We start from the raw sequence: 54,054 nt of genomic DNA, 5'->3' as shown, positions 1-54,054 counted from the left end.
AATGAAGCCACCAGGCATAGACCCGGGAGAAGAGGACATGATCAGAAAGCATAGCTGAGAAATCCTCCATAAGCAAAGATAAAAATAAACGTAACGTCTCAAAGCTAATAGCCAGGAGGGTAACTGGAAGAACAGCTTCATGCCAACCTTGAAGAATGTAAAGTCGCATTGAGGTGTTGAGTGGAGCGTGGTTACAAGCAAAACTGCAAACTGAAAGCAGGGGCATGTGACTGGCTATGCTGATAGGAGGCAGGGGATGGAGGAGGGGGCAGTAGTTGGACACTCTGGTAAACCAAATGAATGATGCTCTGTGGGCTCCAAGGGAATTATCCAGTAAAGGCAGGTGGTTTCTACCATCAACTAATTAAAAGTAGGAAGGGAGGGTAATTGTGTATGAGTTTGTGCCCAAGTTAAAGTGTCTTAGGAGTGACGTGGAACAGTAGTTCTCAAACTTGAGACTGTGGCAGAATCACCTGGAGGCCTTACTGAACATACACCTCTCAGAAGCCCCACCCCCGGGCTTTCTGATTCAGTAGGTGCGGGACAGGGTCTGAGAATTTACATTTTTCTGAAGATTTTATATATTTTACTTTATTTGAGAGAGAGAGGTAAGGGAGAGGGAGAAGCAGGCTCCCCACTGAGCAGGGATCCTGACGTGTGGCTCGATCCCAGAACTCTGGGATCATGATCTGAGCCAAAGGCAGACACTTAACCAACACACCGAGAGACACCCAGGCGCCCTGAGAATTTACATTTGTAATGGATTCCTAGGTGATGTGATGCTGCTGGTCTGGGACCACTTGCTGAGAACAAATGATTTGAAAGAATAGCAAAAAGGCTTATAACAACCTTATTCCCGACTTACACCCTCACATTCTGCAAAAGTAAGGGAATTTCACGTTGAATGTGCATAACAAAATTAAAAATCATATTACAAAAAAAAGAAAAGAAAAAAGAAATAGAAAGCTTTTTCCAACGATAAGGAGATTATTTCTCTTTATGATTTAAAACATGGGAGAAATTCAAAGTAAAAAATAATGATGTGTGAGGGAGGAGTCAAGATGGCGGAGAAGTAGCAGGCTGAGACTGCTTCAGCTAGCCGGAGATCAGCTAGATAGCTTATCTAAAGATTGCAAACACCTGAAAATCCATCGGCAGATCGAAGAGAAGAAGAACAGCAATTCTGGAAACAGAAAAACAACCACTTTCTGAAAGGTAGGACCGGCGGAGAAGTGAATCCAAAGCGACGGGAAGATAGACCCCGGGGGGAGGGGCCGGCTCCCGGCAAGCGGCGGAGCAACGGTGCACAAAATCAGGACTTTTAAAAGTCTGTTCCGCTGAGGGACATCGCTCCAGAGGCTAAACTGGGGCGAAGCCCACGCGGGTTCAGCGTGGCCTCAGGTCCCGCAGGGTCACAGAAGGACCAGGGGTGTCTGAGTGTCGCAGACCTTGCGGGTATTGGAACGGGAAAGCCGGCTACAGAGACAGAGCCGACAGTAAGCTCACAGCTCGGTGTTACCTTGAACTGGTCGCAGGCTCGGAGAGCTCGGAGCGCGGCCGGAGGTCAGGCAGACGGGAGTAACTGGGCGCTGTTCTCTGAGGCGCACTGAGGAGTGCGGCCCTGGGCTCTCGGCTCCTCCGGGCCGGAGACCAGGAGGCCGCCATTTGTATTCCCATCCTCCGGAACTCTACGGAAAGCGCTCAGGGAACAAAAGCTCCTGAAAGCAAACCCGAGCGGATTACTCACCCCGGCCCCGGGTAAGGGCGGTGTAATTCCGCCTGGGGCAAAGACACTTGAGAATCACTACACCAGGCCCCTCCCCCAGAAGATCAACAAGAAATCCAGCCAAGACCAAGTTCACCTACCAAGGAGTGCGGTTTCAATACCAAGGAGAGCAGCAGAATTCCAGAGGAGGAGAAAGCCAAGCACGGAACTCATGGCTTTTTCCCTGTGATTTTTTTTTTAGTCTTGCAGTTAATTCAATTTTTTTCTTTTTCATTTTTTTGTTTTTTTCTTTTCTCGCCTTCGGGTAAATTTTTTTTTTTTTAACTGTTACCTTTTTCTTTTTTAACGATTTTTTACTAGTTTATCTAATATATATATTTTTTCTTTTTTACATTTTTCTCAGGTGTTTTCCTTTTTTTTTAAAATTCTTTTCTTTTCTTTTTTCTTTTTTTTTTTCTTTCTTTTTTCTTTTTTTTCTTTCTTCCTTTTTGAACCTCTTTTTATCCCCTTTCTCCCCCCTCACGATTTTGGATCTCTTCTAATTTGGTTAAAGCATTTTTTCCTGGGGTTGTTGCCACCCTTTTAGTATTTTACTTGCCCCTTCATATACTCTTATCTGGACAAAATGACAAGACGGAAAAATTCAACACAAAAAAAAGAACAAGAGGCAGTACCGAAGGCTAGGGACCTAATCAATACAGACATTGGTAATATGTCAGATCTAGAGTTCAGAATGACAATTCTCAAGGTTCTAGCCGGGCTTGAAAAAGGCATGGAAGATATTAGAGAAACCCTCTCGAGAGATATAAAAGCCCTTTCTGGAGAAATAAAAGAACTAAAATCTAACCAAGTTGAAATCAAAAAAGCTATTAATGAAGTGCAATCAAAAATGGAGGCTCTCACTGCTAGGATAAATAAGGCAGAAGAAAGAATTAGTGATATAGAAGACCAAATGACAGAGAATAAAGAAGCTGAGCAAAAGAGGGACAAACAGCTACTGGACCACGAGGGGAGAATTCGAGAGATAAGTGACACCATAAGATGAAACAATATTAGAATAATTGGGATTCCAGAAGAAGAAGAAAGAGAGAGGGGAGCAGAAGGTATACTGGAGAGAATTATTGGGGAGAATTTCCCCAATATGGCAAAGGGAACGAGCATCAAAATTCAGGAGGTTCAGAGAACGCCCCTCAAAATCAATAGGAATAGGCCCACACCCCGTCACCTAATAGTAAAATTTACAAGTCTCAGTGACAAAGAGAAAATCCTGAAAGCAGCCCGGGAAAAGAAGTCTGTAACATACAATGGTAAAAATATTAGATTGGCAGCTGACTTATCCACAGAGACCTGGCAGGCCAGAAAGAGCTGGCATGATATTTTCAGAGCACTAAACGAGAAAAACATGCAGCCAAGAATACTATATCCAGCTAGGCTATCATTGAAAATAGAAGGAGAGATTAAAAGCTTCCAGGACAAACAAAAACTGAAAGAATTTGCAAATACCAAACCAGCTCTACAGGAAATATTGAAAGGGGTCCTCTAAGCAAAGAGAGAGCCTACAAGTGGTAGATCAGAAAGGAACAGAGACCATATACAGTAACAGTCAACTTACAGGCAATACAATGGCACTAAATTCATATCTCTCAATAGTTACCCTGAATGTTAATGGGCTAAATGCCCCTGTCAAAAGACACAGGGTATCAGAATGGATAAAAAAACAAAACCCATCTATATGTTGCCTCCAAGAAACTCATTTTAAGCCCGAAGACACCTCCAGATTTAAAGTGAGGGGGTGGAAAAGAATTTACCATGCTAATGGACATCAGAAGAAAGCAGGAGTGGCAATCCTTATATCAGATCAATTAGATTTTAAGCCAAAGACTATAATAAGAGATGAGGAAGGGCACTATATCATACTCAAAGGGTCTGTCCAACAAGAAGATTTAACAATTTTAAATATCTATGCCCCCAACGTGGGAGCAGCCAACTATATAAACCAATTAATAACAAAATCAAAGAAACACATCAACAATAATACAATAATAGTAGGGGACTTTAACACTCCCCTCACTGAAATGGACAGATCATCCAAGCAAAAGATCAGCAAGGAAATAAAGGCCTTAAACGACACACTGGACCAGATGGACATCACAGATATATTCAGAATATTTCATCCCAAAGCAACAGAATACACATTCTTCTCTAGTGCACATGGAACATTCTCCAGAATAGATCACATCCTCGGTCCTAAATCAGGACTCAACCGGTATCAAAAGATTGGGATCATTCCCTGCATATTTTCAGACCACAATGCTCTAAAGCTAGAACTCAACCACAAAAGGAAGTTTGGAAAGAACCCAAATACATGGAGACTAAACAGCATCCTTCTAAAGAATGAATGGGTCAACCGGGAAATTAAAGAAGAATTGAAAAAAATCATGGAAACAAATGATAATGAAAATACAACGGTTCAAAATCTGTGGGACACAACAAAGGCAGTCCTGAGAGGAAAATATATAGCGGTACAAGCCTTTCTCAAGAAACAAGAAAGGTCTCAGGTACACAACCTAACCCTACACTTAAAGGAGCTGGAGAAAGAACAAGAAAGAAACCCTAAGCCCAGCAGGAGAAGAGAAATCATAAAGATCAGAGCAGAAATCAATGAAATAGAAACCAAAAAAACAATAGAACAAATCAACGAAACTAGGAGCTGGTTCTTTGAAAGAATTAATAAAATTGATAAACCCCTGGCCCGACTCATCAAAAAGAAAAGAGAAAGGACCCAAATAAATAAAATCATGAATGAAAGAGGAGAGATCACAACTAACACCAAAGAAATACAAACTATTATAAGAACATACTATGAGCAACTCTACGCCAATAAATTTGACAATCTGGAAGAAATGGATGCATTCCTAGAAACATATAAACTACCACAACTGAACCAGGAAGAAATAGAAAGCCTGAACAGACCCATAACCAGTAAGGAGATTGAAACAGTCATTAAAAATCTCCAAACAAACAAAAGCCCAGGGCCAGACGGCTTCCCGGGGGAATTCTACCAAACATTTAAAGAAGAACTAATTCCTATTCTCCTGAAACTGTTCCAAAAAATAGAAATGGAAGGAAAACTTCCAAACTCATTTTATGAGGCCAGCATCACCTTGATCCTAAAACCAGACAAGGATCCCACCAAAAAAGAGAGCTATAGACCGATATCCTTGATGAACACAGATGCGAAAATACTCAACAAAATACTAGCCAATAGGATTCAACAGTACATTAAAAAGATTATTCACCACGACCAAGTGGGATTTATTCCAGGGCTGCAAGGTTGGTTCAACATCCGCAAATCAGTCAATGTGATACAACACATCAATAAAAGAAAGAACAAGAACCATATGATACTCTCAATAGATGCTGAAAAAGCATTTGATAAAGTACAGCATCCCTTCCTGATCAAAACTCTTCAAAGTGTAGGGATAGAGGGCACATACCTCAATATCATCAAAGCCATCTATGAAAAACCCACCGCAAATATCATTCTCAATGGAGAAAACCTGAAAGCTTTTCCGCTAAGGTCAGGAACACGGCAGGGATGTCCATTATCACCACTGCTATTCAACATATACTAGAGGTCCTAGCCTCAGCAATCAGACAACAAAAGGAAATTAAAGGCATCCAAATCGGCAAAGAAGAAGTCAAGTTATCACTCTTCGCAGATGATATGATACTATATGTGGAAAACCCAAAAGACTCCACTCCAAAACTGCTAGAACTTATACAGGAATTCAGTAAAGTGTCAGGATATAAAATCAATGCACAGAAATCAGTTGCATTTCTCTACACCAACAGCAAGACAGAAGAAAGAGAAATTAAGGAGTCAATCCCGTTTACAATTGCACCCAAAACCATAAGATACCTAGGAATAAACCTAACCAAAGAGACACAGAATCTATACTCAGAAAACTATAAAGTACTCATGAAAGAAATTGAGGAAGACACAAAGAAATGGAAAAATGTTCCGTGCTCCTGGATTGGAAGAATAAATATTGTGAAAATGTCTATGCTACCTAAAGCAATCTACACATTTAATGCAATTCCTATCAAAGTACCATCCATCTTTTTCAAAGAAATGGAACAAATAATTCTAAAATTTATATGGAACCAGAAAAGACCTCGAATAGCCAAAGGGATATTGAAAAAGAAAGCCAACGTTGGTGGCATCACAATTCCGGACTTCAAGCTCTATTACAAAGCTGTCGTCATCAAGACAGCATGGTACTGGCACAAAAACAGACACATAGATCAATGGAACAGAATAGAGAGCCCAGAAATAGACCCTCAACACTATGGTCAACTAATCTTCGACAAAGCAGGAAAGAATGTCCAATGGCAAAAAGACAGCCTCTTCAATAAATGGTGCTGGGAAAATTGGACAGCCACATGCAGAAAAATGAAATTGGACCATTTCCTTACACCACACACAAAAATAGACTCAAAATGGATGAAGGACCTCAATGTGCGAAAGGAATCCATCAAAATCCTTGAGGAGAACACGGGCAGCAACCTCTTTGACCTCAACCGCAGCAACATCTTCCTAGGAACAACGCAAAAGGCAAGGGAAGCAAGGGCAAAAATGAACTATTGGGATTTCATCAAGATCAAAAGCTTTTGCACAGCAAAGGAAACAGTTAACAAAATCAAAAGACAACTGACAGAATGGGAGAAGATATTTGCAAACGACATATCAGATAAAGGACTTGTGTCCAGAATCTATAAAGAACTTAGCAAACTCAACACCCAAAGAACAAATAATCCAATCAAGAAATGGGCAGAGGACATGAACAGACATTTCTGCAAAGAAGACATCCAGATGGCCAACAGACACATGAAAAAGTGCTCCATATCACTCGGCATCAGGGAAATACAAATCAAAACCACAATGAGATATCACCTCACACCAGTCAGAATGGCTAAAATAAACAAGTCAGGAAATGACAGATGCTGGCGAGGATGCGGAGAAAGGGGAACCCTCCTACACTGTTGGTGGGAATGCAAGCTGGTGCAGCCACTCTGGAAAACAGCATGGAGGTTCCTCAAAATGTTGAAAATAGAACTGCCCTATGACCCAGCAATTGCACTATTGGGTATTTACCCTAAGGATACAAACGTAGTGATCCAAAGGGGCACATGCACCCGAATGTTTATAGCAGCAATGTCCACAATAGCCAAACTATGGAAAGAACCTAGATGTCCATCAACAGATGAATGGATCAAGACGATGTGGTATATATACACAATGGAATACTATGCAGCCATCAAAAGAAATGAAATCTTGCCATTTGCGACAACATGGATGGAACTAGAGCGTATCATGCTTAGCGAAATAAGTCAAGCAGAGAAAGACAACTATCATATGATCTCCCTGATATGAGGAAGTGGTGATGCAACATGGGGGCTTAAGTGGGTAGGAGAAGAATCAATGAAACAAGATGGGATTGGGAGGGAGACAAACCATAAGTGACTTTTAATCTCACAAAACAAACTGAGGGTTGCTGGGGGGAGGGGGTTTGGGAGAAGGGGGGGGGATTATGGACATTGGGGAGGGTATGTGCTTTGGTGAGTGCTGTGAAGTGTGTAAACCTGGTGATTCACAGACCTGTACCCCTGGGGATAGAGTATTATGCCTCCATCAGAAAGGATGAATACCCAACTTTTGTAGCAACATGGACGGGACTGGAAGAGATTATGCTGAGTGAAATAAGTCAAGCAGAGAGAGTCAACTATCATATGGTTTCACTTATTTGTGGAGCATAACAAATAGCATGGAGGACATGGGGACTTAGAGTGGAGAAGGGAGTTGGGGGAAATTGGAAGGGGAGGTGAACCATGACAGACTATGGACTCTGAAAAACAATCTGAGGGTTTTGAAGGGACGGGGGGTGGGAGGTTGGGGTACCAGGTGGTGGGTATTATAGAGGGCACGGATTGCATGGAGCACGGGGTGTGGTGCAAAAATAATGAATACTGTTATGCTGGAAATAAAAATAAATAAAATAAAAAAAAAACAAAAAACAAAAAACAAAACAAAACAAAAGAACCAAAAAAAAACAAAAAAAAAAAAATAATGATGTGTAGAATTACATAAAAATGTAAAACTGTGTAATAATGAAATTCCACAAAACCTAGACAAAAAAAGATGTAACAGAATAAGAAAAATGTTTGCTATAAATACAGCTGCGTATTTAAAGTTTAATGTCCAAAATATATTGAGTCATTCAAACCCGATTCCCAGGGGAGGCATAGCTGGGACACACGCAGGCAGTTCATACTCCAGGAAAACCAACATAAACCCACACTTGGAGCACTAAACCTCAAAAGTAATTAAAGAAATCCAAATGAAAACAATTATAAGGGGCCATTTAACACATATCAGATAAACATGTATAAGGATAAATGATAAAATGCAGCCCCAGTGTGACTGGTGGGAATTAGTTGCTCGTACAAATGTAAATGTGTTTCGTGTCTTTTCTTTTTTTTTTCTTTTTTTTTTTTTTTAAGTAAGACCCATAAAAATGATCACATGAAAAAATGCATCCCATATAAATAATTTATAAGAAGCACAAACTTGTAATTATGAAATATTTATAGCAGAATTATTTCAATTATCATTGAAGAATGAAATTGTCGAAACGCTCAATAGTAGGGAAATAGTGAAAACAAATAATGTTAGACGAAATGGAAGCCCTTGAAGACTGTGCTCACTGAAGGAAGTGGGCTACACGGAAACCGGGGGGAAAAGTACTGGGTTTGGAGTCAAGGAGCCTGAAATTAAGTGATCTTCAGCTGGGGTTTACAACCCTCTCAAGTTAGTTTTCTGCCAATGCAGTTTTTCCTCTAATCCAGCAGTTTTCAAACGTTTTGACCACTATCAAAATTTTTAAAGCTCATATTCCTATCCACCCTCCCCCCCCCGACACACACATGGTCACTATTGGTATCACACAGTGGTCTATTCTATTCTGCTGTCCACTTCGTTCCTTTCTAATCCATTTTAAGATGCCAGCCACTAAATCAATTTCAAACCCACTAATACATCACAACCGGCTGTTCATAAAACACCAGTCTAATTTACAGGAGTGTTCGAAGTTGACAGCCATCCCTTTACCCCGCTCTCTCTCCAATATCCTCAGCCTCCCACAAACACACACAAACACACAAACACACACACACACACACAAAATACATCCAAAGAAAGCTCTACTCAAGGTCAAGGCCCAAGTGTAGCCGTAGATGCAGGAATGGTCGTAGGCATGCTAATTTTATACCTCTACTGGGCCTAAGGGCCCAGTATGTCAGGAGGAATAGTGATTTTTTTTTTTTTTAGATCGTATTTATTTATTTCTTTGAGTGAGAGAGAGAGTAAGTGTGAGCAGGGAAGGCACAGAGGAAGAGGGAGAAGCAGATTCTCTGCCAAACAAGGAGCCTGACCTGTGGCTCAACCCCAGGACCCCAGGATCATGACCTGAACTGAAAGCAGAGACTTAACCGACTGAGCCACCCAGGCGCCCCAGAAGAGTGATTTTTAATGCAACTGGAACTTCTTTCTCAGGTGGTATTAACAGCTATGTTGAAACTTTTCTTAAACTCTTTCCTCTTTCCGTCTTCTTGTTTTCTGTGATGTAAGCTCCCCAAACAGTGCTCCTCGAATTATAACATACTTAAGAATCACCTAGGTACTTATCAATGGTGCAAATGCATACATCCCATCACTAGAGAGTCTGACTCAATCATGTGATGGGGTGCTGGAAATTACATTTTTAACAAATACCCCAGGTGCTTTCTCCATGTGTGGACAAATCCTTCTGTAGGTCCCACTGCCAAGGTGGAGGGCTGACTGGGATTCAGGCCTGGGTGAGTCTGGCCACAGTTCTTCTTTAGGCATATACAACAAACCTTAGTTTTCTCATCTGTAAAAGGCAGGGAATATACCCTACTTCTGGGCCTTTTGTTCCTCTACTCTTATATGCATTGTCTATAATATTAATGAAAAAAAAAACCAACAAAGAATTCTCTGCACGGTGTTCCATTTATTTTAAAAACTATGAATACAGCTAGTGTCTACCAGAGATAAGAAAGATAGATATGCAACTAAGGGAGAAATTGGAGATATGGCTTTAAAAATTAGCTATTGAAATAATTACATAATTTTTAAAGAAATGGTGAGCAATAATGACAACATCATCAAGAAAGGTGAGAACCAAGAATAGACCTTTGAATTAATGTAATGGTTATGACATTAATGTAATGGTTATGACATCACTGGTGACCTTAAAGAGAACAACTCAGTACAGCCATAGGAATGAATTCTGTGGTTAGACAGGAAAGGGAAGTAGGAAGAATGAGCAGTAGCTCAAGGGAAAGGCAGAGTTAAGGTATCTATAATAGCCTTTTGTAAAGAGACCAAAGTCCCAGGAGACTCTGAAATTCAAAGCACATTGCAAGGCAACGCACTTCACGAAGATAGGTTTCTTGTAGAGGAGGAAAAAGAGAGGATTTTCTGGTAACTGCTCCTCCAAGTTGGGAACATCCATCACTGCGAGCGGTTGATTCGTGTTTCGCCCTTACACACTCTAATTCAAGCCCCATCTTGGAGGAGAAGGTCTCCCAGCTAATGGCTCAATTCTGGTGTCTGGAGTGGGACTGTTCCTTAGACACCTGACATCTGTGCAGGACCAGCCCGTGGGGGAGAGAGAGAGAGAGCGTGCGCACTAGTCCTCACACCATCAATCTGGAGGCAAGGATTACCTTACATTTGTGCTCAGCTCTAACTTCCCAGATATTCCCATGCACCTCCACAACTCAGCAATTAGTGTTCGTTTCCACCTTCTCTCCCTCCTGCATCACCCCCCCGCCCCAAGTCCTTACCATGGTTCTTGCCATGGTAGGGCAAAAGACACAAAGGTCACTGGTCACCTGCAAAGAACACTGGTCATGAAAGTTGGCAGGACAAGAGCCCAGTATTCTCGAGGAAAGGTCTGGAAAAGCTGAACTGGGAGGGGTAAACCCGAGTCAAAGTGGGAGCTCCTCTCTCCGAACTCCTCTCCAAATTTCAGAGCTGCACCCTCAGGGGTACCTGTGGCTAGAGTCGACCAGATCCCACAAGGGTTCTCTTTACCAATTTCTCTATAAGACAGGATGGGGAAGGATGCTTGGCTGTGCAAAACAGATCCTGCCTGGATCAGGGCCATGGAGGAGGAAGAGGCAGCGGTGTGCCGGTGTGAGCGCTGACCTTTGGTGCTTTCACACATAACCCTGTCCTACCATGGAACCTGAGAAATGCTACGTAGTGACCAATGAATCCTGTGATTCCTCCTTCCTGGGAGTGGAGCTAGGAAGAAAGTGAGTCCGGTGGGGGTGGAAGTAGGGTTGGAAGCCCCACTTTTATGCGCCAAGACTAAACCATGAAACAGAGAAAAGAAACATGCCCTCTTTCTTCACAAAAGAAGCAAAGAAGTTATCATGATCCTATTATCCCCATTTTACAGAAGATGAAATGAGGGAACAGCAAAGGCAAGTGGTTTAGTCTCTGCCACAAAGCTGGTAGGTATTGAGGGGGCTCTGCTGATGCTGATGCCACGGACCAGAAGCTTCCAGCACCCGGGATCTCGGACTCTAGTAACACCACTAGAGTCGCCTTCCCAGTGCTGCCTGTTTGCGGAATTCCCAAAGCACACACAGACAAGGAATCCTGGCCGAGGCTCACTGCCTTGCTCTCCACCTGGTCTTCTGACCAGGAGAGCTGGGAGGGCACTGTTCAGCCCCAGGACTGGAAGAGAGGATGGCCCCCTCCGTGCTGCCTTTCCTCCCTAGTAACAGCGGGGCCTCCCCCTTGTCCTGACGGAGTCAGGGAAAAAGATGAGAATTCCCCTCCCAAGACCAAAGAAAGGAAAGTAAAGATGCTTCTCTCCTGAAGAAATCACTCTTTTGGAACACATGCCATCTGGTCCCTCTGACTCGGTACCCCGATTTCCATTTAGGTGCCCATCCCTGCCCCCCCAACCCCCCAGGAAGCACACGCAATCCCAAGGATGGGCTGTGACCAACAGAAGACCATCAGGGGGTCCCCCCTCTCCTGATCACCATGACCGGTGCAGGGATGGCCCTTTGACCTAATTCGGGTCAACCAAAGATACAGACCCATTTCCTGGAGGATTCTAGGGGGAGCAACTTCACTTTTCCTTAGAAACTACCTGAGGGACGTTCTCTTTCTTTTGGACGTGAACAAGGCAGCTCTTAGCCCCTCAAAGCTACTTGCAGCCATCTTGTGGCCACGAAAGGAAAAACAAGCGGTGGAAGGCAAAGAGGAAAACGAAAACCAACTGGGTCTTCGTGTCCGAGCCAAGCTGGTGGATAAAGCCTTGACAAACGCCTGGTATTTCCAGTCTTGCCAGACCTGTGAGCCAATAAATTCCCCTTAGTGTTTAACCCAATTTGAGTTGCATTTTCAGTAACTGCAGAATTATAATTAACATGTACTGCCGTGTATAAGCCTATGAGTTTAGGGAGGCTGTTTCACTGTTGCCCTAATTCCTGCTGGAGTTTTTCAAGGATAAGCTGACTGCCTGAGGAGGAACCCAAATTTTCCTGTATCAATCAAATGGGAATGGAGAGGGAACCAAGCTTAAGAAAATAGATCCTTAATACATTCAAATGAAATGAATCTGGTATATAAGACCACAATAAAAAACCAAATACTATTATTATTATTATTACCACCTTTTTAACACCCCCAACTGAATGTTCTATCCCCTACAATGGTGGCTCCATTGTGTGTCTGCTAATTCCATTTTTTTAAAAGATTTTATTTATTTATTTGACAGAGACAGAGATCACAAGTAGACACAGAGGATGGCAGAGCGGTGGGGGAAGCAAGCTTTCTGCCAAGCAGAGAGCCTGATGCGGGGCCCGATCCAGGACCCTGAGATCATGACCTGAGCCAAAGGCAGAGGCTTAACCCACTGAGCCATCCAGGTGCCTCGTGCTAATTCTATTTTTTTTTTTTTAAGATTTTGTTTATTTATTTGACAGAGAGAGAGATCACAAGTAGGCAGAGAGTTAGGCAGAGAGAGAGAGAGAGAGAGAGAGAGAAGCAGGCTCCCCACTGAGCAAAGAGCCCGACGCCGGGCTTGATCCCAGGACACTAAGATCATGACCTGAGCCGAAGGCAGCGCTTAATCTACTGAGCCACCCAGGTGCCCCTTGCTAATTCCATTTTAACTGAGTTACGGCGCTAGTAGGGAAAGGACAAGCTTTAAGCTATCATCACGTGTTCGAAAACCTGGCCACTCGATCCCACTCGTACTAGTTTCTTTCAAAACAACAATAGTGGTTAAAGGTACAGCACTCTGCCACATCGTGTCTGGTGTCATCCCAGAAACTGCTCATTTTCTCAATCTTTGAAAATGAAGCCAGTGAGGAAAGCCTTATGCTTAGACTCCCCAAATTCCAAAACCAACGAGGACGACTCTTCAACTTGCTTTCAAAGAGAAGTAGCCATCACCGGCCTGCCGGGTTTGGAAAAGAGGTGGCAAGAGTCGAGAAGCACGCTGGTGATCCTTTCTAGAGGAGGTCTGGGTCCTCTCCCTTTGCAATCAGCAATTTTTCTTACTCTAATGAAACCCAGATGCTTCCGATAAAAGGAATGGCTGGTGTTCAAGCCATTTGCTAATTCTGCCTAGAGGTAGAGGGAAGGAAAAAAAAAAGCTGTGCCCCACATCATTAATTTTAAATATCCTATTTTGTTTTATTTTCAGAATGAAATGGTATGGAACAGTGTAATGAGTAATAGAAATATGGAACCAAGAAGCAATTATATCTTCAAAGAAACAAAATGAGAGCAAATAAAAGGCCTTGCACAAGTTAGCACACAAACAGGCAGATGAGACATCATTTAGCGTCCAAATACATGCCTTTGGGTTATGTCTGTAACTTATCTTCCACAAACCTCATGTTGTCTCACTGAAGACTCCTTCCTGGGTTATAAGAAATTAGGTTTCTTGAGAGGCCCTAAAACATCTCAGATTCAGATTCACAAATATTGAATACCTCTACTTTGCAACCATTGTGCTAGGTATTAGGGCAGCAAGAGAAACAGGACATGATCTCTACCCTCAAAGCACTTACCGTCTAGCTAGGCACAAATAAGTATGATAGAGTGGGTGCTGGGGAATGTCGAAGAGGACAGATTTCATTCTGTTCAAAAAGATGGGAGAAGCCTTTACCGAAATGTAGGTAGGAACTGAAACCATGCACTATAAGCAAAGCAGAGGCAAATGGAAAGTGTGGAGGCCAGGTCTTCAATCATGCATTGAAGTACCCACGAGCCTCCTAGAAGTGGGTGGGAATGAATTGAAGCCTGGGGCCAAGCATACACCAGTGTACTGGGACTAAGGTAGTTCCAAATAAATTTTTAGAACTGTCCTCATTGGAATGGCAGGAAGCAGTGATTCTTGCATAAAAACAGGAATTGGGCCTATATATGGTATACAAAAATGGTGCTATTTGGAATGGATTGAATATTGGATCAAGTAGATATACTATATACAATGGGCCAAATGCCCCAATCCTTATGCAAAGATCTGGCTCAGAATGGTGCATCTCAGAGAACAGGCTGAGGCATCGGTGACATCATTTGAAAAAAATTCCCACGCACATCAGTTCTCATACAAAAATTACAAAACACACGACACACATAATAATGAGAGTTGGTTGGCAGACCCAACAACTAGGACAAATCACACCTAAGGACAGAAATAACAGTGTAGCTCACCAAGGTGTTTAAAACAAGTTTGTTTAGAATCCTCAAAGAGATAAAGGAAGATATAGCATACTTAAAATGAAAACAGGTCATTAATTTAGAAAACGCATCTGTGAATATGAACCAAAAATCATCGAAAATTTAAAAACAGAGTAAAAAACTGAGTAGATGTGATAAATAGTAGACTAGGTAAGCTCAAATGGAATCCATATACTGGCAAAGACAGAATGGCTAGATTTTCCTCCATCCCATTTCCTCTTCCTTGGCACTTAAGTAAACCATATTTCCTAGATGCCTTTGCTGTGACATCAGGGCCATGTGATTGGAACATGAGTGAAATTAAAGTTGATCACTTTTAGGCCTGGCTGCTTGTCTCCTTCCTCAGCAATCATGAAGAACATATTGATGACAATGGCATTACAAGATATAAGTCATACAAGGATACTTGTCAAAAGAGCTCCAACCTACCTTGAACTGTTCACACAGGCCAGAAACAAACCTTTGATCTGCTTTCTGATCTCAATTGTTGTGCAATGCAAGATAGCCTGTCCTGAATACATAGCAAATCACGCTGAATGCACTAAGCCAGATAAATACATAGAAAAAGGAAAATAAAGTTTTAGAGGCTAGACCAAGAAGCTCCAACTTATGTATAATACGAAATATGTGTGTTCCAGGTAGCACAAATTGTTCACTTGGGGGAGAGAAAATATTACAAGAGATAATCAGCTGAGAAATGGCCAGAAATACAGAGATCAATTCTTAGAATAAAAGAAGTAATTCAGTATACTGGTCTACTAGCAGTTGTAATTTTTGCAATAATGATTTTTACACTTTTTGGCCAAAGCTTAGAAACACGTGGTGTTCTTTTTATAACTCTTCATTCATTCAGTCCTTTATTCGTCCATATAAGAAATATCAAGAACCCATTAGCTGTCAGATTCCTTATAAGGAATTGGGATTTTATACTCTAGGGGGACGTCAAAGAAGTAGCCGGCAGTTACTATACCAGGTATACAATAGGGAAGAGGGGTATTGTGGACATCTGGACATAAGATGACACGAAACATTTAGAAAAATGCAAGCAATCAGTGAGCTTTGAGTAAAGGAATCATGTGAGCAAGTAGCTAGAGGTAATCCTAGAACAGTAGTCAGGAGCCACATTCTGAGCTGACCCATGTGCAAAATAGCTGAAATCCTTAGAAGGAAAATGCTCGTAGGATGATTTTAAGAATAGTGAAAGGTTCTCCTAAAATATCCCTGCTCCACTCACCTACCTGAAACGAACAAGCGCAGTCATGGATTTTGACTGGACAAGGCATCTTGCATACCCTACCCCCAACACACACACACACACACACACACACGAGAGGAATAGTGCCTGAGCCAGCTAACACCACTACTGTGACCCATCCTCCTTCCTTGTGACCTAGTGACTTCTTCACCAGAAAGAACTTAGCTTTCTGCCTTTTGTTGTGACAAGTGGGAAATTAGGAGAAAAGGCAAAATGGAAGAAGCCCAGAAGAGTGGGCAGAGTACGGGCTGCAGTGAGAAAAATATTCAGGAGGCAGGAAAAGGGGGTATCACTGAAGTGGCAGGGCCTTGAGGCATGAGTGACATCCAGGTGCTCAGGGCAAAAAAGTTCAGGGGAGAGAAAGGGGGCAAAAGGAGAAAATTGCTGTAGGATTGCAGAAAGAGATTCAAAAAGTGAATGTCTAGGATGCCTTACAAAAGACCTGTGTTACTTTTCAGTGCTTTTGGAGTCAGGTTTTTTGTTTTGTTTGTTTTCATCTTTTTTTTTTTTTTAAGATTTTACTTATTTACTTGACAGACAGAGATCACAAGTAGGCAGGGAGGCAGACAGAGAGAGAGGAGGAAGCAGGCTCTCTGCAGAGCAGAGAAGCTGATGCGGGGCTCGATCCCAGGACCCTGGGATCATGACCTGAGCCGAAGGCAGAGGCTTTAACCCACTGAGCCACCCAGGGGCCCCTGTTTGTTTTCATCTTAAGATGACATTGATAGAGCTTGGCTACAAGTCTTATCTGGGTTACGTATTCATATGCTCTTTCCTAACAATGCAAGTCCCCAGGGCTACGGTACCATCATGGTCAAAGGAACCTGATGCTGTGTGAGAGAGAGACAGGGCAGTCAGAAGACTTCCGTGAGCAGGAAGTTTCTGGAGAAGGAAGCCAGCCAGATGGTGTGGGGTTAATGGAGACAAATTTCATCTACTTTGTCATTTTGACCAGATCCATTCTCACTGTACAAATGATCCCAAGTCCATAGGCCAAGGCCTCAGAGAAATCAGATAGGATAAATTACAGTCAAGGGAGAATTTGTTAAAGGTGGAAGCACTACCCACAGTGCCAGGGCTATGTGAAGGCTGTGCTCACATGTCCCCGCAGAATGCGGTGGGGAGGGAGGCGATGGCCCTTGGACAGGGTCAGTTATTTTAGAAACACTGGGGGTGGGGGGAGGAGGCTGGGGAGGAGCTCGGTTCTTCCCCAGGATGAACTCATCAGAGCAGTGCCAGGCAGGTGGGCCACGAGGGAAACACTGTGCCGAGCCGAGCTTCTATTCATCTTACGCCGGGGGAGTGAGACAAATACCAAGCACTCCCTCCGGCAGGAGGAAAATGTGCACAGACAGCAGTCATCCCTTCTCTCGAGATCCTGGCCTTTCTGTTCCTGAGAAGATGTGACAACCTGCTCTGAAGTATGGAAATTGCTCTCGCCGGAGACATTCCTGAGTCTTCTTCCAGCCACCGACACTCCAGGCCGGCTCCGCTGGTCTCCTGTGGCCGCCGGAAGGGCTCGGGGAGGACGCTGAGAGCTCAGGATGGGAACGTAACAGCGTTTCCAGGAACGGAGTGAAGTTATGTTCAGAAGCAGAACATCTAGGTCACAAATAGGGCTCGGAGTCTCAGTTTCCTCAGAGAGGGAAGCAGCTCCCCTCGGGCGGGTGGAGTTATGCTGTCCCTGTCCCCGAGGGGATGCTTCTTTTCATATCCGTTCAGTCCCTGAGCACAAGAGGCAGGTCCTCCAGGGTCAGCAGCTGGGCCCCAAACTTTGCTGTCCTGGCACCAGCCTAGGCCACGGCCTTCGGGCCAAGAGTTCAGACAATTCCCCTCCACAGCTAAGGATGGACCTTTCTTTTCTTGTCTCCCTCATAAGCAGAAAATGCCTCCTTTTGGAAAACAGTAGTCTTGGTCAAGACTTGGTTTGCCTCTCAAACCCAGTGAGTGAATTCAGTTGTCCTGGACCCACCCAGAGAGCCCCAGCCGTCAGCTCTGCTTCCTTCCGGAGCGGCTCCTCCTTCCTTCTGTCCCGAGGGGTCTCCTACCACTCTTAGAGGTCGGCCAGCTGATTATGCTGAAGGGCTTTCCTTCCCAGACATTTCTGCACAAGGGCTCCAACTCACAGGTAGGATAGCTCACCTATTAAGTACATGAGCTCTTGAGTCAGAGAGGCTGGGTGTGAATCCTGCCTCTACTACTTGCTAGGTTACCACGGGCAAGGATTACAATCCCATCTGAGCCTCAGTTTCCCCATCTGTAAAGTGGGATGATAACAGTCCACAGTTCAGAGAATTCCTCTGAGAAGATGCCTGTGGAACACCTCACGGGAAGATCTCCATGCTGGTGGCTTTCATTACGGTTCGCCGTAGGCTAACTACCCCTGGAGCTCCGGGCTCGGTGAGGGGCTCCAGCAGAGCAACAGACACATCCCTGACAGACTTCAACTCAGGGTCCTAAGTGCTATAGTAACACAGTGATGCTTAATCATTCACGGATTCTGTATTTGTGGGTTTGCCTATTCACTAAAATGGATTTAGGACCCCAAAATCGATACTTAAGGTGTTTGGGGGATCCTTCCTAGACACACACAGGGTAGTGAGACATCCGAGTTGTCTGGCAGGAACACCCCTAGCTCCGGCTGAACAAGGCTCTGCCTTCGTGTTTCAGCAATCCTACTGTAAAGAAGTGTCCTCTTCGTGGTCTCTTTGGTGCTACGTTCTTCGAATTTTTGTGCTTTCTGTGGGTGATTTCACTGTTTAAAATGGTCCCAAAGCATAGTTCTGAAGTTCCGTCTATTGTCCTTGAGCACAGGCAACTGTGAGGTGACTTATGGGGAAAATACACATGACAGAAGCTTCATTTGGGCACCAGGCGTAGTGCTGTTGGGCAGGAGTTCAACGTGCAAATCCACAGTATGTGTTAAATACAGTGTCTTTAAACAGAAGCACCCGTAAAATAAGGTTACCTATTGATTGGTCGGTATAGACACTGGAACCCGTGGCTTTCAGGACAGTAACCCTCTAATTCCCCTGGGAGCAATGGTTCAGTATTTGCAGACTCAGAGTTCGCAATGACTCTAGAACTACCAAGAATAACAAGAATCAACTGTAGGTAGAAGGAGCCCAGAGAACCCAGAGGAGGATCTCTCAGCTCTGCTAAGGGAGGAAGCTTCTCCGAGGAGGGGCTTCTGAGCTGACTTGACAAAGAAAATGGAGAGCTTCCTGGTGGATCAGAGGGCTAGGGCAAGGGGGGAGGGGGGTCAGCACACTGAGGGCACAAGGGCCTGGAGGCAAATCTGTGAACTGCTGAGATAGAAGTCCAAAAGCAAACCATCATTCTTTCATTTAGCAAATAACTACTGAACTCATCCTGAGCCAGGCATGCATAAACAGGAGCTAAGAGTGGGGGCAGAGATCGGCAGGTCCTTGAGAAAGCCATGGTGACGGGTCTGGTATTAATCCATGAACAACTGGAGGCTCATCCAAGGCTCCTGGGCAGGAGTATGGAGCCACCTGGCACAGCCAGAGAGCAAGACACTTCAAAAGGTCAAACCAAACGTTGTCACATGCTTACACAGTTGAGTAAGTAATCCAAGAAGCTATGGCACCTCCTTCCCTAGAAATGTTGAACAATAGAAGTCTCTAGGTTTCTCCAGACCAGGTTTTGTTCCTTACTAATGCCTTCAAGGGCCGCCTGTGCTGAGAATGAAACACAGATGCCTCCAGCCTTTCCAGCTCTGCCCGTATCTCAGAGCATCCCACCGCCTGCACACTTAAATCCTGCACACCAGCCCCAAGGAACTTCCCTCAGTTCCTCAAGGAGCCATGCTTTCTCCTGCCTTCCATCCCGGCTGTGCTAGGTCTGGAGTATGGTGGCCCCGCCTCCCAGCCCGCTACCTGTAACACACGCTTTTGCTCAACCTCACCCTTCCTCCAGGTCTCCGATGAAAAGTCACTGCCTCCAGGAAACCATACCAATGCACACTCTTTTGCAGACACTTTTCACATTGACTGGTTTTGTTTGATTTATGGTCCATCCTTGCCAATAGACCATAATCTCTGAGAAGGCAGGACCGCCGGGTCAGATTTACTGTCTGTATCCTGGTACCTGGTACTTTGAAGATGTGTGGCCTATGACCCCAAAGGAGGGGAAAGAACAAGTTCACCCAGGGGACTTGGGCCTCCAGCTCACCTAGACTGTGAATGGGTGGGGTTTTCCATCACGTTGAAGGCAGAATGTTCCATGTACTATAGGGACCTCATGGTCCCTGGGGATCCAGGCTTTCTTAAACCCCACATTCTGATGATTATTAAGTCACTGAGGGTACAATGTTTGCCCCCCAGCCAGCAGGGCCTTCTGTGAACTGTGAAACAATTGATTCTTCTCCAATGCACTAAGTGCACTTAAATGTCTATAATTATGGTTGCATTTTCTAGAAGGACATTAATTATCTTTAATTCATGGATTATATTTATTGCCTGGGAGCAGGAAAGGAAAAAGCACATTGCACTGATGGGGAAGTGTGCTGCTGCTCTGTTTCGTGGGTTCTGCTGGAGTTCTTTCTACTCACCCTTCAAGGTCCAGCTCCCAACACACTCCACTATGGTAAGCCATTCATCTGATTTCTAGGGGAGAAAGGGAGAGGGAAAAACATGGGGCAATTTCCGGTCAGTCTCAGAGAGTGTATCTTACTTCAGTGTCTGGTCTTCTAGGTACTGAAACTCAATTTGTCACTGCATCCATGGCTGCTCTGGTCACTGATTCACAGTAATCAGACTTATAAGAGACTGAGGCATAACCAGAAAGCAGACTGTTTCCACTTGGTGACAGGAGGATACCTTGCCAGAACTTGGAATATTGGTGGCTGTGGTCCAGGGGCATTCCTGTTCTCATATCCCAGGTCAAAGGACAGCAGATATTTTTGGAAGTGCGTTTTATTCTGGCTGGACCCTGATAAAGCCGAGAACATGATTATTCCCACTTTTCAACAAGACTAGGTCTCAGAGAGGTTTTACCCAAATGTCATGATTTTCTGAGTCTTAGTGTCCTTTTGACAAATTGAGGTGCTGGGCTATGTTTTATGAACTGTGATCCTAATAATCAGAAATCGAAATGGATAGATCACAAGTGAATTTTTATTGAAAGCAGGAGTAACTTAGGTCAGGAACGCCTTCACCTACAACGGATGACGCTCAAATTTGAGCCAAGTGCATACGAAGATTTCAGCCTCAGCAATTTTCCCTTTGTCACTGTCTTAGCTCAGTTTCCCTAGAAGCAGAGCCCAAGTCAGGGATCTGGGAAAATTTATGGAGGGGGTGCTCTTCAGGGAAAACTGGTTATGAAGGGTTGGGGAAAGTGAGCAAGGACGTGGTCTTGGGAAATCGAGTCTTGGCCTGGTCCACGACGGGGCAGGCATTGGAGTATAAACCACACTGACAAGCGTCCACTCCACCCCTAAATCCTGCATCAAGAGAACCAGTCTTCTGAAGCCTGTCCTGGTCAGTCCCTGGCCAGGGGATGCCCCGGGGTTGGGGGTTGGGGAGGGGCAGGGGCTTGTAGAGTCCTAGATGCAGTGGCTTCTATGAGTTAAGAGCAATTCTCCCCAGAAGGGGGCAGCTGGGAGCTCCCAGCCGCCAACACTCCTAGCAGCTGGGGATGTGTGTGCTGACCTGGACGTGCTTAGAGGGGGGTGGGGGCTGCAGCATCAGCTCCAGTTCCTCGTCCCCTTGCACTGACCCTCTCTCCTCCAGGCATTTTGTACTGCTCTCCTCTCTACCAGGAATTCCTTTCCCTCCCTCCCTTCTGCTCAGATAAATCTTACTTCCCCTTTGAGCCTCATTTTACACATCACCTCCTCCAGGAAGCCCTTGCCAACCCTTCAAGAAGAGTCTAAATTCTAGATTCTCCTCTGCTTTAAGCCACGCCGCGTCCAACACCATAGAGGCAGGTGGGTGAGAGCGACACCTGCCCCGTTCTCCCATCACTGTGAACAGCGCGTGAGCTTTCAGACCAGGACAAGTTTTGGGCTTATGCTAAACAATAGCTGGTTTGTCTTGAACTGATAAGCCCGGGGAGCCTTGTCGCTGGTATTTTCCCTCTTTGCTTTAGCTGCTAGGAAGCTCAGAGCCCAAGCTCCCGAGTAAACAAAGGGGATGAATTTTGTAATTCTTAATATGGGCCCTAAAGTTCCTTTTAAGGAAAACACCCTGGGGGTTTGAGGGAAGTGGAGCCCCAGGGGTGTGGTCTAGACCTGAAGAAGTGAAGAGAGGGTACACAGTACTTGGAAGGGAAGGCAAGAAGCTAGTGAGGAGGGGCCTGGAGACCAGATAAGGGAGAGGAGACAGCAGAAGCACCTGGTGAGGGGCAACTGGAGAAGCTGAGTCACTAAGATTCCCCACAAGGTCAAGAGCAAGGGCACCAAGCATTTTAAGCTGCTGGCATCCTACCACGTGACCCCATTCCATGTCTTAAAGTTTCAAGAAAGGCTGCTATTCATAGACGCAGACTGGAGCTCCGTGCCAGCAGGAGTCACCTGAAGATACACAAGTCGCCTCCCCCTCAACCCCCCAGAGGAATCATGGATTGGGTGCACAGGGGGTTGGGTCAATTTCACTTGAATCTTAAAGAATGGGATAAATTTAGGTGTTAGAACTCCATTTTAACAAGTAGGATTCTCTGGTTCAGAAATCATATCGTGCTGGACCTCACAGCTCCTTTACTCCGACTCTCGTTTTGCAGCCGAGACGAAGGTGTGGGGAGGTGAGGTGCTTTGTCCCCCATCACCATCTTCATTCCGTCACCCATAACATTGGAGGTTTTGAGTTTTTACTTTTGTAAATCTTAACCCACAAGATGATAAATTCCAGGAGGTCGTTGAAAGACCCCCTCTCCCCTTGCTAAAGGCTTGTTTAAGTAACCTGATGTCCCCACAGACCCCCTCTCCCCTTGCTGAAGGCTTGATTGTCCCCATAGCCGTATGGCAACACATACCAGGATGTCTATTGTCTGTGATCACCCGGTCTGTCAAGAGAAAAGAGAAATGAGGAATAGAGTGTACCTGGGACTTTCCAGAGTGCTGAGCCAAGGCCCACCAGAACAAACCGTTGTGTCCTTACCTTAAACCCAGTGCCTGACAATGCTTGATTTAAGTTAACCAATCAGATCCCTGTAACCAAGCATCTGCTTCTGTAAACTCGCTTCCCGCCACCCCAACCTTGCCCTATATAATCTGCTCCCCAACCTAGCCCGGCGCGCTCAGCCCACAAAGGCTGATGCGTCCGCAGGCGCCTGTGTAACCAATAAACCTCCTGCAACTTGCATCCAGTGGAGGCTTGGCATCCGCTTCTTGGGTGCGGATCGAGGGTCTTTCAGTCGTAAGGGTCCCATGAAGTAAGTGGAATTTCCATGGCATTTGACTAATATTATAGGGCCATGAGAAGGGGAGAGAGATTGATCCTTGAGAAGCAAAGGGGCAGTAAACTTAACAGCTTACCCTCCTCCTGGAACATCTTCTTCCTCCTGTCACACGTGGGGCGCTCCTGTCCCTGCTGTGAAGAATTCCAGTCCTTCCAGGTCAGGCTTCCAAGGAAGGCCTGGGGGGTGCTGATATTTCTGAAGATAAACCTACTGTTTACAGTTCCTAACTCCTCTCCTGTTTGAATGTTGGAAAGCTCTTCACTGGTCAGAGCGCCTTCTGTCCCCTGGATCTGTCTCTTGCTGCAACATTGTTTGGATGGAATAGACCCAGGGAGCCCTTTCTTCCAGCCTCAAACCATTTTCCAATGTCCTCTGTAGCAGCAACCTTCGGAGCCATCTTCACAACCACCCCCTTGCCTCGGGGACCAGCCAACACCAGTTTTTGAGCTCAGTCCCCACTGCCCACCAGTTAGGAACTGCCAGATTTGCCAGAATTATTCCACCAACATGGAGGCCGTAGCCAGCCACCTGGTCAGCCTGCACCTGCAGGCCTCCAACCCTCCCTGTGCTGGCCTTCTATTTCCACCTCGACGCTGTGGCTCTGGACCTCGACGGCACTTCTTCCGAGAGTGGGCCGGGAACCAGCACCAAGGCACTGGGAGTCCTCGGGTACAAAACCAAGACTGCAGCCGTGCCCTCCTTCAGGACAAGCAGAAGACTCCCAGGACGGACAAACAAACCCTCAATTCCGTAAAAGCCACCCGCCCTGGAAAAGAACCTGAAGCCGGCCCTTCTGGATCTACCAGCCCCGGGTGATGGGCGCACAGACTTGGACCTGCTGGAGAACTGCGTCCTAGAGCAGCAGGTGAAGCTCATCAGGAAGATGGGGCGCACCTGCCTGAGCTCGGGGGGCTGGGCTGCGCAGCCTCACTTTCAGGGGTTCACCCTCCTGCGGACAGGCAGCCCCCGTGGCTTTGAGGGGTCCCTCTGCACCCTCTCCTGTTGGGGCTTCTGCCTGAGCCTCTCCCTGCAACACCTAAGAAGCTTTTTAGCCCTCGCCCAAGCTATGAACAAAGTGGAAACAGTGTAGCTCTTTACAGGAAAAAAGAAAAAAAACAAAGCTCTTCTCTAAAGAGAGAAAGACCTCTCTAATAACCAGCAGGGGAAGAAATTATTTCCTGATCTTCAACACTGAGGTCAGAACAAAGGCAATATTAACTCCCACTTATTTGTGGAGGGTTCAGAATTTGGCTCCAGCTGATCCCTGGAATGCATCAGACATGACCAATGGAAAAATTAAAATTTTAAGTATTGTAGTTTGGCCAGCAATTGTGGAAAGAGTCCTTCATTTTAAATATTAAAAAACTGGGTTTTGAAAAAGCACAAAAACTTCTTTTTTCCTCTTTTGAATAAACAGGAAATAGATGATGGTGAGTTAACTGTATAACCGAATATTTAGCGTTTCTTATGCTAATCTTGCCAAAAGCCTCTGTACGGTTTTATTAAAATTTGCATTTTGTGTATAGGTCTGAAAAGGAAAGTTTTAAATGTATGTATCTATAAAAATAATTATACATATTTTTTGTTAAAGAAAAATAGGCTGACTTCTCCCTTCCCCTTTCCCCAGCAGCCTCATACCTGGCACGTACAAAAAGAAAATACTCTGGAGAGGCTTCCTGTTTTGGAAGGTTTAACTCAATTTAAATTCCCTCTTGTATCAATGAGCAAATTCAGAAATGAAGGTCTCGGAAAAGAGCCTCGTGCGCCCTCTGCTGGCGATCCCAGGGCCAAGGAAAGCATCTCCATTCAGCGCAAAACTTGCCAACAAGAGGGAAGAGACAATGGTGGGAGAGTGTCTGGAAGCCCAAGCCCCTGCTTCTGTTGGAAAATGTGGCAAGAAAGCTTCAGCCATGTTGCTCACGGTGGTGTTTTTTGTGTGTGTGTGACAATCTTCTATAAAGACCCAGAATATCTGGCAGTTATCCTCAGGCTGTGTAAGAGTGCATTCCTTTCTGGTCTCCTTCATGGAGATGGAAGTCCCGTCAGGTCAGAGTCTGGGTTATCTCCAGCAGGGCATCCACAGCCCCCAAGCCCAATGCCTGGCACTTAACAGGGACATGATAAATGTCTACTGAATGAATGAACAGCTACGAGAAGACTCTGGATTCAAGATGTCAATGGTGCCCACTTAGGTATAAGGCATATGCAAGACAGGATTCCCTAGCCATAGCTAGAGCCTCTCAATGACAGGACGAAGAGCTTTTGAAGAGCTCTTTAAAGAGCTTTTGAAGGCCATACTTACTCAGTTCATGAAAAGAATCTTAATGAACTTAGCAACCTGTGGCTTAGCAGCTTTCCTGGAAGGGGTATCAAAGATAATCTAGGAGCTGTATATCCTTTAACAGGTTACAAAGTGTCTTCACAGGTATCTCATTTGATCTCAATGGGCCTGAGAAATGATTATCACCCCTATTTTACAGAAGAGCCCTGAGCCCGAGAAAGGTACAATGATGCTTTCATGGCAATCAAGTGATAAGCTAAGATTCACACAGGTTTTCTGTCTCCCAGCTCTAAGCTATTCCCACCTCCTCCAAGGCTCCATAAGATTTAACGGTCTGCTCGTATTCTCAGTGTGGCTGAAGCTAAAATTAGAGGGGACAGTCACAGCTTTTAAAGATCGGCCTAGTAAGTCATATCAGGGAGATCGCCTCTTATTACTCTTGACAGCCAGATGATGGGAATTACGAAGGCCGGGCTTGTCGGGCTGCACGCCATCGAATGGATGGACAACCTTTTTAATAGCTTTCTCTCCCCTGGTCATTGACCAGGACATTACACACAGACTTGCGTCTTTCTGCATCATAAAAGTTGGCTCAGGGGGAGACGGTTGAACACTTCCCAGAAAGTGGACCAGAAAACCTTGTGCTGGGTCAGTGGTCAAAGAGATTTATAAGTTAGTACTGGAGTGACCCCTACTCAGCGTTTGCCAGTGACTTGGTTGGTCTGTTTGATTTCAGGGAAAGCAAACAAAACTCAGCAGCCAAATGTTTGCTTAGGTCCTGACTTCACTTGGAGGACAAATGTGTGAGCAACCTGATAGCGGGAGTCACTTCCTGCTTTTGTACACGATGTTCCTCAGCTTGCCTTGCCTTTCCCATCAGCCAAACACACCCCTGTCCAGCCTGCAGGACCAGGAGCAAATGCCACCTTTCTTGACGTCCCCCACTCTCATCTCAGAGTTCTTATGGCAATGAGCTGTAACTGATTTCATGTCAGTTTCCTCCAGAGACCACACCTTCATCTCTGTAGGAAGGACAAATGTTGGCCTCCAGAGATGAGCCTCAGACACCCAGACTGCAGTCACTGGCTTCCGAACATTTGTGATCAAAACCTACAGTAATAAATACATCTTCTTTTATATCATAAACCAGGAGCAGATATGAATGGTTATCTGTATCTACATACAGATATATATCTGTAAAACTGCTTTACAAAACTGAAAAAACCTCATAAAATAATGCTATAGGAAGTGCTTTCTGGGATTTTGTTTTATGGCTTATTCTCTATTATTTCTTCAAATGTATACTGATTAATTTTATGTTACACTGATGAATGACAACCCACCATTTGAAAAATATTGGTGTGATTGACTTCATCTGGCCCTTACTCCCATTTTCTGTCTGCAGCTACTGGACGCCTTCACACTGGGAGGAGGAAGGAGCTCTGACTGGGGGATGCAGAGGGGAAGAGAGGAATGGGCAGGGATGGGGTGTGGAGAAAACCTTCCTCTTTCCTCTTCAGCCCCTTGGCCTGGGTCTGAGCTCCTATTAGGAGGACTGAGTGTTCGAAACTAACTAGAATGTTCTTGAGAAACCCTATCAAACTTTGGGTACAAACAATACTGTTTCACTGTCTAGATAAGAAATGAATAAACTACAGTCTTTGGGCCAAATCCACCCATCCATCTGTTTTTGCGAATCACTTTTTTTTATTGGCATGTAGCCACGCCCAGTAATTTGCATATTACTCGGGCTGCCCCCTCCCTTTTTTCTTCTTTCCAGCTTTTGCTATAATTTCAGATCTGGGTAGTTGGGATCAAAGGACCATGATCTGCAAAGGTAAATATATGTGCTCTTTGGCCCTTTGTGGGATACGTTTGCCCACCTGCGGTAAAGACAGGAAGTGTTTCCAAGTCTCTGGGAAGAAAGACCCCCTTCTCCCTTCACCAGCATTCACGGGCCTGGGATGCGAGCCAGCAGCCGCAGAGCCTGAGCTAGGGAGGCTGACGGGAGCAGACGCTGGGTGGGGACTGCTGCTGCAGGTTGAAATATTGCCATTGGAAGTATCTGGAAGCACTGCGGGTGACTGCAAAGATGGGGAACCTTGAGGCAGCTGGCACTGGGGGTTCATTTGCATCCCCACTGCCTGGTTCTAAATACATAATAAAGGTATGGCTTCGGTGAGAAAGGGATGGGCATGTGGCACAGAAGCAGAGAAATATCGGACCTCCTCTGGAAGGCAGTGCCAGAAGAGACCCCAGAACTGAAATTCTCTCTCCTGCTTAAAGATCAAGATGCCTTCTTGCCACAGGTTTGGCAACGAGCACCAAAGAGGAAGATGAGGATTACAGCTAACAACAAAATATTATTTGCTTACCGACTGCTAAGCATTATTCTACTTCTTTTATATGGAGCAGTTCATCTTTTTTCTCTTGACAAGAAACTCTACTTGAATCTCATTTTACAGCTGAGGAAACTAAAGCACAGAGAGGTTCTTTAACTTGCCCAGGGAGAACCAGCTGCTAGGTGGAAGAGTCAGAATTTAAAAACGGGATGATCTTTGCAGTTGAAAGAGAATGGATTGCTAAGATGTTGGCTCATTTGTTGAATCCAGTGGGTTTTCTTTTTTCCTCTTTGTTGCCATCTAAGAATTCCTTCATTTAGTGAATCTTAAGGAATATGCCCTTAGTTCTTTTTGTTTTCATCTGTAATTGTTCTAGAGGTGGGCGTGGGACTCTGGGTCAATAAGATAAGAAGCCTGCTGCGGGCTTCTGAAAATCTCCTTTTGTGAAAGCCCTCCTCCCAGGTAAAAACAAGAGAAAGACGGATGGAACCTGGCACTGAATGATGTCGGAGAGGCCCCATTCCCTCCTGGAAGAGCCTCCAGATTTCCTGGGAGTGAGATTAGTCAACCCCTCAGACCATTTTCAACCAGATATTCTGTCACTTAGGCAGTCTCCATTCCATTCCGTTCTCTTCCCTGCATAGCTCTGTCACCATCAGAAAGTCTCTTGTTTATTGAGTTGTTTCCTTATCCCCCACTTCTGTTTCTAGAACATAAACTCCCGAGAATAGGGCTCTTCCATCCATCACTCTCACTGCTCTGTCCCCAGGGTTCAAGACCATGTCTGGCCAAAGGACTGGCGAATCTCAATGCAAACCCAAGAGACTCACAGTTCCGTGGGGGAAATAGAAAAATAAGACAGTTCTAATACAATATAATAATGTCACCTTAGAGGCAAAAATCACAGAAGACTGTCTGTAAGGGGACTGTGCCTTATCAAACTTATTGCCAGGCTGGTCTCAGACATTTGCCCTCCCCACCTCCTCCACCCCCTCCCGCCATCCCCAATTTTCATAGATGAAAGCAGAAACCCTGTTATTTTAAAGCTTGCTTTTAAAGGAGATGGCAAAACCTGCCTTTAAACCAGGCAATCCACTTATGCGAGATGTAGTAAGGGCCATCCTTTTGGGAGGTCACCCAAATGTCTGAAGTTTCAGAAGTTGCGGCCTTTGGGTAAATGGGTAAACTTGGGTTTAAGAGAGCCCTCTCTCCACAAACTTTGTTCCGTGTTTGTGGCCTTGGTGGTTCCTGGGGAGTCAAGTGAGCTCTTTTCTCCTGAGCAGTTGTTTGCAGAAAGGAGGCACATGCCTGGTCATCCCTGTCTGCTCACAGGAACAGAGCTGGACTTGGCTTCCTCCATGCAGCCTGGCCTGGCCTGTTAGCGTCCTTCAGGATGGAATCTCTAGAAATGGTAACATGAATGTCCTAGGAAATGGAGCAATTGAAAACGTCCTGAAAATGGACAGATACTGGGTTGTGACGGGCCTGTACAACCAACTGGAAAAGCACATGTGATAACAGACTCTGGAACTCTGATGTGATTGTCAGGCGGGTTGGGGGAGGGGCAGGCGGCCATGTCCTGTCTCAGGAATGCTGGGAGAGGGAAATCTTGGGATGAAAAACAGACCGGAGAGATGGGCCTCAGACCTGAGGGCCTCAGACCTGGCTGACGAGGATACGCCTCTCTTTTGGGAAGGGATAGGCAAGCTTCTTTTGTAAATATCCAGAGAACAGATATTTTGGGTTTTGCTGGCCATACCTGAGGTTGCTGCCACAATTACTCAACTTTGCCATTAGAGCAGGCAAACAGCCATAGACCCTACATAAATGAACGGCCATGGGTGCTTTCCAATAGACCCTCACAAGACAGGCAGCAAGCCAGGTTTGGCTCACGGGCCACAGTTTGTCTCCCTCTGGTTTAGAGCATCATGGCCATGGGGCCTGGGAACCAGGGACCTGCCATGGACAGGTAAACCTAACTCCAAGTAGATGCTTGTCTGAGAGCTATGCTGGAAGGCTACTTGGGGGCTTAGTCAGTTAAGCCTCTGCCTTCAGCTTGTGTCATGATCCCAGGGTCCTGGGATAGAGCCCTGAGTCGGGCTCCCTGCTCAGCGGGATGTCTGCTTCTCCCTGGGCCTGTGTCCTTCTTCCCCAGTCCATGCTCTCTAATAAATAAAATCTTAAAAAAATAAAAGGCCACTTCCTAGAACCCCCAAAGGATGTGAACTCTAAAGATACCTATTTCTAATAGCCGCTGTGAGACAGCCTGTGTTAGGTCTCTTGCAGACTCCCAACCTTCTCTTCAGGTGGAAGTCACAGCCTTGGCCTCGTGTGTTAAAGGAAGGGGGAGAAGGGCCCGCCCCATACTTAGGACCGGAAGCAAAGGGCATGGCTGTGCTCTGCCCCCAGACGTGGTGGTTGCACTGGCAGATCCCAACAGAGGATGGGGTCCCCAGGGAAGGAGCTTGATGAGAATCAGGAGAAGCAAGTCCCCGAGAGAGGAGGCGGCAGCAGGCCCCCTAGGGACCAGAGCTCATCCCCGCAGACACTGCTCTGCAGGCGTGTGGGCCGTGAGTGGCCATGGCTAGGGTGCTTCAGGAGAAGGAGGTCTCCTTTTCTAGTCATGAGTGGCGAAGCCCGGACGTGCGGGTTGCTCATCTCTGGGTGCCCATAGCACACCTGGGAAGCACGGAGCCCGCGGTCACCCAGGCGCTGCTCCGCCCACCGACCGCGCCCACCCTGTCCCCCTGGGAGCCACTCTGCTCCCCTTGGCACCGTGACCGTGTCAGTTAGAACCAGGGACTGGATTAACTGGGCCAGGCAGAGGAATTGCTTTAATCGCAGCCACAGCGGGTCATACAGCTTTGCTCAGCTTCCGCCCCACCAGGGAGAAGAGCCCTTCGTTGTCGCACATGGTGGAGGAGTAGCTCTGGCAGATCACCTCGAACCACTCGATGGAGAAGCCGGCCTCCCTCACAGCAGCCTCTATGGCCTCCCGGCCCAGGCAGAGGCTGGAGAACCTCTGCTCGCCGATCATGTAGTAGCTGCTCTTCAGGGCGTCCACCACCACCAGGAAGCCCCCCGGCTTCAGCAGGCTGCCGAGGTTCCGGAGCGCGGCGCGGTAGGCCGGGAGGTCGGGGCAGGCGGCGTCCAGGCACAGGGTGCTGAGCACGCAGTCGGCGGCGGGCAGGGACACGGCGCCCAGCGGCCGGCTCTGGGTCACGTCGCACTTCAGGACCTGCTTGACCGCGCGTCTCAGCTTCTCCTCCTTCTCTGGCCCTTTGGCTCTGAAAGACACAAGCCGGCCAGCACCGCTTGCCACCCTGTGCGCGGGAGAACCCCGCATCTCCTGGGTCAGGGGTGTCCCAAGGGGTGTCTCCTTGGGGACATCCCTGTGGGAACAACGGAGAAAGGGAGGCATGAAGGGCCATTCTGCATGTGAAGGTGACGCCGTTACCCTGCGCTGGGCTCGGTCTCCTTCTGAAGTGGGTAAACGCCCGCTTCTCCCGTGGACTGGAATTACTCTTCCTCCACTGCTAAGAACACTGCCTGGCTCATTTACTGCTACTACGACTAGTAAACTACTACTACTACTACACTGTTTATTTATTACACTTGTCTCCTCTGCCAAACTGCAACATAGTGGCCACTACGCCCATTTGTATCAGGCAATAATGGCTTTAATATGTGGAAACAGGGGAGCCTGGGGGACTCAGTCATTTAGCATCTGCCTTCGGCACAGGTCATGATCCCAGGGTCCTGGGATCGAGCCCCCCATTGGGCTCTCTGCTCAGCAGGAAGCCTGCTTCTCCATCTCCCACTCCCCCTGCTTATGTTCCCTCTCTCACAGTCTCTCTGTGTCAAATAAATAAATGAACTCTTTAATAAAATAAAATGTGGAAACAGTATTTCTGTGTATCCACTGGTCAGGCTGGGGCAGTGAGTGGGGTCCTCCGCAGACATTTACAGAAATGGTGGGTAACTGCAACACAACCACGGCCAGGGCCCCTCTAGAAAGAAGAAAACCACTAGTTGCTATTCTTGAACCCCAAAACATATTGCAGATAGAGAGCATATTTTCTCAAGGGGACTCTTTTCTCAGTGGTCTTGCTCAGAATGCCACCCTTTTCTGCTGAATCAGGCCGTTTCCTGAGAGAAAACCAGTTTGTAAAAGAGGCAGAGAAGGTGAGGGCAGGAAATGGAATCGAGGGCCTTGGATCCTTTTGGAATTTGTTAGGGGAGGTTTGAGGGAACAAGCCAACGGAGGAGCATATAGAGTGCGCAGGAGATATGGAGAAAGAAGTAGCTGCAAATCAGAGAGCTAAGGGAAAAACAAGAACAGGTGTTTAAAGTGCCCAGAAGGCCACAGAGCCCAAGTTATACGAGGGATGACTAGATATCCAGTACTTTGAGGAAGTTAATCAAGAGAGAGAACACTAGGGGTGCAAATCCAGGCCTACATTCAGTGAACACACAGTCCATTGGCTCCAGAAGAAGAGAGACCCCTGGGCAGCAAGGCTTGATGGAGAGAATGGTCCAACATCAGAGCAGATGGGAGAGGGACTTACCCTGGGATCACTTCTGGTCGCCAGGAAAAGTCAATGGTTTAAGTAACACTTTGAAATGTACCTCTACATAGAATGATTTGAGATAACAGCAATTAGTTATGAACATCCTATTTTAATATTTAGTTAAAATCTAAAAACCCAGGGGTGCCTGGGTGGCTCAGCCAGTTAAGCATCTGCCTTGGGCTCAGGTGTGATCCCAGGATCCTGGGATCGAGTCCCGTGTCCAGCTTCCTGCTCAGTGGGGAGCCTCCTTCTCCCTCTCCCTCTGCCTGCCACCGCCCCCCCTGCTAGTGCTCTCTCTGTCAAATAAATAAATAAATTCCTTAAAAAATATCATAAGCCCAGTGCATAAAATCGGCTATTTATAAATATCCTTTTTAATTTTCCACTTAAGAGGTTTAGCAATAAGCATATGAAAAAAATTCTCAACATTTTTGGCCATCACAGAAATGCAAATCAAACTGTGAGATGCCACTTCACATCCACTGGGACAGGTGTAATAAACAAGACAGTCACAAGTGTTGGCAAGGGCGAGGAGAGACGGGAACGTCCTCACGCTACTGATGAGAATATAAAATGGTCCGGCTACTTTGGGAAACAAGTCTGGGGAAGTTCCTCAGAAGGGTAATCACAGAGTTACCTCATGACCCAGAAATTCCAAGAGAAATGAACACATATGCCCACACAAAAACCTGTACATGAGTAATTATAGCAACATTATCCATCATAGTCAAAAGATGGCGACCACCCAAAGGCCCACCAACCTATGAGGAAATAGATGAGGCGTGCTATATCCATGCAACGGGGTCATCGTCGTATAAAGGAATGAAATACTGATTCACGCTGTAACATGGAAGAATCTTGGAAACAGTTTGCTAAGGGAAAGAAAACAGAAGCAAAAGGTCCCATATTGTATGATTCCATTTACATGAAATGTCCAGAACAGGCAAAGCTACAGAGACCACAGGCAGACCAGGGGTTGCCAACAGAGAGAGGATCCGGGAAATGATGGGAATGACTGCCCGTGGGTACAGGGTTTGTTTGGGGAGTTATGAAAATGTTCCAGAACTGGGATGAAGAGTGCACAGCTACAGGGATATCCAATTGCACACTTTAAATGGGTGAATCACATGGGATGGTAATTTTGTCTCAGGAAAGCTGTTATACTAAACAGAGAAAGAGAAGTAGCTTAGCAAGGTAATGGCTTCAGGGAATTCCTACCACCCAATAAAACAGGAGAGACAAGGAATGATAATTGCCTTTGGTTGGGTCTAGCTACTCTCCTATCAAGGGTAAAATGATAGTAGGGTGACCTGTTTGTCCTGATTGGTCTGGGCTTTCCTGGTTTTCCCCCTGAAAATCCCACATCCTGGGAACCCCTCTCTGTCCTGGGCAAACCGGAAATGTTAGTCATTCTAAAAGCAAGGAGGTCAGTGACAAAGCTTCCATTCAGCCTCCTAGAATGTGGACGATTTGACCAAACATTTTAAGAATAAAAAAATAACAATTCACCATGATGGAAGTCTGTGAAATACAGATTCGTTTAGGTAAATTAATCTAGAGTAGAAAAATTCAGATAATCTATCTGCATATCTGGATAACCAAAGTACAGATAAAAAGCCGAGGGAGTGACAACACGGTGTGTTTTTTGAACATGTTTCAGGATGATCCTCTCCCCTGGGAACACCGCAGGCTTGTGTATTTAAGTGATGACGTCAGAAGCAGGTTGGACCTCTGTGCCCTATTTCTTGTGTGTTAAGCTATTTGAAAGACACCCGTTACCACAGAGCTAGTCCTTTCTAGTCAGTTGATGATGGAAATTGTTCCCAAACAGGGAGACACACTGCGAAGTCTGGAAGCTCACAGAGAAGGTGCCAATTTAAGAGGGAAGTTAGCTGGAAACACTCACTGCCGTGGAGACCCCCTTGTCCCTGGGACTGCAGCAAACGCTGGGGGACTCGGTGGCCCTGCTAGCTGTGCCAAGATGCCACCTCAGGGCTTCTCAGCACCCGTGTTGTGCCCACTGGCAGGGAAATGGACTGGCCTGTAGACACAGGCAATTACTGCTCAGCTACACGTTCAGCTCAAGGGTTAGGGAATCAATACACCCCAGAAAGGAGTTAGACGGTTCCACAGGAAGCTAACAGCAGTGTACTGTTCCTCTAGGTCTGATGATCTGCTCTTTTCAACACATGTAAAAAAGGGCAGTTCTTTCCTTTATAAATATGCATTCTCTGAAGCCTAAGGGAGCTGGGGAGGGACGGGGAGAGAGGGATACAGAGTAGGGTTCCTCGGAAGAGTGCTTGGTGAGAGTGTATCCCCACACCCCAAGAAATTACCCTGAGTTTTAGAGGAGGGTCCTCCTGCCCCATCTCTGCAAGACAGCTAGTGGACCAGAAGCCCCTGGATGAGATCTTTCAATGACATTCACCCCCCAAGGCCCCATTCCCAGAGGTTCCAGCAGGCCCTCCTGAGGGAGAACCAACAAAATGCGTAAAGGATATAAAAAGCTGCATAAGCTTGGATATGAATGTAAGGGCTGTATGAGCCGGGAATAATCGTTAGTAAGCCTTTGGTGCAGGCCACAGCTGAATCAGGTAAGAGACAGACATTTCAGGAGGGAGAAGTTAGAAAGCAAAAGGCATGCAGTTATTGATTTTACCTTTTTTTTTTTTTTGAACCTCTGTGATGTGGTAGGAAGGGTGCCGGGCAATGGGGACCCAAGACGGAACAAATGAAAAACAGATCCTATCGCCATAGGGATTACAGTCTGGAACAGTCTGGAGCGGAGTGGAGAAAGAATCCAATGATCATCCACAAAAGTGACAAATTAATACTGTCATAAACGCTAGGAAGGAGAGGGCCATGGAGCCAACAAAGGAATGTTGGAAGCTTGAGTTGGCCTAGAGCATCAGGGAAAGCTCCTCCAAAACGGAGTCAGGTAAGCAGACACAGAATAAAGGAGAGGTCACTAGGCCACAAAGAATAGGGAGGGGAAGAGGATATTCCAATAAGGGGGAATGGCATGTGCAAAGGCCATGTGGTGGGTGAAAAGACAGAAGGAAGACCAATGAAGCTGGATCTCAGAAAACATAGTAGAGTGTGGCAGGGAGTGAGGCAATAGGGGTCAGCAGGTACCTAGACCAGACAGGGCTTTGGGGACCATGTTAAGAATTTTGCTTTTTATACTAAAAGCCATGGGAAGTTATGAAGGGGTGCTTAGGAAGAGAGTGGTATTATCGGATCTACACTTCAAGGCGATCACTTTGGGACAAGAGTAGAGGTGGAAGGCCAGTTAAGAGAGGGGGTTGGTGGCTTGGGCCAGGAAAATAGCCTGGATAGAAAATATTGGGAGACGTACTGGTTTGAGAGAAACTCCGAGGTAAAATGGATAGAACTTGGTGCAGCTCAGAGGACATGGCCGGGAGGAAGAAGGCAAGTTTGGCTTCTAGGCTTCTGGTTTGTTCAAGTAATTAGATAACGGCAACACCCAGGGAAATGAGAGTACACGAGATGGAGCCAAGTTGGGAGGATCAGAGCTCGATTTGGGGCCCTTCCAGATGCACAAATAGAAACGCTTACAGTTTGAAGCAAACGGCCAGGTGAGGTTTCCTCAGCCTGCCCTGTGCCTCTCCCCAGAGACAGAATGCAGAGAGAACGTCTAAGAGAAAGGCTCGCTTCTGAAAGGGGAGTCTTTTCCTAGGTACCACTGAAACACTCACCATGACCGTCAAGATCTCGAAGCTGAGAAGGAATACCACTCTTTCCCAAGACATGAAAATACAGAGATGCTTCAGCATAGAGGGACTTCAAGAGCTTTGTGGGACAAATGTGCCCCAAGTGTGTCTATTTTGGGCAAGAAACCTTTTTTTAAACAGACACAAGAATCTTTGTACAGAGAATGTTTACTTCATCTCTACAGGTACTCAAGCTTCATTCTGTCAGGCCTGCGGAGGTAGGCAGAGGAGCTGCTCTCTGCAGAGCACCCCCCCCCCCTTGGGATGGCGGGCTCTGGCTTCCCCAGGCCCCTCCTGGCTGCCCTGAGGACGGACGGAGGAAAATTTGCAGAGCGAACCTGTGACTCACTCCCAATCACCAGCATGCTGGGAAGCTCTGTTCTAGACACCAGCTTTTCTCAAACTGCAAAATGTATACCATCTCCCCCTACAACAGAGCTCATTAAAATGCGGATCCTCTGGTTCTGGAGGTGGGGAGCAGGGCCTGAGAGTCTGCATTGTTTTACAGGCTCCCGGGTGATTCGGAAACTGCTCAGTCTGAGAACCACAAGGGAGGTCGTTGCCCGCAATTTCCAGAAACCCAGAGGTCCGTCAGCGCCGTTTCTAGGATTTCTTCAGGTCAAATCTCATTTTCCTTGATTCGTGCCTGAATATTTGTATCTTAGCAGGTGACTCTCTGAGTTGAGAAATAAATAACATGAAGCCAGAGTTGGGTACCACTGCCTTACAACTTCTTGCATAGTTTTAAAAGTGACTGGTCCCGGGGCACCTGGGTGGTTCAGTGGGTTGAGCCTCTGCCTTCGGCTTGGGTCACGATCTCAGGGTCCTGGGATCGAGCCCCGCATTGGGCTCTCTGCTCAGCGGGGAGCCTGCTTTCTCCTCTCTCTCTCTGCTTGCCTCTCTGCCTACTTGTGATCTCTGTCTGTCACATACATAAATAAAATCTTTAAAAAAAAAAAAAGTGACTGGTCCCTAAGTGTATGAATCCCAACAAGGCCGAGCAACAGGAGACGACTCCAGTTGTCTTTAGCAGCGGTGGGCACAAGAAACAGCTTCAGATAAAGAAGGAATAATCTCGAAGGAAATAGGTTGTGGGCTGATAGAGGTCCTTGAAGATGCAAGAGAGACGTAAGTCGAATGAGATCGCTATCATTCTCAAAAGAGGTGAAGCCACGGGATCTAGTACAAGGATAAGAGTGAGAATGCAGAATTTTACTGCCAAAAAATACAGTTCCTTACTTGAACAGCGATCAGGAAGGGGCCGTTTCTCAGGAGCCAGTTGTTAACAAGCTGAGGATTCTGCCATGAGATAAGCAGCAAAGCTTTTTACTCTCCTGCTAGAGTTTAAGGGGTTCATTTCTGCATGAGATGGAAAGGCTTGTGATAGCCAGGGAAATTGAGAAGAAAGTTTCAAAAGCCTTCTTGACATATGATTTGGACCTCAGAAAGGTATATTGTCTGGCTGACTGAAAACTCTCTTATAAACTTTCCCTGAAATTCTATAAACCCTGGGAAATTCCTTATTTATTCAATCATCTTGAATATTGCCCAAATCCTCATAGCTCCAGGGTTTTGTTTTGTTTTTTATCCCTCGTTAATACCAGTTTCATTCTGTGGAATCGCCTAGTTGATAGAAAAAAAGAGGCTTGAAATTATATTTATTTTGAAGAACGTTATCTTCAGTTTGAAGACCACAGCTAGCATAAAATTCTAAGTAAGGAGCTTATAGGTTATAATGGCATATTAAAGTAGCCTCTCAACTTCTTGCTAAATGCCAGAGGGGGGGAAATAGAGAACTATTTAGGCAACGTTAAACAATTTTATGGTGTTGTTCACATGTAAAGGCAACAAAAACATGTTCCCAATATACACAGGCTTAGAAAATGTCACTTACGTGTTCTTGAAAACATTATTTGAAGGTCTATGCAGTGGACCAAAAGATGAATCAGAATTAAAAACTAAACAACTAGAAAAATCATATAAAATGAACATAAAATTAAAATATTCACATCATTGCAAATACGATTACAAACTGAAAGTGAATGTCCAAACTGATCTCAAAAGAAAACATGAGAATGATGCTTTAAATTATAATATTTGGATTTAAAATCTCCAATTAAAAAAAAAAAGATTGTATTTATTTATTTAATACAGAGAAAGAGAGAGAGAACAAGCAAGGGGGAGGGGTGGAGGGAGGGAGAGAAGCAGACTCTCCACTGAGCAGGGAGCCCGATGTGGGGCTCCATCCCAGGACCCTGGGATCATGAACTGAGATAAAGGCAGACACTTAACCGACTGAGCCACCAAGGCACCCCTAAAATCTCCAATTTTAACAATAAACACTGTGGAAAGAGGTGACAGAAGGACTTTGGGTATCAAAAATTGTGAAGGTCCTCATTTTATGAGGAAGAAAAAAATTACTGATTCTTAACCTGACACTGGTATGCTGAGAGAATTTGTTTCTAACAGAATTGCATTTTAAGAAAAGCTAAGAGAAGTTCTTCAGGTGAAGGGAAGTGATACCATATGGAAGTCTAGATCTGCAGAAAGGAATGATGAATGCCAGACAGGAGAGATATGCAGATATCTGTCTATACATATATAAAAGACTGTGTGTATGTATATGTGTGTGTGTGTGTGTGTGTGTGTGTGTGTGTGTGTATAAAACTGTCATATAAAAAAGACTTTATATATGTTTGTTTAAAATACTACTGGCTATCGCTTCTCGGCCTTTTGGCTAAGATCAAGTGTAAAATACTACTGGCTAATATGAATATACTTAAGACTACCAAACTGTATACTTAAAAATAGTTCAGATGCTACATTTTATAGTGTGTTTTTAAACCACATTAAAAGAATAAAGCAATAAAAAATAAATAAAAGCACTACTGACTTTTTAAAGCAAAAATCATAAGGGCGCCTGGGTGGCTCAGTGGGTTAAAGCCTCTGCTTTGGGCTCAGGTTGTGATACCAGGGTCCTGGGATCAAGCCCCACATTGGGCTCTCTGCTCAGCGGGGAGCCTGCTTCCCTTCCTCTCTCTCTGCCTGCCTCTCTGCCTACTTGTGATCTCTGTCAAATAAATAAATAAAAATCTTTAGAAAAATAATAACAATGTATAATGTTATCATATATATAAAGTAAAATATATGAGAGGTGCATAAGGCAAGAGTGGGTTAAAGGAATTACACTGTTATAATATCTTATGTTCTTCATGAGGTAATAGATATGTCAAAAATACATACTGAAATTTCTAGAAAAATAACACATGCACATACATGTATACACCCCCACAAAACACAAAAGAGGTCAATAGAAAAGATTAGAGTCAACAGAAAAGATATAAAGGAATACTAAAAATCTTTATATCTGTACTAGTGGAATATCAAATTATTACACCAAGGAGAAGCAGGAAAAAAGGCATAAATGAACAACAAAGCAGATGGGACAAGTAGAAAATATATACCAAAATGATTATCAGTAATTACATTAAATATAAGTGAACTGAAGAATCCAGTTAAAAGGCAGAAATCACCACACTGGATTGAAAAACAAGATGTACTACATACCACTTGCAAGAAAAACATTTTAGGTATTAAAAAAACCATATGTTGATAACAAAAGGGTGGAAAAGATATACCATGTCTATTAGTTATCTATTGCTGCATTATAGATTACCTTAAAACTTAGCGATTTAAAATAATAAACACATATCTTCCAGTTTCTGTGGGTCAGATACCTGGGCACAGATTAGCTAAGTACCTCTGATGCAAGGTCTTTCATGAGGCAGTGTTTGTCATGTCTTCATTCTCATTTGAAGGTAAAATTGGGGGGGTGGTTGCTTGCAAGCTCACTCCAGACAAGCAGGTGAGAGAGGTATATCCAAAAGGGAAGCCACAGTATTTTTGTAAGCTAATCTCAGGACTAGTGTCCTAGTATTCTGTTACATTGTACTTGTTAAATCCAATGGACACCCAAGGGAATGCAATTAAGCAAGAGATGAATATTTGAGCTAAGATTATTGGAAACCATCTTTGAGGCTATCTACCACTCCATCCAAATACCAAGCATAAGAAGGTTGATGTGGCCATATTAATATCAAAGTAGACTTTTAAAGTATTTTCATTTTTTAAAAGATTTTATTTATTTATTTGACAGAGAGAAACACAGGGAGAGAGGGAACACAAGCAGGGGGAGTAGGAGAGGGAGAAGCAGGCTCTCCGCTGAGCAGGGAGCCCAATGTGGGACTCAATCCCAGGACCCTGGGATCATGACCTGAGCTGAAGGCAGATGCCTAATGATATCTAGATGGCCCCAAAGTAGACCTTAAGACAAAGTGTATTACTAACAGTAAAAGGAGATATTTCTTAAAGATAAAATGGTCAATAAATCAAGAAAACAAAACAATCCTAAAAATATATGCAGGTAGCAACAAAGCTTCAAAATGTATGAAGCAAAAGTTGACAGAATGATGGGGAACAAGAGATAAATCCACAATCATAATCTGAGATTTTAATACCTTTCTATTAGTAACTGATAAGCAAAAAAAAATCACATAGAAAATTTGAAAAACACTACCAATCCACCTGACTTAATTGATATTTATAGAAACTACACCTACAACAGGATGATATACATTCTTTTCAGTGTAGAAAGCACATAGATTGTTAACCAAAATAGGCCATATGTTGACCATAAGATCAATCTCTGACTACAATAAAATTAAAATAGAAATCAATAACAGTATCTAGAAAATCCTGAAATTTTTGGAGATCAAGCAACACAATTCTAAATAATTCAGGTCAAAGAAGATATCACAAAGGAAATTAGAAACTATGTTGAAGGGGGCACCTGGGTGTTTCAGTCCGTTAAGTGTCTGACTCTTGGTTTCAGCGCAGGTCAAGATCTCAGGGCTCAAACCCCAAGTTAGACTCTATGTTCAGAAGGAAATCTGTTTGAGATTCTCTCTCTCCTCTCCCTCTGCCTCTTCCTGTCCCCTGTGCTCATGCTCTTTCTCTCCCAAATAACAAATAAATAAATCTTGTTAAAAATTAAGAAAATATGCTGAGGTGGATAATAATAAAAATATGATGTATCAAAAATCATGAGATGCAACTAAAACAGTTCTGAAGGAAATTTATGGCTTTAAGTGGCCAAGTTAGAAGAAACAAATGTGTGAAATCAATTATCTAAGCTTCTATCTTCAGAAGCAAGAAAAAGAAGAGCATATTAAAACTAAAGTAAATGGAAGAGAGAAAGTTAGAAAAATAAAGCCAGAATTCAAAACAATTGAAAATGGAAAGACAATAGAAAAAAATCAACAAAACCAGAAGTTGGTTCTTCAGAAAGTTTAATAAAATTGGTCAATCTCTAGCAAGCTTGATCAAGATATATTTTAAAAGACAAAGTGCCAATATCAAGAATGAAAGAAGGAAGATCACTAAAAGAGTAATAAAGATATATTGTTTAAAAAAAAACTATGATGAAAAAATTGACAACCAAGATGCAGAAGACAAATTCCCTGGAAAATACTGCTTATCAAAATGAAGAAGAAATGGAAAATTGAAATAGAATAAAAAATATTATTTTGAATTTTTAAAACTTCACACACATGAAAAAAAATCCTTCATATAAGCCTTATTTAAGGAAGGAATCATTTAAGAAAGAAATAATACTAATAATACAAAAACACTTTCAAAAAAAAGAGGAGGAAGAAACATTTTCAACTTGTTATATGAATCTGACATTATGCCGATATCAAAATCTGCTAAGCATATTATAAGAAAAGGAAATTATAGCTCAATATCCTTCATATATGTAGATGTAAAAATCTCTAACAAAATATTAGCAAATCACTTCCAGCCATACATAGAAAGATTCTGCTTTAACCAATGGGTGTATATTAGATTTAAACATTCAAAAATCTTCCGATATCATCCACATTTTCAGAATAAAGAAGAAAAATCATATGACCATCTCAATGAATTCCTCCAAAATTGACAAAATTCAACATTTAACTTAGAACCCCCAAGAAACTAAAAATATAAAGAAATTTCATCTGATAAAGAATATCTGTGAAAAATCTATATCTAATATATTTAATGATGAATCACTGGACATTTTTTTCTATGATGTAGAGAAAGGCACATATGTCTACTCTCATCTCGTCTATCCAACATTGATAGGAAAGTCCTAGACAGTGTAAGAAGGCCAGAAAAATAAACAAAAGACATATAGTTAGAATAGAAGAAGTAAAACTATTTTTATTTGCAGATGATATAAGACTGTACATAGAAAAACCTCTGGAATCTACAAAAAGCACTATTAAATTTTATTAGTGAAGTCAGCAAGGTTCTAGGATACAAGGTCAATATATAAAAATCAATTGTATTTCTCTATACTAGCAAATTTTTGAAATTTGAAATTTAAAAACTACAATTAAATATTTGGGGCACCTGGGTGGCTCAGTTGGTTAAGCATCCACCTTCAGCTCAGGTCATTATCCCGGGGTTCTGGGATCGAGGCCCAAGTCGGTGTCCTTGCTCAGCAGGGAGCCTGCTTCTCCCTCTCCTTCTGCCTGCCACTCCCCCTGCTTGTGCTCTCTCTCTCTAATAAATAAAATCTTTTTAAAAAAACAAACAGAATTTAAAGATTTTACTTACTTTACTAGAAAGAGAAAGAGTGCATGACCAGGGGAGGGGCAGATGGAGAGGGAGAAGCAGACTGCTCACTAAGCCAAGGGTTCAGCCCCAGGACTCTAGGATAATGACCTGAGCCCAAGGCAGACACTTAACTGCCTAAGTAACTGAGCCACTCAGGGACCCTAGTTTATTCTAGAATTTATAATGGCAAAAATATAATGGCAATAAAGAAGCTTTTACACAGTGAAGGAAACCAAGAAAACAAGGCAGCCTACTGAAGAGGAGAAGTTATTTGAAAATGACATATCTGGTAAGGTATTAATAACCAAAATGTATAAAGAACTTATACAATCCAACACCGAAGAAACAAAAAATCTGATTAAAATGGGAAGAGGACCTGAGCGTTTTTTCAAAGATATACAAATGGCCAAGAGACATATGAACACACACTCATTATCATTGATCACCAGGGAAATGCAAATCAAAACCACAATAAGATATCACTTCATACCTGTCAGAATGGCTATAATAAAAAAGACAAGAAATAACAAGTGTTGGCAAGAATGTGGAGAAAAAGGAGCCCTCACGCACCACTGATGCAGCCGCTGTGGAAAATGGTATGGAGGTACCCTAAAAAATTACAACTGAAATACCATAGGATCCGGTAATTCCATTACTGGGTACTTACTCAAAGAAAACAAAACACTAATTTGAAAAGATATAGGCACCCCTATGTTTACTGCAACATTAGTTACAATAGCCAAGATTGAGAAGGAACCCAAGTGTCCATTCATGGATGAACAGATAATGAAGAGGTGGTGTATACATATATACAGAAGGGACTATTACTCAGCCATGAAAAAGGTGATTTCCCCCCACACACACACACACATTTGCAACAACATGGGTAGACCTAGAAGGTATAATGTTTAGTGAAATAAGTCAGACAGAGAAAACAAACACCATATGATTTCACTTGTATGTGGAATTTAAGAAAGGAAGGAAGGAAGAAAAAAAAGGAGACAGATAAAAGAAACAGACTCTTAAATAAAGAGAACAAACTAGTGGTGCCAGAGGGGAGATAGGGGAAACAGGTGAAGGGGACTGAGAACGCACCTATAATGAGCACTCAGTAATGTCCAGAATTGTTAAGTTGTTATATTGTACACCTGAAACTAAGGCTATATGTTAATTATACTCCCACTAAATACATTAAATATAATATATATGTTTGTATATTAAATATATGTGTGTAATATATGTATGTGTGTTATATATATTAAATATATGTGCGTGTAATATATGTGTGCGTTATATATGTATATTAAATATAATATATGTGTGTGTGTTATGTGTGTGTATATTATATATATGTAATATATGTAATATATGTGTGTGTGTATATATACACACACTCATATATATAATGACATTAAAATTGCCAGAATAATCTTGAAAAAGAACAAAGTTGGAGGATTTACCCTATCTGATTTCAAGACTTACTTTTCCTGGTAAAAGGGTTAAAAGACCAGCATAAACCCCGTGGAAGTTTAGTGACTCTCATACAGCAAAAACATTAATTGAGAAGCAAAATATAAATTCCTATTTGTTCATACCATTATAAAGAATTATATAAACAAGTCACCTTGATAACTTATATCAGACAACCCATGCTATTGATAAGCATAGCAGCAACATGTAAGAAAATAAATATGAAGTTTAGAATACTCCAACTAAGCTAGAATTCAGCAGACCATGGAAAGAGAATGAAGGGGTTAAAGAAATAGAAGCAGAATTTAGAGTTAGTTTCAGAAGAGAATCTGACTCAGGAATAAGCACATTTAGAGAAGCCATGAAAATCAAATTTAAGTGCAGATATAGAAAAATGAATTGACCATCACTCTAGAAGTAGAGGGTAGAGGTAGACATATTCCTTAGGGACACGTTAAGATCATATGATTTTACATTTATCCCTGGGATTGGGGAATATTACTTCACTCCTCCTGTTGTTCAAGTTGAGAAACAGAGACATCAGCCCTGAGACTTTTCCTCTCATCATTCTCCATGACCAATCATTACCAAACTTTTATCCAGCCTATCTCAACAATTCATCTTAAAATCATCTTCCTCTCTCCATCATCAACCAATCCAGTGGTCTAAGCCACCATCATTAAAGTGTCTCCTTTCTGCATCTTTCATTCTCCTCTAAACCCTCCCAATCCATTCTCCACACAATAGCCAAAGGGAGCTTTGTAAATGTAAAGTGGGGGGGGGGGGGTGTCGCATCACTTTCCTGGCTACACCTCTCACACCTTCTCAGCACACTTGAAGTACAGGATTGTTAGCCTGGCCTCAAAGCCTTAAGTGATCTGAGATGTACCTACTTCCCCAACATGAGGTCTAGGAGACTTGAGACTTCCTCATCTTTCCACCAGTCTATCCCAGTAGATAGGACAATGTGGCATATCATATAGGCTCAATCTGGGTTCGTTGAATAAATGAATAAATGTTAGTTCCTTTAACCAGGAGCCAAAAGCACTTGTTTCTTGAAGCGGGTTGTCTTCCTGGGAAGAAAGAGCCCTTTCCTGACCAAAGCATGGGATATGTTCATTAAAAATAGCTATGCTTTGGGGGCACTTGAGTGGCTCAGTCAGTTAAGCGTCTGCCTTCGGCTCAGGCCATGATCTCAGGGTCCTGGGATGGAGCCCCACATCCGGCTGCCTGCTCAACGTGAGTCTACTTTATTTCTTCTCGCCCCCTCCACCCATGCGCACGTGCTCTCTCTCTGTCTCTGAAATAAATAAATCTTTAAAAAAAAACAGAAACACTCTCCCATTGTGAGCAAAAAGGTAAGGAAAGAGATGATGCTGTGCCACACAGATTAGTATATGCGTAAAGGTGGGGGTGCAAATACAGGGAGAAGTGGATTGGAGAAGGACCATTACTTAGAAAAAATAAACCATGGGGAAGAGGGTGGAGAAAGAGAAAAAAACAAAACAAAGCAAAAAACCTATAAGAGTAGGAAAAAAAATGTAGAAGTAACTGAGCATATAAGAAGTAGCAGATGGGGCCCACATGATTGGAAGAGGAATATCGAAGTGGTCTTTTGATACGGTTTGCAAAGGAGGCTGCGGGGCCTTGGCAGCCAGAGCAGCAGAGACATTCTGCTGCGGGAGAGACAGTCCACTGTGTGGGACAGCGGAACTGAGCTGAGCCGTCACAGGACAATCACCAGAGGATGGAGGTACGTCAGGACAAGAGACAGACAAAGTGAAATGCAGAATGGGCCACCTCTGTCTATCGGCTGTTGACTGGTTCTCATGTGGAAAGAAATTAATTGTTTAAACAAGACTTATTTGCATAAATCGACTTATAGACAGAGTGGGCTAAGCTGTCGGTCATGAGCCATGAGTATGTCAAGCTCTGATTTTTGTCAATGGCGAGTGACAAATCCTTTCCAGATAACTCCTTTATGCTGCTCATCTCAGTTTGAGAACCTGGTCAGCTTTTTGTTGTGTCTGGTGGTGGTAGGGTTAGCTGCCCTCGCAGCAGCGTCCCCTGCCCTGGGATGGAGGATGCCCCTGAGGGGCAAGCCCGGACACCCAAAAGCTGCTGGTAAGGAGCCGGTTTCGCCTCTTCCCTGAACTTGTCCTCCACGTCGCTATCCCATGAACCCTAACCCACACGCTGCGCCCTGCACTGTCCTGGGAAGGTTTTGTCTCCTCTTGGCTCAGTGGCCGTCTCTTCCATTCTCTGTGTCTTCTGCTGTTCTGGTGCACGCATGTGTGCACACACTCACTCCCACTCCCCTCTGGCTCTTTCTCCCTCTCTTCTTCTTATTCTCCATCTGGATATCTCTCTGGTCTCTGTTTCTTTTACTTTTTAACTTGGACTCTATGGATAATTTGTGGGTCAGAAAAATGAACCGTCCCTCAGGTACCATGAGAAAGCCGGGAAGCAGACTTTGGTTTCTCTACCTGTTCCCTTCCAGCTCGCACACGTAGGTCACCACTGGAGACCAGTCAAAAGCCCCTGGTTCCTTCTTCAGCCACTTCTGCAGCTCCCGCAGGTTCTGGTCCGTATAGTCGGTGGCAATGATCTCCTTGAAGGATTCACAAGCAGAGAGGAGCTGGTAGATGGTGGGGCCAGAGCCAATGTCGATGAGGAGGTCCCCTTTCACGCCATCTGATTTAGAGGAGGCAACAAGGAAAGGGGTTCGGACACCCTATGACGGCAGCCAGAGCTGATACACACAGTCTTCACTCGCACTGTGCGAGAGAGCCCTAAAGACAGACCAGCTCTCTACTCACTCATCCCTCAAATTCTTTTTTAAATATCTTTGCATTTTCCATTCCCCAATCCAGGCTGGAGGCACGCTGCTGGGATATTTTTAGGTGCAGGAGAAGGAAGACAAGATCTACATCTGGTTACAGACCCCTGATCCAGAAAGACTGCTGAACAGAAAATGTAAAAACTATTAAGGAATACTTCTGGGGAAAGTTAAAATTGTTTTTAAAATTGGGTCATTATGTCTCTCTCCAGAAAGCATCCAATTCTTCCTGTGTTGGGAGGTCTTTTTATCTCATGCACACTCGCAACATTCCTTTGAGTTAGAGACTTACTCTAACTAGAATCTTCTTCTAACTAGAATCTTCTTCTCTCTAACTCTAACTAGAATCTTCACTCTTTAAGTGGCCCATCATGGTTAAATGGCTGGCACTGGTCACCTAGCAAACTGATATGAAATCAAGGACAGAATTCCTGCCTTCTGGTTTCCCTTTGCACAACCACATGAGATCGTGCATATAAAAGTTCTTGGTATATTGTAAAATATCCATACCAAAAAATCATTGGTGTTCATTCTCCTTAAATACATAAGTAACATCGAAAGGGCTGTCACATAGCAATGACTAGACACAAACCCAGCCCTGCCCTGACATTTTGTCTGGATGTCTCATAGTTTGGCGGAGAGACACACAGATAACACACAAACTTACCCAGGCAGAATATCTTGAAGAGATTTTTCAGGAGATGCCTGAGAATCTCATTTTCTGCAGAGTGTTTGGACCCAAAGTTGTAATATTTTTCCAGGTAATCCCGAGGGTTAAAATGTCTCAGGTAAGTGTCCTTGGAGGTGAAGCTAGTTTCCATGGTGGCTTGCTCTTGTGGCCACCACCCTCCCACCCTCTCCTCCAGAACTCAAGCAGTCAACGTGCAAAAGTTGCCTTTTTATGTCCCAGGCTTCAATCTTTCTTCTGTTAGTGTTCAGCACACGCCTTAGAGACCAGTGTTTGGTTAAACACTAACAGAAATACACCAAGAACGTTTTGGCTGTTCTAGGAGGTGATGAAATTTTTGGGCAAGGGCGCCTACGAGATGTGCGTGTGGGAAGGGGAGGGCCGTGAGCTACAGGCAGTTCTTGGCCAAGGGGTGAAGTTCAAGTGCGGGAAGAATCATCTGGGCTCATCTGGGAAATCATTTAACTCACAGGAAGAACCACTAAGTTTAGAGAGGTGGGTCCTCTCCCTAGAACAACATCATTCTCGTAATGATTCTCCCAAAAGAGAGTCACAAGGAACGGTTTAAATTTAACAGTCATAAAGGAAGAGGAGAAAGAGGATTAGGAAATGTTTTTAGGGCTAAGGAACATTGGCTAAAGAAGGAATTGCAGATGAGAGAGGGTAAAAGAGCAATTTTTAGAAACCTGGATAAGGTTTCCTCCAATTCTGGGAAGGCCACATTCCTGTAATCATCTCTTCAAGCTCTACACGCCCCTCACTCCCCTCCCTGTGTAACCACAGCTCCCCAGCAGCTGCCAGTTCTCCACATCGGGCAACCACCTCCTCCCCCAAGCCTCCCCACATATTTCAATCCATTCAAGTCCTGATGGTCCTTTCAAGGGGAAATTTGAATGCTCTATTTCCTTCAAGAACTCCTTACCTTCCCTTTTCTGGACTCACATTGCCCTTAGAATTATCTCATTCAGCCGAACCCTTGACTCTGTCATGTCGTGTATTTGTTCCTGGTTTTGTCTGTGTCAATCTTACTTCCCAAACTAAGCTTTCACGGGAAGGATGCCTGAAAACCACCTTTAGATCAAGGCCTATGGCTCCGCCCCTGCCTATCACACTGACCTAGGAGGTGTTCAAAACACTGGTTGATTAGTTGACTCTTGTCATATCGCAGCAAAACGCAATCACAGTTGAGTGCCCCATATTCCACGGGGGATGACTTCGTGAGAGCCCATCTGGCTACCAGGCAGAGAAACCCACTCAAAGGAGTTCAAGTGAAAAAGGAATTATTAATAGGAGAATATAGTGGAAACACATGGCAGGGTATCTAACTGGGTCTCATGATCCACAAAGTCATTAGGCAACTAATTTCTCTCCCTCACTTACTCTCCTCCTTTCCTCTATCCTTTTGTGTCTCCTTTTGTGCCCTCTTTGGAGGGCCAGGGGCCTTGATTCTCTGCAAACAGGCTTCTCTTACTCATCCACTACACGTGGGTCCCTTTGGACCATTCCCTGTGCTGGTCTCTGCACCTGACCTTACAGAATCTTCTAACCCATCTCCTCACAGCTGGCCAGCTGGGTCTGCATAATCCAAATCCAGTTCCTTAGAGAATCTGCCGGGTCGAGTCTGGGTCAGTCATTGACTCTTCCCAGCAAATATGAGGGTTGGGAAGGAGATCTGTGTGGTAGTGAGACCGCCCGTCACAGGGACTTAGATGAACAGACAAATTGTCTCATATTACTGCGACTTTGGACCTGCAAAGTCAAATCACAGATGGGAAGGATGTAGAATCAACTCAGAGATGTCTCTGTGAGTGGCTCGAAGGCACCACAGCTAATACACCCTGCTTCTCCCAACTACCTGGGAACTGGAGTCCATCCAGCAGGAAGCATCCTGAACTCAAAATCAAAAGACACAAATTGCCATCGTGATTTGCCACCAACAATTCATAGGACAACGGTGGTTAGAAAAACTAACTTTTGAGATCTGGAAGCCTCAATGCTGGCACATAAAATGGGATGGTAAGAATATAGGAGAGAAAAAATTTTCTCATTTCCCATCTTTGGGTTTCTGGCTTGGCCTAAGAATTGACTGAGAAGAAGAAACTGACACGAGCCAGATTAATTTCTTACTGGTACATAGAAGGCGTCCCCAGAGAATGAGGACCACAAGAAGTGACCAGAGCAGGAAGCCTTTATATGTTTAGACAAGGAAACAGTATGTGAAGAATTGACAAGGCAGAGGGGTTTGGCCTAAGGGTAGTAAATGATAAATAAGTAAGAGGGTAAGGTTGGTTTAATAGAGTTTACGTGCACAGATTTCTCTGTACCAAATTTCCTGTCTCTGGTCATAAGAATGTCTTCCTTCCTCCTGGTACAGGGAGGTTACCCTTCATAGGGGAATTTTATTTCTTGCTTTCAGGAAGAAAAAGGAGGATCACGGTGTCCTTCTTGGCTCCACTGTTTTTTTGAATGCCTTTAATTCAAAATAATCAAATGCCAAAGTGACATACATTAAGGTGATGTAATTTGATTTTCTTTAATGGCATCTTTTCTGTTCAATGTGTTGAGAAATTTCAACCATAGCTTCCCTCCCATTGAATCCTTACCTTGGGAAACAGATCCTCTTACCACTCATAGGTTGGTTTAACAGGAACTTTAAAAATAGTGGTTCTGTAACTTGTATGCAGCTTAATGACTACATACCCCTTGCCCCTCATCCCATCATTAATTTTTTCCTGCCCTTTTAGGAAGTTGCCAAGATTTATAGTTAGAATCAGATTCCACTGTAGATAGAAATCTGCTCCTCATGTTCGTCCTATAGCCACTGCACATGAATGTCTGTTATAATCAGGAATGCATGAATATACAAATACACATGTGGCAAAAATACACTTCCAAAATCAACAGCTTCTGGAAGCTTTTCTAGAATGAAAAGGTTTTTTTTGTTTGTTTTTCTCTGCTTCAGGGTTAACATAGACTCTATGAAAACAAACTGTTGAATCATGTAAAACAAAGATCAGATTTTTAAATCAGATCCTGAACGGTTCCAACAAAAATTTAAATTTGTGGTTTATTTCATTATCCCTGTAGGGGCCTACTTAGCCAGAGTGAGCCTTTTTGTTGTTTATGCAGTAAACTTAGATTGACCCTGTTTTCCCTCCCCGCCACCTCCCCAAGGAACTTATTTAGAAATAAGTCGCGGAAACCAGAAAATATGGCTGACCAGCCCCTGATAACAGAGCCCATATACCAGAACATGTCAGGTCAGGGGGAGATAACAGAACCCAGAATGCAAGGATGAGTCAAGCTAGGTGGAGACATCCAATCAGGAGAGCACCTCCCTAACCACCAAAGAATGTGGGCCCTGCCTTTTGGGTGACTTTCGGATGCCAATTAGACCAGAGTAACAGGCTAGTTCAAATAACTACTATAGAGTGAATTGTAATTCGATTGGCCACCTGTATGTGGCCAGGCTCAACTACATGGCCCTTGCTCTATAAAAGTTAGTCTTTGGGGCACCTGGGTGGCTCAGTGGGTTAAAGCCTCCGCCTTTGCCTCAGGTCATGATCCCAGGGTCCTGGGATCGAGTCCCACATCGAGCTCTCTGCTCATAGGGGAGCCTGCTTCCTCCTTTCTCTCTGCCTGCCTCTCTGCCTACTTGTGATCTGTCTGTCAAATAAATAAATACAAATCTTAAAAAAAAAAATGTTAGTCTATGAGGCTGGGAGGGGTCGCCTTCTCTGTGAGAGGTGGCCCTGGCTGGTCGTTTTGATTCTTGCTGCTTGGCACGAAATAAAGTTTTGCTTAACCTTTGCTTTGTATCGGTCTTGTTCCTTTGTCCACGGACCCTTCAATCCCAAACTGCATTTTCTCTTTTACTTTCTCAATGGTCCACTGCAGAGTTTTTCTCAGAAGCAATTAACCGAAAACCCTCAACTCCTTTCCCTAGCCATTGTGGCAAAAAAAAAAAAAAAAAAAGGAACTTCACATCCCAAATCTAAAAAAGATGTATACACGAAATGCTTCTCGCTTTATCCTTATTATTTGGAGTCCCTGGATATCTTATTTTCCGTTTGAATATGAATTCAAGAACAGTGAATATTCTGGAGGTGAGCACAAGAGAATTCCTTGAGCAGAGCTACAAAAGTGTAGTTCATGGACATTGAAGGGCACATCAGCTTTTCCAGTGGCCTTCCTGCTGGAACTCTATTCCATAGTGATCCCAACAGGCTCCCATGATCAAAAAAATCTGATAATGTCTTGGGCATTGTCTTGGGAACGCAATCCTCTCATGTGGACAAAACGTAGTGAAGACAGTTCCAAAATCAATAGCTTCTGGAAGGAGCAAAGAGCAAGAAGGAAGGAAAAAGGGAGGAAGAGAAGCAGAGAGAGTGAACGGGAGAGAAGAACAGAGAACTGGAAGAAGCCAAGAAAGCACGCCCCTCGCACATGGCTGGCAGCGTGGGCCATTGGTGGATGCCCTTCCCATGTGGTTGGCTCATAAAGCATGTGATGGCTACCTCAGGTCACGACCTCCTGGGAAAAAAGTTCTACAATACTGGTGCACAAAAGAGCAAGGTCTGAGACACAAGAAAGAATGAAGGGCACCTGGGTGGCTCGGTGGGTTAAGCCTCTGCCTTCAGCTCAGGTCATGATCTCGATCTCAGGGTCCTGGGATCGAGTCCCATGTTGGGCTCTCTGCTCAGCGGGGAGCCTGCTTCCCCCCCCCACCCCCGCCTGCTTGTGATCTCTGTCTAATAAATAAACAAAATATTAAAAAAAGAAAGAAAGAATGAATGAAGAACAAGCAAGGACCCTAACTTGTGGGCGATTCTAATAGACGTATAAAAAATAAGGTCAGAGAGCGCCTGGGTGCCTCAGTTGGTTAAGGGTCCGACTCCTGATTTCGGCTCAGGTCCTGATCTCAGGGTTGTAAGATCGAGCCCCACATGAGGCTCCACACTCAGTATGGGGTATGCTGGAGATTCTCTGCCCCTCTTCCCACTCATTCTATCTCTCCCTAAATAATTAAATAAAATCTTTAAAAAAATTTTTTTAAAGTAATGTCATATGCGGTTAAAAATAAGCAAGATGGAATTAAAAGACACAACAGCAACAGCCTGTAAGTTTCAGGGGAGCGTAAATACATGGGGTTGAAGTGTTCTAGGTTCTTGAATTATCCAGGAAGCATTAAAGTATGGATTATCTTTAGACTCTGGTAAGCCAACAATGCATATTGTCATTCCAAACACTTGATGGCGAACTGCCCACACTCCCCTGGCACTTGTCATGCCTGTTAATGTTTTTCTACTGCAAGTACCTGAGCCTGAGGCTTTTCTCTGGTTGTAGGACAATGTTTGGCCCCTACCCAGAGCAGGACAGAAAACATGGGGAGTTTCTGCAACAGTCCTCAGGCCCTCACCCAGTGACAGATGAGAGAGGCTGAATAATTATGCCAGCTTCCTCACTCCTGCGACAGGAATGCTGTGACATGTTCTCCGCATTCTCACAGAAGTCCCGGCGGGAGTGAGTCCCAGCTGCCCACAGCAGGAGCTGGCTCATGAGTGGAGTCTGATTGGCTCCCTCTCTTTCTGTCACTTTCTCACATCTCACCAGTGCCTTGTGGGATGCAAAGTAAAATACCTATACTCCGATTTTAGGCATTACAAAAATAACTCAACTAAATTAGTAGAGAAGAGGAAATGGAATGACAAAAAAAAAAAAAATCAATTCAGGGGCGCGTGGGTGGCTCAGTGGGTTAAAGCCTCTGCCTTCGGCTCAGGTCATGATCCCAGGGTCCTGGGATCAAGCCCCAGATTGGGCTCTCTGCTCAGCAAGGAGCCTGCTTCCTCCCCGCCCCTCTCTGCCTGCCTCTCTGCCTACTTGTGATCTCTGTCTGTCAAATAAATAAATTAAAATCTTAAAAAAAAAAATCAATTCAGAAGGAGGCAAGAAGTAAGAGAGAGAGAGAAAAAAAACACAATATAGATCTGTCAGGACAAAAAAAAAAGTGTATTTAAGAAGGCAGGTGATGTGGAGTTATAGATAGAAAAAATACCAGTAAAAACACGTAATACAGACAAAAATATCAGTAAAAACATGTAATACCTGAGCAGAGGATTCATCAGCTGGACTTACTAGATGTGTATAATATATTGTATCCAACACTTACACGTTTGTTTCAAGAATACACAGGTCATTAAAAATTAC

General features: G+C 44.2%; 1 protein-coding gene across 1 annotated transcript; it reads right to left on the bottom strand.

Moving 5' to 3' along the window:
* Positions 1 to 30,692: 30,692 nt before the first annotated feature.
* Positions 30,693 to 48,137, bottom strand: NNMT (nicotinamide N-methyltransferase). The gene is made up of 3 exons (XM_032358896.1): positions 47,827 to 48,137; positions 46,807 to 47,014; positions 30,693 to 31,172 (listed from the first exon to the last, which is right to left on the bottom strand). Exons 1-3 carry the CDS (start codon positions 47,978 to 47,980, stop codon positions 30,740 to 30,742), a joined length of 795 nt encoding a protein of 264 aa, XP_032214787.1. The 5' UTR covers positions 47,981 to 48,137; the 3' UTR covers positions 30,693 to 30,739.
* Between the last annotated feature and the right edge of the window lie 5,917 nt (positions 48,138 to 54,054).

The sequence above is a fragment of the Mustela erminea genome, chromosome 9 (assembly GCF_009829155.1).
Source record: "Mustela erminea isolate mMusErm1 chromosome 9, mMusErm1.Pri, whole genome shotgun sequence".
NCBI lineage: Eukaryota > Metazoa > Chordata > Mammalia > Carnivora > Mustelidae > Mustela > Mustela erminea.
The sequence above is the reverse complement of the archived record's forward strand: the minus strand, read 5'-3'. Positions and strand labels throughout refer to the sequence as shown.

Excerpts from the sequence above, each read along its gene's own strand:
- NNMT (XM_032358896.1), bottom strand. The coding sequence starts at position 47,980 with ATGGAAACTAGCTTCACCTCCAAGGACACTTACCTGAGACATTTTAAC. Across the intron at positions 47,015-47,826 it reads CTTCAAGATATTCTGCCTGG|ATGGCGTGAAAGGGGACCTC; the intron begins GTAAGTTTGTGT and ends CCTCTAAATCAG. Across the intron at positions 31,173-46,806 it reads TGCGAGCTGGAAGGGAACAG|AGCCAAAGGGCCAGAGAAGG; the intron begins GTAGAGAAACCA and ends TGTGTCTTTCAG.